General features: G+C 38.6%; 3 protein-coding genes and 1 non-coding gene across 4 annotated transcripts; all 4 read left to right on the forward strand.

The window, feature by feature from the left end:
* Positions 1-10,547: 10,547 nt before the first annotated feature.
* Positions 10,548-10,654, forward strand: LOC118487828. Its single transcript, XR_004882771.1, has one exon. It is a non-coding gene; the product is annotated as a small nucleolar RNA R71 (small nucleolar RNA).
* Positions 10,655-18,638: 7,984 nt separating this feature from the next.
* On the forward strand, positions 18,639-27,106 carry LOC110914287 (pentatricopeptide repeat-containing protein At1g63130, mitochondrial). Its single transcript, XM_035984472.1, is given in 4 exon segments — positions 18,639-18,851; positions 18,853-19,130; positions 25,930-26,519; positions 26,564-27,106. Coding segments are annotated over 4 exon segments (1,587 nt in total). The 5' UTR covers positions 18,639-18,675.
* Positions 27,107-32,558: 5,452 nt separating this feature from the next.
* Positions 32,559-32,974, forward strand: LOC118487536. The gene is made up of 2 exons (XM_035984473.1): positions 32,559-32,758; positions 32,850-32,974. Exons 1-2 carry the CDS (start codon positions 32,560-32,562, stop codon positions 32,972-32,974), a joined length of 324 nt encoding a protein of 107 aa, XP_035840366.1. The 5' UTR covers position 32,559.
* Positions 32,975-41,101: 8,127 nt separating this feature from the next.
* Positions 41,102-51,718, forward strand: LOC110912591 (putative pentatricopeptide repeat-containing protein At1g12700, mitochondrial). Its single transcript, XM_022157362.2, has 3 exons — positions 41,102-41,151; positions 41,291-42,768; positions 51,374-51,718. Exons 2-3 carry the CDS (start codon positions 41,340-41,342, stop codon positions 51,559-51,561), a joined length of 1,617 nt encoding a protein of 538 aa, XP_022013054.1. The 5' UTR covers positions 41,102-41,151; positions 41,291-41,339; the 3' UTR covers positions 51,562-51,718.
* Positions 51,719-72,089: the final 20,371 nt, after the last annotated feature.

Below are 72,089 nucleotides of genomic sequence, written 5' to 3' on the forward strand. Positions count from 1 at the left end.
ACGGGCCGCGAGCCACCTGTAGATACGTTTCCTGACATGAAGATCCAGGCGGCACACATCCATGTTGCATGATCCTAATGCGGGCCACGTACGAGTCCCAGATGCAGAAACTTTGGACAGATTCAATGATTTAGCTTGTGAACGAAATGGTGAGCATTAATTGAAGCATGGGAGCCCTCTACTTGCCCCCTAGCACCAAGGGCCACCTGCTGATCATCCATGACTCAATGTAGGGTGAGTTGTGATGATCCTAAGCTCAATATCTCACTATAAAAGCCAATGCATTGTGCACAATTGAATCACACCTCAAAACCTGCCTTCTGATCATTCTTGGAGCTCTCAAGCATTCCTCTATCATTCTCAGTCGTGCACCAAGCTTCTGTAAGTTGCCTAACCCTTTGTGGTTTCGTTTTTCCATAGTTTTAGCCTAAAAGTCAATCCGTCGTAACTAACGATTGACTTTGCGATAAATCACGAATGGTCCAGTGATTTGTCGAATCAAAGATAGTTATATGTTGGTAATCATGTGGGCTTTAAACCCCTAAAAGGGGCACCCTCTGATTCCCACTCTAACTAGTCTGAATGTCGAGTCAAACGTGCTTAGAAAAACTCAACAGAAATGTCATTTTGCGATTTCTTGCATAATCTGTAATGTAGGTGATATGTAACTTGTTTGAACACTCATAAAACATGATAATAAGTATATAAACTAGTCTAAGCTTGTTTGATCCGGCCATTTACTATTTTGACCCGGTTCGGAGCCGAAAGTCGCAAAAGCTTTGACTTTTGCTTTGACTTCAGTTCTGACCCGTTAAAGTTTGATTTAGATATGCCTTAGGACTCTCTTAGGACCAGGTTACATGATGGTTTAACCCTCTGTGGCCGGTTCGTTGTTTGTCCGAGTCTTTTACACATTTCCGTTAAATGCTTAAAAGTTGACCGTAACGCCCTTTTTAAATTAAAACGAGAATTTCGGACATGTGAAAGGATCATAACCTTGGTTACTGATTTCTAAGCATGTCCCTAAAATTTCACGTCAATCCGAGGTCCAGAATATGAGTTATGCTAAATAGCACAAATTGCGAAACTTTAGTAATTAAATAGCGCAATTAGCATAACGCCTATCTAAACCCGGATTTCGACACCAAACCTTTTACTCACTGTTGTAAAATAATATTTTGGGATTTTTAATTATTTTTAACCTGCTCATAACCTATGGTTATGGCAACGGTTCGGTAAATACCGAATATACCCTTTTCGGCCATAACTTGAGTTCTACAAGGTCTTTTGACCCGATTCCAGTGGCTACTGATTTTAATTAATAAACGAAGTATTTTAGACTTTATAAACTGTTCGGGAAACTCAGATTTCCTGTAGAACTCATAAACCTCTTTTATAATCTTTAAAAAGACCGAAATACCCCTACGGGGCATATTATGAACTTAAACTCGTTACGGGCATTATGGAAGGTATCCTACTAATACCACAACCTCTTTAAAGCATATTGACTTAGGAAAACAGTGTAGGACTCCTACGGTTACCGTTGCGCCTTTTGCGCGCACGGTTCGGCTTATGTAACTAGTTTACATAAATTAGCCGAAACGGGTCAAACCATATTGTTTTAACCCCAAAATCCAGAGTATGATTATTATGCCCATATGAAACAAGTCTTCAAACTTTTTGGGTCAAAATCACGTTCCATTCACGGTTTTCGCCTTTCACGCGATTAAACCATAACTATCCTTCGAAACTGACCGGTCTAAGCTACGGCTAAATTAAAGACCCGTTAGGATTCTAATAGGTTAATTTAAACCTTCGTTCCAGAATAGGGGACTAGTAAAAGATATCTGCAATTTATTTCAATTAAGGAATTATACTTGCAAAGGTAAATACTTTTAACTTATTTTCCGTTATACGGGCTTGGGTTACGGTATTTAAAATACCGCTTGGTCGGGCAATTGACCCCAACTCATTAGTAGTTGGGTATTACCAATGTGACCCGTTTAAAAACTTGTTTTGTTGGCTTTACGCCTTTGGGGGCTTGATGACCATGTCCCGGATATCCTTGGCAGCATTTACGAATGGCCACGACCTTGACATCCCGGTGTAGGCGTACACCCGACATTATGTCCATAACTATAAAAGTGTAGCCGTTGGTTACCCCGCATGGTTGTAAAAGTCCCGACTAGGCTCCGAGTACTCCCCGAGTACTCACTACAAGGTAGGTTGCCGAGGCACGAGTACTCTTCTCCCAGGCCAATTACTCCCCGAGTACTCCCGAATACTCCCGAGTACCTCCCGAGTACTCCCGAATCCGACTAGGGAGCGCCTAGCGACTTTTGCAACCATGGTTACCCGCCACGGTTTTGTACTATGTGGTGTGTCTATTAAACTTTAACCCGACACGACTCGGGCGACCGAACGCATAGTAACATGTAATTCTTTACAAGATTTGATTATAAATTATCCCAAGTTATAAAGAGTTTGTGCCTTGAGCATTTGAACCAATTTTATCAAACATTTTTACAAAAGTGTCAGTTGAATGTATTTACCAGTGTAAACTGACGTATTTTCCCCAAAAAGACTAAATGCAGGTACTATGCGTAATTGGCTGGGATTTCTCCTTAAGCATCATTAGAAGTCTCGCAAGCTTAAGATGCCTGAAGTCTGTTGAACAATACTTTTATTATTATTATTTGATCCCCTGTGGATTTTTATTTCAACAATGGTGATACCTTGATATTACAGTTAATGTTGAAATATATTTATCTTTATGCTTCCGCTGTGCATTCATATATTGTGTGGTTTGACTATATTGTTGCCAACTACGTCACGGTAATCCCCCACCGGGCCCACCGGTGAGACACGTGGAAATAGGGGTGTGACACCCGACCCCTCAACAGCATCCTCCCAAGCAAAATAGAGAAGGCAGAAGACTGAACACGCCCCGTGCTCAGCCAGCACGGGGCCGTGCCCAAGAAGCAGCAGAAAAGACAAACCTATAGAAGCTTCTATTGCCCACCACGGGGCCGTGTCCAGTGAACACGGGGGCGTGGCGAAAGTACAGCAGGTGCATAAATTGTAATTGCGAATTACATATAATGAGGAGAAAGAGTGTTAGACAGGCACGGTGGCGTGTCCAGCGGACACGGGGCTGTGCCCAGCCTTCTGCTTAGCCTATAAATAGGAGTGCTTGGTTTCATTGCAACTGATCCCTTGGCACACCACCTCTCTCACACTTCATCCACCACCCACCACCATCACAACACCATCATAGAGTGTGTGAGTCGTCTCGGGATCCAAGATTGATCGTAAGAGTTCTTGACAATCAAGGCCATGTTTGCCTAAGTCTCTTACATCACTTGGTGAAGACAAGTGTTAAGTATAATACTTTTTATTTTTAATCTTTTGCACTTTTTATTTGGTTTTTATTAATGACTTTAATAACTAGTTGCTTATGTTGAAGGTGATCTTTCCTTATCGTTTATCCGTGGTGTCTTGGCATTATTTTACTGTCTATATAAAATAAAAGATTTTCAGCATTCATATCTCCACGGTCTATATGGAGGTATGTTGGCTACCTGGTCGGGGGTTAAGGGAACGGTTTGGTTAGGGTCTTGCCCTTGTTCAGCGTTTAGAGGTCCTACAAGGGACCTGGGTCAAATTTAGTAGGATCTCCTTCAATGCCCATAGGTATTGGATGGCGGGGATCCAAACTCTTTGACCCCCTCATAAGTTAACTACTATTAATACTATAACCCGGCTATTTAGGACTGTATCCCTGCTGACTCGGACTACTTAGTCGAGGGTAACGTCACCGCCAAAAGCGGGGCCTACCATAATTTGCATTAATAACTTAATTCATTATCTTCCGATAATCCAACCCTTTAGGATTGTATCCTTGCTGACTCAAACTACTGGGTTGAGGGTAACGTCGCCTTCAAAAGAGGGGCCTACTACAATAACTAAGATAATCTCTTAAACAAGTGCAAAAGTGCGAAAATAATCAAAGGTTATACTAATACACGAGTCGGATCCAAGTGATTCATCTTGTCTATCTGTTTTTATTTTTATTTTATTTTTCAGCATTTAGTTAGTTTTTATTTTCTTAGTTTAAAAATCTTTTCTAACTTTTTGGTTTGGTTAGACGTTGAGGATAAACCGGTACTAAAAGCTCTTGTGTCCTTGGACGACCTCGGTATCTTACCAACACTATACTACGTCCACGATGGGTGCACTTGCCCATATGTGTGTTTAGTGTTAGTAAATATCGTGTTTTATAAATTTAAAACTTGGCTAAAAGTGTAAAAAGGGCTTAAATATATATCTAAAATATAACACACTTCACGCACATCAAGTACAGGTTTTTACAGAGTGAAATTGATGATTGATTTTGGGGGCTTCTCTGTGATGGAATTCGGTGGTGGTGGGACTTGGTGGTGGTGGTTGCCGGATAGTACTGTGGTGGTGGAGGAGGTTGGTTGAAGAGAGAGAAAGTGGGAGAGAGATGGAGAGATAGGTTCATTGAAGAGATTGGTTGCCGGACACTACTGCAGCGACGATGCCGAACGGTGGTGGCAGGTGGTGGTGAGTTTGGTTGGGGAAGAAGGATTGAGAGTGAGAGAGATGAGATCTCAGATCTGATATTGATATGTGTTATATATATTTGCTTATTGTTTTTTATTAAACTATTTTTAATTTAATTTAATCAGTTAAAAGACTAAATTACCCTTATGTGATATGACTTAACTGAAAATTTTAATTGGGTTAGTGCTAAAGGACCTAGGGTGTAATGAGTTTTGCAAATAAAGGATTGTAACTGTAATTATTGAAGTTAAAGGCTATCCATTGCAATCTGATACAAACATAAAGGACGAAAAGTGCAATTTTCCCTTTTTTATTTTTATTTCAGGTTTGGTTATTTATTTGAGACTTAATATATGATAAAATAGTTAATTTGTTGCACAATATATGCTGATTGAATAATTAAATCTTAGGCTTAATTTATAAAAATTGAGTATTGTTTCAAAATAAAGACAAGGATTTAAGTGAGCATTGGCAATGATATTACCTGACAGTTAAATGAGGTGGCAAATGTGTTAGAAACGTTAAGGGGGGAGGGGGGGGGGCACTTGATCCACAGCCAGCGGGTAACCCTTACCCGCTCGGGTTACAACGTCGATGGTCTGGCGGGTAGGGTCTGGGATAGGTGGATGCCGCATGTTGTTTAGGTTTAAGTGTTTTGACCATTGAATGGTCGTTTTGGGTATTTATTAAATATTTAAACTTATCTAACCCTTATAAATATATACACATATCACACTAAATTCATAAAAATTCAATCACACATTCTCACATGCTCTCATCTATATACTCATAAAAAAATGACTAGAAGACCTTGAACCGAAGATATAGACATAGCTTTGGTAAACTCTTGGTTGGACGTGTCTAAAAACAGACGAGGAGTCGTGATGCGTGTGTAGTGTAATATATTTTTAATGTATAATTAAGCCCTTTTTACACCTTTAGCCAAGTTTTAAATTTATAAAACACGATATTTACTAACACTAAACACACATACGGGCAAGTGCACCCCTCGTGGACGTAGTATAGTGTTGGTAAGATACCGAGGTCGTCCAAGGACACAAGAGCTTTTAATACCGGTTTATCCTCAACGTCTAATCAAATCAAAAAGTGAGAAAAATGTTTTTTAAACTAAGAAAATAAAAACTAACTAAATGCTGAAAAATAAAAATAAAATAAAAACAGATAGACAAGATGAATCACTTGGATCCGACTCGTGTATTAGTATAACCTTTGATTATTTTCGCACTTTTGCACTTGTTTAAGAGATTATCTTAGTTATTGTAGTAGGCCCCTCTTTTGAATGCGACGTTACCCTCAACCCAGTAGTTTGAGTCAGCAAGGATACAATCCTAAAGGGTCGGATTATTGGAAGATAATGAATTAAGTTATTAATGCAAATTATGGTAGGCCCCGCTTTTAGCGGTGACGTTACCCTCGGCTAAGTAGTCTGAGTCAGCAGGGATACAGTTCTAAATAGCCGGGTTATAGTATTAATAGTAGTTAACTTATGAGGGGTCAAAGAGTTTGGATCCCCGCCATCCAATACCTATGGGCATTGAAGGAGATCCTACTAAATTTGACCCAGGTCCCAAGCAGGACCTCTAAACGCTGAACAAGGGCAAGACCCTTACCAAACCGTTCCCTTAACCCCCGACCAGGTAGCCAACATACCTCCATATAGACAGTGGAGATATGAATGGTGAAAATCTTTTATTTTATATAGACAGTAAAATAATGCCAAGACACCACGGACAAACGATAAGGAAAGATCACCTTCAACATAAGCAACTAGTTATTAAAGTCATTAATACAAAACCAAATAAAAAGTGCAAAAGATTAAAAATAAAAAGTATTATACTAAACACTTGTCTTCACCAAGTGATGTAAGAGACTTAGGCAAACATGGCCTTGATTGTCAAGAACTCTTACGATCAATCTTGGATCCCGAGACGACTCACACACTCTACGATGGACAATGGATGATGGTGGTGGATGATGGTGTTATGGTGGTGGTGGGTGGTGGATGAAGTGTGAGAGAGGTGGTGTGCCAAGGGATGAGATGGAATGAAACCAAGCACCCCTATTTATAGGCTGAACAGAAGGCTGGGCACGGCCCCGTGTCCGCTGGACACGCCCCCGTGCCCGTCTGACACTCTCACTCCTCATTAATTGTAATTCGCAATTACAATTAATGCACCTGCTGTACTTTCACCACGCCCCCGTGCTCACTGGACACGGCCCCGTGGTGGGCAATGGAAGCTTTTACAAGTTTGTCTTTTATGCTGCTTCTTGGGCACGGCCCCGTGCTGGCTGAGCACGGGGCGTGTTCAGGCTTCTGTTTTCTCTTCTTTGCTTTGGAGGATGCCGTTGAGGGTCCGGGCAGTCTACTTTTATTCCTTTTCTTGTATTTATGCTAGAATTAGTTGTCTTTTTGCTTCTTTTGTGAATTTGAGCTCATTTCATCCTGAAAATACAAAAGGAAGACAAAAACACTCTTTTTCCAACATTAGTACTTAAAAAGGGTTAGTTTTATGCCTTAATTGATGTGATTTATATGTTGCATTTTACATACATCAAATACCCCCACACTTGAACTTTTGCTTGTCCTCAAGCAAAACTCTTTAAAATGTGGCTTACACTCCCAAATGGAATAGGTAGAAGAGAAAGTTTTTGGCTTGTCATAGAGTGTCGGGATTCCAAGATCTTTTTAGGTTTTATTTTTATTTATTCACAATCCTATTCGTTATGATTTATTGAGAACGTCTCATAGGATAAATTATTTATTTGGGCATAACATGCCTTTTTAAAATTCCATTTATATACAAGTTCACATACCTCACGGAATAACTCACTCAACACTCGGCCGTAGTTGTATTTTTAGTGAATCACTCGAGAGCGGCATGGAACTCACGCCTTCCATAGGCTTGCCAAGCAATCAATCCTCCTCCTTTTTAACTTTATACCTTTGTAAATATCAAGAGGACTTTTTGGGTGAAGGGTTAGGCTTGGGTTAAAGGTGGGTGGTTGGGTTAGTGGTTAGTAAAAAGGGCGAAAAGCGTAAAAAGCGTCGGTTTTCGAAAAATTTTTTAGTGACTTTTTTATTTTGAAGTATTTCTCCAAACAAGCTTTTGTTTGTATAGCTTTGTTTGTTTTTAACTTCATTATCATTTTTTTGTAGTCACATAAAAGAACGAGCTTGCGAAAAACCGAGCTTTGTTACTAAAATAAGGGGTGAAAAATAAAAAAGGTTTTTGGTGGGTAAAAAGGGTTTTAGGGTAATGAAATGAAAGGTTTAGGCTCAAAGGGGTTAACTAGGGGGATTTTGGGTAGGTGGTAAAAAAAATTGAAAAATAATGGTGTAGAAAGAAAAATGGTTAGTCCTAATGCCTCCATCACTTACTTACTTGGGTTTAAGTTGGTAAGGACCGGGAATGTATCGTCGTGGCAAGTTCTAGAGTTGTAAGAACCAAGCGGCTATTCACACAAGAAACGAAAAATGAGCATTTAGTCTAAAGATGTAAATTTGTATGCTCAATAAAGGCTCAAAACTCACTTTTGTGGGAATGGGTTTTTAATGTGATCAAGTATATATAATCGAATTTTAACTAGACTTGTTATGCTGTTTCGTAATTTTCTTATGTTGGTTCTTTGTTATCACGACGCTTTCGGTTGTAAATTTTATAAAAATATAACCTTATTAATCTTGTGATTCCCAACTTAAACTTTAGACAAGTAAAAATGAAAAGGATTTTTGAAAAAATTTGGGGTGTTTAGCGGTTCCAATAGAGTTTTGTGTAAGGCTTGTTATTAAGACTTGCAAAATTTCAAAGTGTTAGCTTCCCCCCCACACTTAAATTACACATTGTCCTCAATGTGTCCCAAAAATAAATTTTTAGGTTGATTGGATGTGTGGTGTAGTGTTAAAAAGCAAAGATTTATGTTACTGGCAGTCTGGACACGGCCCCGTGGTCAGGTGCCAGTAACAGAAATTAAAGAAATGAGACAGAAGTCTGGACACGGGGGCGTGTCTGTTGAACACGGCCCGTGTCCAGTTACCTGAACTGGGCGTTTTTCTGCAGGTGGCTCAGCACGGGGTCGTGTTGGTTGGGCACGGCCCGTGTTGAGCCTTCTGTGATGGAGATTTGTGTCGGGTTGCTCTGTTCTTTGTGCATGGGGCCATTTTTTCTCGTTCCCCTTTTCATCCATTACCACCATGAGTGTGTTTTATTCCTGCAAATTAAAACTAAAAGATTAAACTAGACTAAGGATAGTTCCGCGGAATGCCTCCGTGGTGCGCCACGTTTATAAGGGTCTTTGGCTAGACCCTAATGCGAGGTTATATGTTTTCTGAGTGGGATGCTTGGCGTCCCATGTTACACCGTCGGAGAGCAGCATCCAAGCTCGAATCAATAACCTTCATGTAGTTGACCGGGTCGTCGTCCTCTATTCTTTTCCCGACTCCGAATTTTACTTCATCATCCCCATACCTCAAAGTGAGTGTTCCGTCATTCATATCTACCACCGCTTGGGCGGTGGCAAGAAAGGGTCTTCCTAGTATGAGGGGAACCTCGGTGTCTTCTTCCATATCTAGTATGACAAAGTCGGCTGGATAGACGAATCTGCTTACCTTTACCAAAACGTTTTCGAAGACACCCCGTGGAAATTTGACGGAGCGATCAGCGAGTTGTATGCTCATTTTTGTGGGACTCGTGGTTCCCAAGCCGAGTCTTTTAAACATAGATGAGGGCATGAGGTTAATGCTAGCCCCAAGGTCGGCTAGAGCATTACGAACGGGGGAATCCCCTATTGAACAGGGAATCGTGAAGCTTCCGGGATCGATTTTCTTTTGGGGAAGTTTATTGAGTACGAGTGCAGAGCATTCTTCGCCTAAATTGACTAATTGAAAATTTTCAATTTTCTTTTTATGCGTAAGGAAGTCCCTCATGAATTTAGAGTATTTGGGCATTTGGGTTAGGACCTCGATAAAAGGAATATTGACATGCAATTGTTTTAACAGACTTTCGAACTTTGCGAATTGCTCATTGGTCTTTTGACGAATTAACCTACCGGGGTATGGAACTCGAGGAGCCTTGGTAGGCTCTGGTGACGGAGGGGAGTTCTTCTCCTGCAGAGGTGTTTCTTCTGTTGGCGGTGGCGCTTCTGCAGGTCCCACGGTACGGTTTCGTAGCGTGATGAGGTGAACTTGCGCTTTTGGGTTTGTTTCGGTATTGCTAGGTAATGCTTCTTGCGGTCTCTCGGAAAAATTTTGCGCTATTTGATTTAATTGTTTTTCTATGTTTTGAATGCTAGCTTGTTGATTTCTAAAATTTGATTCTAATTGTAGAAATCTTTCCGAGTTTTTCTTTTCAGTGTCGGAGATGAGGCGAGATATAGTATCTTCGAGCCTTTCTCGTCCACTTTGTTGTTGAGTGAAATTTTGTGACTCATTTCTTGGTTGTTGAATGTTTGTTTGTTGGGCTTGTTGGTTACTACTATTGCCGGGTTCCCTCCAACCAAGGTTTGGGTGGTTTCGCCATCCTTGGTTGTAAGTTCCCGTTGGGGGACCTGACGGCCTAGGTCTATTATCAATGTAGTTTACCATTTCTTGTTGATCGTCCGTTTCTTTCATACAACTCCAATTTTCATGTGACCCACCACACCCTTCAAAAGCCATAACCGAGACTGTTTTTGTCATTTCCAATTTTTTTATCTTTGAAGAAAGGGCCTTGATTTGGGCTTGTAAAGAAGTGCTTTCATCGACCTTATGGGCGCCCGGGGCAATAGATTTATTCCCCCGAGGGGTGTGCCATTGAAAATTGGTTTGAGCAATTTCCTCAATTTGATTATATATTTCGTGTGGGCGTCGATTACCTAAAAGTCCCCCGGAGCTAGAATCAAGTGTCTGCCTTGTGTGTGGCAACAATCCATTATAGAAAGTGGATACTTGTTGCCATATTGCAAGGCCGTGATGTGTACACTTGCGTAATAACTCCTTGAACCTTTCCCAAGTTTCATATAAGGATTCCCCGTCCTCTTGTGAATATGTATTAATTTTAGTCATTAATTTAGCAGTTTTAGCGGGAGGGAAATACTTATATAGAAATTTTTGGGCTAGTTCATCCCAGGTGTTTACCGATCCAGCTGGGAGGGCGTTGAGCCAAGCTTTCGCTCGGTCTTTTAGTGAGAAAGGAAACATACGGAGGCGGATGGCGTCATTTGATGCTCCGTTGATCCGAAAGGTATCACATATTTCTAAGAAATTGGTGATATGTAGATGGGGATCCTCATCCGCAAGCCCGTGGAAGGTTGCGGAGTTTTGGAGCATTTGTATCAAATGCGGCCGAAGTTTGAAGTTATTAGCTTCGACATTTGGAGCATTGATAGCGGCGCCTAGGTTACCTACGGTAGGTCGTAGATAATCCATGAGGGTACGTTGGTCCGCCATTGGAGGTGGATCACCCGAAACCTTCTCTTGATTTTTAGCTTTTAATCTTTTCTGAGAAAGCGTTCGGGTTCTTCTAGAGGTTCCTTTATGTCCTTATTAGAACTGGAGCTCATACACTATGTAAGATTGGCGTCGGGTTCCAAGTCCTGCAATAAAAACAAAAAAGAATGCTGGTCAGAAGGTTCACCACGGCCCCGTGTTCAACGAACACGGCCCGTGGTTGGAGTTACAGTTATTGTTTTCCAGATCCTAGTTACTGGAAGTTGGACACGGCCCCGTGTTGCACCGACACGGCCCCGTGGTCAGCCTTCTGTAACCTGGAAAACTAAAAACTTCCAGTAACGATGCTGGGCACGACCCGTGTCCGACCAGGCACGGCCCGTGCTGAGCTCTACAGAAGCTGAAAAACTAAGAAAAATCCTAAAAATTAAAAAGAAAAATAAAAATATGATTAGGCCGTTGATTCCTAACTTTCTTAAAATCCTTGTGTCCCCGGCAACGGCGCCAAAAACTTGATGCGTGTGTAGTGTAATATATTTTTAATGTATAATTAAGCCCTTTTTACACCTTTAGCCAAGTTTTAAATTTATAAAACACGATATTTACTAACACTAAACACACATATGGGCAAGTGCACCCAACGTGGACGTAGTATAGTGTTGGTAAGATACCGAGGTCGTCCAAGGACACAAGAGCTTTTAATACCGGTTTATCCTCAACGTCTAATCAAATCAAAAAGTGAGAAAAATGTTTTTTAAACTAAGAAAATAAAAACTAACTAAATGCTGAAAAATAAAAATAAAATAAAAACAGATAGACAAGATGAATCACTTGGATCCGACTCGTGTATTAGTATAACCTTTGATTATTTTCGCACTTTTGCACTTGTTTAAGAGATTATCTTAGTTATTGTAGTAGGCCCCTCTTTTGAAGGCGACGTTACCCTCAACCCAGTAGTTTGAGTCAGCAAGGATACAATCCTAAAGGGTCGGATTATTGGAAGATAATGAATTAAGTTATTAATGCAAATTATGGTAGGCCCTGCTTTTGGCGGTGACGTTACCCTCGGCTAAGTAGTCTGAGTCAGCAGGGATACAGTTCTAAATAGCCGGGTTATAGTATTAATAGTAGTTAACTTATGAGGGTCAAAGAGTTTGGATCCCCGCCATCCAATACCTATGGGCATTGAAGGAGATCCTACTAAATTTGACCCAGGTCCCAAGCAGGACCTCTAAACGCTGAACAAGGGCAAGACCCTTACCAAACCGTTCCCTTAACCCCCGACCAGGTAGCCAACATACCTCCATATAGACCGTGGAGATATGAATGGTGAAAATCTTTTATTTTATATAGACAGTAAAATAATGCCAAGACACCACGGACAAACGATAAGGAAAGATCACCTTCAACATAAGCAACTAGTTATTAAAGTCATTAATACAAAACCAAATAAAAAGTGCAAAAGATTAAAAATAAAAAGTATTATACTAAACACTTGTCTTCACCAAGTGATGTAAGAGACTTAGGCAAACATGGCCTTGATTGTCAAGAACTCTTACGATCAATCTTGGATCCCGAGACGACTCACACACTCTACGATGGACAATGGATGATGGTGGTGGATGATGGTGTTATGGTGGTGGTGGGTGGTGGATGAAGTGTGAGAGAGGTGGTGTGCCAAGGGATGAGATGGAATGAAACCAAGCACCCCTATTTATAGGCTGAACAGAAGGCTGGGCACGGCCCCGTGTCCGCTGGACACGCCCCCGTGCCCGTCTGACACTCTCACTCCTCATTAATTGTAATTCGCAATTACAATTAATGCACCTGCTGTACTTTCACCACGCCCCCGTGCTCACTGGACACGGCCCCGTGGTGGGCAATGGAAGCTTCTACAAGTTTGTCTTTTATGCTGCTTCTTGGGCACGACCCCGTGCTGGCTGAGCACGGGGCGTGTTCAGGCTTCTGTTTTCTCTTCTTTGCTTTGGAGGATGCCGTTGAGGGTCCGGGCAGTCTACTTTTAGTCCTATTCTTGTATTTATGCTAGAATTAGTTGTCTTTTTGCTTCTTTTGTGAATTTGAGCTCATTTCATCCTGAAAATACAAAAGGAAGACAAAAACACTCTTTTTCCAACATTAGTACTTAAAAAGGGTTAGTTTATGCCTTAATTGATGTGATTTATATGTTGCATTTTACATACATCAAGTCGTTGCATTTAGAATAACCATATTTGAATAATTCCGCCAACGTGTAGGTGAAACCAATCGCTCTTCACACCAAGCCTTGTCAAGATTTCGTAGCATGTTTGTGGAGGTTTGCAAATTTCATCAACATCAACATCATGATGGCTCATGACAACACCATATTTGCGCTTTCGGGACAGGCGTGTCGCTAGGTCTTCATCTCCACTGCTAGCATCTTCCACTGGAGGGGAATTCTGTGAACCCTCCGATCCCTTAGGGGAACCCCCCTGAAGAGAAGGAGTTCCCTCTCCCAGAACCGACCCAGCATTCGAACCTCCAACATCAAGGGCACTCCCCCCAAGGACACCACCCATCTCATGGTTCACTACACCTTCAACCACATATGACACCCCCTACAATCAGCCCCAGCAAACTCCATAGGGTCATCTCTGCAAAAACAAACAAACACAAGAGATGACTGGATAGACAAAACCAAAGGTCTCAAACAAGGTACGATTAAAAATCACTATGAAAGAAAGAACTTACCTTTGCTTTCGTAAAAAGCTTTAGGACGGATCAGATAAAAGGGGCTCAAACCCCCCATAGCAAGGATCCCCTCTAGAAAATTGAAGGCACGCGTAGGGTGCTCGTACATCTTCCGCCATAACATATCCTTAGTCGCTGAAAAGGAGGAACACCGTCCTCTATCACCGCAGCAGGGTCCCTTAAGGGAAGGGACTTGGAGATCATGGAAGGAGAGACAAAAATGAACCTGTTTTTCCATTCCTTGGGATATGTGGAAGTAGGCATGAAGGAGTAGCAAGGGAGTGATATGCTATCTATTCTCTTCTCAAACGTAAACCAGTCTCCGTCTGATTGAAGTCGGTAGAATCGTCGGAATAACGGCACGGAGGGCTCGCCGGCGAATGAGGCACATGAAAGTTCGAAATGAATAATCCTCAGAAAAGCCAAAGGGTGCAGTTGAGAGAATTGAATCCCGTGGTTCTTTAGGAGAGCCATCTTGAAAGGAGAAAGTGGATGCCGGATACCACAAAAAGAGAAGGACAAAGTATAGATCACTATCCTTTCCGGCGAACAGGTCGCTGGATCGTTGGGACCGGGGAGTCTCGGAGCAAACTCCGATGAGATTCGATAGGAAGCAACAAAGGAATCCAACTCATCTTGAGTAATAATTGAACGGATGGAAGATCGGCCTTTTCGAGTCATGTTGTAGTGTGGGAAGAAGATCAAGAGAAAGATGATAGTAGAAGAGGGGTGGGGAATGATGAAATTACAGACCGATTCAGGGTTTTTAAAGAACTTTTTCAATTAGGGCGGTAACTGTCCAATCACTATTTCAAAGGTGGCCTTTGATTTAATGCACGTGGGAGGTATTTCAAACCCTGGTCGTTGGATTAAGGGATTTAAGCAGGATTGAGAAACTGTTAGGCGTCGTCATCATCACAGAGGGCCCCACTCCACAGTTGAAGCGCCGCTGCTTAGTCCAGGCCCCACGTCTTGAGGCTCGTAGCCCAGGCTAGAGATGACTTGTCGACAAGGCCCTTTGGATTGGGGCTCCTCGTCTTGGGCCTCTTTAACTGGGCTTCTTAAATAAGCCCAAATATTGTTATTAATTCCTGCAAAAAGGATAATAAGAGAAAGAGCGGGAAACAAAGCATGTCATGTCTCTTGCGGAGACATTTAATGTCTGCAACTATAGAGAGAAAGGATCGCCGGGGAGAGTACTATGAAGAAGCCGACTTCATTTAATGCTTATGACATCGCATCGATGGTAGCTGGACACGTGTGTGAGTCTCCCCAAGATGCCAGAAAACTGTTAGATCGTATCCAGGTCTTTACCGAGGTGATAAGAGACTTCTTCTCTATAAGATGAGCATAAGATCATAAAAGGTAAGCATTCAATTCTCCTAACAATGAATCCACACTCACACTTCATTACCTCTGGACATTCTCCAGATCACATTTAATACTCTCAATTAAGAATTCACACCAAGGATATTCCAACGACCATAACTCGTCGGAATACACTCCATTTTCTCCGGCAAGCTTTCTTATTCTCATGCCGGAGCTTGGTCATGGATCCCCCCGGGGGTCCTCCATGATGAGGCTAACGATGTTTTGTTTTGTAGGTTAACAAGAAAGACCCATCAGAGCGTTGACGAGCCGCGTTGACCTCAAACCAGGGTTCAAGGACTCGATAGACACAAACACACACATACTCAACGTTTGAAACCTGATTTAATTTCCAATTTCTCTGCCCATTTTTCATTCCAACGTGCCTTTTAAGGAAATTACATCAAAGGACGTAACCACCCCACACCCCTACTGCAGGTGAGATTTAATTTAATTTAATTTCTAATTTAATTTCCAAATTCTCTGGCAATTTGTTTTTAAAGCATCCATGTGAGTGACTTATATAAACTGTTTGATGTCACAGGTAGTTAATAAGTGATATAATTATGATATTGTGCAACGGTTTGTTGATCTCCGGTGACTTGGTTGTTTAGTGGTGGTGGTGGGTGTACGATGGTGGAGGGGAGACAATGGAGGTGGGTGTTCAACGGTGGAGGAGGGAAGATGGTGGTGGTGGGTGTTCGGTGGTGGTGGAGGTGAGATGGTGGTGGGTGGAGGTGGTGGAGGAGAGATGACGGTGGTGCTTATAATGGTGGTGGTGGTTTAGGGTAGAAAAAAAAAAGAATTGATGGTAGGGTAGAAAATATATTGTTTTATTTTTTATTTTCTTAACAAGTAAGGATATTATAATCATTTAACAGGGTAAGGTTATTGTAAAAAAGGTTAAAAGTGTGAGAAAGGTGAGAAATATTGTGGAGATGACATGTGTCCTAAATCTAAATTAATTCAAAAGGGTAAACAAGTAATTTTATCATTAATTCAATTAATTAAAAACTTCCCATAACCGCCACCTTAATTATAGGATCTGAATTTTTTTAAAAGATCTCTATAAACACCATTCACCAAGTATATAACACCATTCAGTAAGTATATATAACACCATTCAGCAAGTATATAACACCATTCAGTAAGAATATAACACCATTCATGGACTAAACATCCGATCGAAACATATTTTTTTCTCTATATAAGTATAACAATATGGTACTCATATTAAAGATAAAAAACGCTCGTTATTATGGTGTAATTTTTTTTAAAAAAAGTTACGTATAAAAAGTTATTGGCGTTTAAAAAAGAAGGGGGGAAGTTACATGTGCATTAATGTTAGTTTCTTAATTTAAAAATGTTAAATTTACCTATATACCCTTAAGGGTGGGGTTCGGCTACAAAGTCCATTTTTCCTACAAAGTGTAAAAAGTCATAAAACACCACAATGCCAACTATAAAACACACTTAAAACGCACAAATAACAAAGTGAAGATTACTAAAACACAATATCCAAACCCTAACAGTCCATAAAAACTTCAAACACGCTACCGTAGAACTATGAACATAAAACACAACATGATAATCAATATAAATGAGGTAGAGGTTCCTGTAAAAAAATGGTTTTTTATGAGAAAGGTAAGAAAGAATCTACACAATTAGATCTTTGATCTAATGGTTACTAAAACACCATATTTGTGGGTTTTGTGTTGTGTTTTGGATGATAAGGCTTTGATTATTGAATGACTAAAACACCACTTTGTAGAAAAAATGGACTTTGTAGCCGAACCCCACCCAAGGGTATGGGTGGGAGTTGGCTACAAAGTCCATTTTTCCTACAAAGTGTAAAAAGTCATAAAACACCACAATGCCAACTATAAAACACAACACAAAACCCACAAATATGGTGTTTTAGTGATCTTCACTCAGTTATTTGTGGGTTTCGAGTGTGTTTTATGGCTGAAATTGCGGTGTTTTATGACTTTATACACTTTGTAGAAAAAATGGACTTTGTAGCCAACTCCCACCCATACGGGTGGGGTTCGGCTACAAAGTCCATTTTTTCTACAAAGTGTACAAAGTCATAAAACACCGCAATTTCAGCCATAAAACACACTCGAAACCCACAAATAACTGAGTGAAGATCACTAAAACACAATATCCAAACCCTAATAGTCCATAAAAACTTCAAACACGCTACCGTAGAACTATGAACATAAAACACAACATGATAATCAATATAAAACACATTAATGTTAGTCATTCAATAATCAAAGCCTTATCATCCAAAACACAATACAAAACCCACAAATATGGTGTTTTAGTAATCTTCACTTTGTTATTTGTGCGTTTTAAGTGTGTTTTATAGTTGGCATTGTGGTGTTTTATGACTTTTTACACTTTGTAGGAAAAATGGACTTTGTAGCCAACTCCCACCCATACCCTTGGGTGGGGTTCGGCTACAAAGTCCATATTTTCTACAAAGTGGTGTTAGTCATTCAATAATCAAAGCCTTATCATCCAAAACACAACACAAAACCCACAAATATGGTGTTTTAGTAACCATTAGATCAAAGATCTAATTGTGTAGATTCTTTCTTACCTTTCTCATAAAAAAACATTTTTTTACAGGAACCTCTACCTCATTTAACACATACTTAACTGAGATATTTAACATAGGTTAGTGATAAGAATCACCCGACTACAAAAATTACAACCACTGAAATCAAATGTCTATTTATTGAATCAATGCAACTAAGGGCATGTTTGGCTAAGCTTTTTGAAACAACTTATTGACTTATTGGCTTTTTGGAAAAAAAAGTATGGAGTGACTTATTGACTTATTGGCTTTTTTCCCTCACATGCACCCTCATTGCCAAACATCATTTTGGAGCTTATAACTTTTTAAAAAGCCAATAAGTAAATAAAAATTGTTTTAAAAAGCTTAGCCAAACATGCCCTAAGTCAACAACTTTTGTAAACCACAAGAACCAGCTATAACTTTCTACAAACCATAAGAACTACGAGTGTAATTAATCAAAAGAAATTATGAAATTAGAGGCGTGCGTCCTCGCATTTGGTTAGGTCACAAGAGAAGAATACCGATCAACTTCCTTCTCCGTTGGAGGCTGCGACAATGATGATGATTCACACCAATTCTCATCTTTATCACGCTTTCTTCAAACTCAAATGTGGGGTTCGTTCTATTTCAACTTATTGACTTATTTGAGGCAAAAAGGACTTTTCAAAGTGTTTGGAATTCCTTTGTGCGTGAGTGAATAAGTCAATAAGTCAGGAAATCCTAACTTATTACTTCTCAAATAAGTTGAAAAGTCATTTTCAAAAGGAAAGCCAAACATGCACGTAATTTCATCACCAATTCTTTAACAACCCCTCTTTCGTCTTCCCGATTCACTCCTCACTCCACTTCTTTAGCTTCTCTTCTTCACTCCACTTCCTTTTTAAATAATGACGATCGCCCTCAGTCTATGTATTAAAAAGTTACCAACTTGGATCATGCCTTTAACCTGTTCGATGAAATGATCCAGAGAAAACCCCTGCCATCTGTTGTTAAGTTTACTCAGTTGTTAAATGCTGTTTCCAAAATGAAACATTTTTCTTCTTGTCTCCATCTTTTCAAACAAATGTGTCTCATTGGAGTGCCTGTTAACGAGTACTCTATGAGTATTGCCATCAAGTGTTGTTCTCAGATGTCTCGACTTTGCACTCCTGGGCTGTTGCTTCAGGCGAGCTGTTGTACCCGATGTCTTCACATTTAGTACACTCTTAGATGGACTCATTCGTGAAGATAGGATTATCGAGGCAGAGAGGCTGTTCAAGAAGCTCATCAAGCACAAACTCTGTGAACCTAATGTAGTTATATATTCCACTATGATTAAAGGGCTTTGCAAGGTTGGGAATAATGATATTGCTGTTGGTTTGCTTAGGCTCATGGATGAAAGAGGCTGCAAGCCTAATGTATTGGTTCAGTTCTGTTTGTACATGAAGGAAAACGGTAAAACATACCTGTTATAGCAGACAGTGCGTTGGAGAATCCAGTAATGGAGTTCGACATGCTTGTCATCGTGATCTGGTTCCTCCTTAGGGTGCTGACTAATGATGGGGACTTAGAAAACCGAAAAGGGATATCGGTTAGGAGAGGAGGTCGAACTTATGATGTTATGGCTAATGGGGTGTGTGTAATTGTGTAACTGAGTAACCCCTTAACCTCCACATAATTCTCCTTATATAAGCACCCAGGAGGAAACCTAATTAGTTAATAAGGGTAATATGGTCCATCAACAATTACCAACTAATTATTTAATAGGTTCTAATATATTTTGATCTCTATAATGTAAATGATTATGATGGCTATAGATTAAATATCAATACATAATATATTTAATCTTACATTCTCCCACTTAGCCGAGTAATCATTTACTATGAGTATTAGTTAAGCCTGATCAGGAGTTAACACTCATTTTAGCCTTAAACAAGTACTATAGCAGAAAAATACAGCCGTTGAATCATTATGCGACTCAGGACCCCCATTAATCATACTATAGCCTTAATTTAAAACCTAATCGTCATGATCAAAATATGCATAAGCCCTTTGTTTGACTTGTAACTTTATTTGTCTATATGCCATTATACCGGTTGAACATATTCTAACAGACATACAAAATCAAACTGAGGAAATTTCATTAATCATAAAACATAAGCTAGTACAATATGCTCAAATAAGGTCTTTACTAAATCCCATATTCCGAACATGTTCTTCGTAAACCTTAGGAGGGAGACCTTTAGTCATCGGATCCGCAAGCATATCCTTAGTACTAATATACTCGATACAAAGATTATTTTCCTCAACTCGTTCACGTACAAATAGATATTTCGTATCGAGATATAAACCAGCTCCAGTCGAACTGTTACTCTTCGAGAAACTAACGGCAGCTGAATTATCACAGTAAAGCTTCAATGGTCTAGAAATGGAATTAACGATTTTGAGTCCAGTGACCAGATTTCTAAGCAACATTCCATGACAGGTTGCGTTATAAACAGCAATGTACTCTGCCATCATTGTGGAAGTTGTGGTCAACTGTTGTTTATGACTCTTCCAAGAGATAGGGCCGCCTGCTAACATAAAGATATAGCCCGAAGTGGATTTCTTGTCATCTTTGCATTTGGCAAAGTCAGAATCAGAATAGCCCACCACTTCTAAATGATCACTTCTTCTATAAGTCAGTTTATAGTCTTTCGTCCCTTGCAGATATCGAAGTACCTTCTTAGCTGCTTTCCAATGATCTAGGCCAGGATTAGTCTGATAATGGCCTAGCATTCCAGCAATATAAGCGATATCTGGGCGAGTACAGACTTGAGCATACATCAAGCTCCTGACTACTGATGCGTAAGGTATCTGGCTCATTTGCTCCTTCTCAACCTCTGTTGTCGGATACTGGAATGAACCGAAAACATCTCCCTTAACTACTGGAGCGACGGAGGGTTTGCACTGTTGCATGTTGTAACGTGTAAGGACACGATCTATGTAAGCCCTCTGGGACAATCCTAAGAGCCCTTTGTGTCTATCTCGGTGAATTTCGATGCCAATGACGTAAGAAGCATCTCCGAGATCCTTCATGTCGAAGTTATGCGAAAGTAACCGCTTCGACTCATGCAACATGTCTAAACTATTACTTGCCAATAGAATATCATCTACGTAAAGGACAAGTATAGTAAAGTTACTCCCACTCATCTTGAGGTAGGTGCATTGATCCACTTGATTCTTCATAAAACCTTGCTTCTTCATGACTTCATCAAACTTGAGGTACCACTGACGTGATGCTTGTTTTAACCCGTAAATGGATTTCTTCAACTTACAGACTAGATGCTCCTGACCTTCAGGTTTAAAGCCTTCAGGTTGTTTCATGTAAACATCTTCGTCCAAATCTCCGTTAAGAAAAGCGGTTTTAACGTCCATCTGATGCAGCTCTAAATCGAAATGAGCTACTAGGGCCATGACGATCCTTAATGAATCTTTACGAGAGACAGGTGAAAACATCTCTTGATAATCAATTCCCTCTTTCTGAGTGTAGCCTTTTGCAACCAATCTCGCTTTGTAGCGTTTAACGTTCCCATTCGGATCCAGTTTTGTTTTGAACACCCATTTGCATCCTACGGGTTTGACTCCGTTGGGTAATTCTACCAAATCCCAAACGTCATTTTTCTTCATGGATTCAAGCTCATCAATCATTGCTTTATTCCATTCAGAAGACTGATCACTACTAATGGCTTCATTGTAAGAGATAGGATCATTTAGCTTTCCGGGATCCATTTCAGTCAGGTAGGTAACATAATCATCCCAATTAGTAGGCCTTCTTTGCCTAGATGACCTCCTGAGTGGATTATCGGGTACAACATTGTCTTGGTTATGAGCGTTTGATGTGCCTTCGTCATGAGGTATAATGGGTTCTGATTGTAGAGGTGAATTTGGAGTTGGTGCAGTAGCTTCAGGTGCAGTAGTTGCATTGGGTACAAGAGGAGTAATCGGAGTAATGGTAAGCGACGAGTCTCCCCCCCCCCCGCGTCTTGTACTTCTTGCAATTCTTCGTAAGGGTTGGTACTGCTCCCACTGACCTTGAAATCCTCCAGGAACGCGGCACGCTTGGTTTCAACAATACGAGTGACATGGGAAGGACAATAGAAATGATAACCCTTAGAGTTCTCAGGATACCCGATAAAGAAACAAGTAACTCTTTTAGGGTCAAGTTTCCTTAGGAACGGATTGTAAAGTTTTGCTTCAGCAATGCAGCCCCATACTTTCATATATTTAAGACTCGGTTTCCTTCCTGTCCAAAGTTCATAAGGAGTTTTAGGGACAGACTTAGAAGGAACTATATTGAGTATATGAACAGCTACTTTTAACGCTTCAGTCCAGAGGAATAATGGTAAAATAGTGTTGGCTAACATACTGCGCACCATGTTCATAAGGGTACGGTTTCTTCTTTCAGCGACTCCGTTCTGCTGAGGTGTACCAGGCATGGTGTATTGGTTCACAATCCCCTGGCCCTTACAAAACTCATAAAATGGACCAGGAGCTTGACCCACATAAGTATGTCTTCCATAATATTCACCGCCTCTATCTGATCTCACAACTTTAATCTGACGATCTAATTGCTTTTCAACTTCAGCCTTATAATCTTTAAAAGTTGTAAGAGATTCAGATTTCTCCTTAATAAGATACAAGTACATGTAACGAGAATAATCGTCAATGAAAGTGATAAATGAAGTATGTCCTGTTATGCCAGCGATTTGGTAGGGACCACTAATGTCAGTGTGAATGAGTTCTAATAAATTACAACTCCTAGTGGCACCTTTCTTATTCGCTAATGTCATTTTACCTTTAAGACATTTGACACATGTTCCAAAATCAGAGAAATCGAGAGGAGGTAAGACTTCATCCTTTACGAGACGATTTAATCGTTCTTTTGAAATGTGGCCTAAACGCTGATGCCACAACATGGATGAAGTCTCTAAGTCTCGTTTCTCTTCCATCTTTGTGAGTGATTCATTAATGTTATGTGACAACAAAGATTTGGAAAAGTTATCTTCTAGTTCTAATCTATAGAGACCACCATCCAGAATACCAATACCATAAAGAACAGAATCATAGAGGATAGAGAGTTTGCGATGACCATGGGAAACAATAAAACCGTCCATGTCTAACTTTGGTCCTGATACAAGGTTCTGAGTTACCTCAGGAACATATAAGGTATCATAAAGTTTAATACATAAACCAGTTTTCATAACTAATTGTAATGTTCCAATGGCCTTCACTTCTAATTCTCGATCATCCCCAACCTTAAGCGTTCTTTGGTTTCTTTCCAGCTTCCGGATTGAAAGGAATCCCTGAGTAGAATTGGTAACATGAACCATAGAACCAGAATCAAACCACCAAGAATTAGCAGGAACACTTAAATTATAGGACTCAAGTATCATAAAATAATCGTTACCTTTCTTAGCCAGCCACTCCTTAAAGTCAGGGCATTCCTTCTGCATGTGTCCTGTCTTTTTACAGAACTTGCAGCGGATACTGCCTAAGGAGTTCTTAGAGCTGGAAGGTGCACTTGTATTAGAATTAGGATTAGGCCTTTGGACTTTTGAAGCATCCTTCCTCTGATAATTGTTCTTCCTTTTCTTAGGATTGGAGGTAGTGAAGTTTGCAACATCAGTATGGCGATCCATCCTCATACGCTCTTCCTCCTGTACGCACATAGCGACCAGTTCACTCATTGTCCACTTGTCCTTCTGAGTGTTGTAATTGATCTTGAATGCTTCAAAGGACGAAGGAAGCGAAGTAATGATGAAATGAACAAGGAAACCATCACTGATTTCCATTTCCAGCCCGTTCAGCTTATTGGCCATGTCATTCATCATCATGATGTGCTCGCGAATGCCGCTCCTCCCATCATACTTAGTTGTCACCAGCTTGAGAATAAGGGTACTAGCGTGTGCTTTAGACGTCCCCTTGAACTGCGCCTCCACTGAAGCCAAGTAGGTTTTAGCATCTTCAGAATCAGGAATAGCTCCCTTGATAGCATTGCTTATGGACTGCTTCATAAACATGAGACACATGCGGTTACACCTAGTCCACTTTTCATGAAGTATCTGCTCAGCAGAAGTACTCTGAGTGGTAAGGTCCGCTGGCTTATTCTCCCTAAGAGCGTAATCAAAATCCAGCAGCCCAAGCGTAAGCATGAGAGCATCCTTCCATGCAGCAAAGTTATTACCAGTCAAAGATGGAATCCCCTGATTGGGCGCTGATAGTGGAAATAAGATGAGCAAGTTATGATACTAAGGAAGAAGTCCTAATGTGATCTAAGGGCACGTTAAACTAAGGCAGGCATAAATAATGACCATTTTACATTATGAAGCTGTGATATTGTCTATTACTAATATCAAAATAATATACTTAGTTAAAAATTCTACTTAAACGAAGACAAAACAGCTTTGGCCAGAAGTGTAATCATTTAAGCATATGTGCAAAGTGGTTGTAACAAATCAGCTTTGGCCAGAAATTGAAACAATCACTTTAGTTATGCACTTGTTAAGTATGCCATCTATGAAAGAATTAAATCAGCTTTGGCCAGATATTAAAACATTCATGCTTATGATGCACACTTAACATAGCTTTCGTAATACTTGAATGATAAGTAGATGTATCAAGTCAGCTTTGGCCATAAATGATACATCAGAAGCTCATTCAAGTTAAGCTATTTTGGTTTTGCAAAACATTATCTGATTCTGATTAATTAACTAAATAACTACAAAACCAATTATTTAATAGCAAAATTCTTAGTTCACATTTAAACAACCTAAAATAATGAGGTTTCGAGTCAGGTCTCGACTGAGTTATGAGATCTCGAGTCAGTTATGAGGTCTCGAGTCGCAACCTTGTTGTCACGAGTCGGAACCATGGTCTCGACTACTATATCTTATGAGATCTCGAGTCATGATGAGGTCTCGAGTCGCAACCACGGTCTCGAGTCGCAACCTTATGGTCTCGAGTTGTGACGTTATGGTCTCGAGTCGCAACCTTTGTCTCGAGTTATGACGTTATGGTCTCGAGTCAAGACCTTTGTCTCGAGTTGTAGACCTTTGAGCCCTTATGATTTCGAGTCGAGACCTTATGGTCTCGAGTTGAGATCTGTTGGTCTCGAGTTGTGAAGGTTTTAATGACCTGATGATTTCGAGTCGAGACCCTATGGTCTCGAGTCGAGACCCTATGGTCTCGAGTCGAGACTGATGGTCTCGAGTCGTAATCTGATGATCTCGAAGCTTCCTGTCAACAGCTGTTAATTGTGATAACGTAACTGAAAATTCGAAATATAAGGGATTATGAGATATTATTTCCTGTTTTAAGATGATCTAATTTTATCAACATATTTCGAAAATTGTAATCTGTTTATCTTTTAACAGTTTTCTAAAAATCTTTAGAGGACAAAATCAGATCAAAACAGGAAAAACACTTAATAATCCGAATCATATTCCAAAACATAATAGAATTTTCGAATTTTTCCTAAGAACATGATGAACCCTAAAAATAAAACATAAAATTCTGGAACCCGAAACCTGAATTTTAATAATTTTTCTAAATAGACTTCGGTTAAAACATAATCCAGTTAATTTCGAATGAACATATGACTAATCTTTTTCCGAAAACAATGATCTCGAGTCGATCTTCATGACTCGAAATCGGCTGTGACGGTTTTGAAGTTATAAAAAATACGTTTTCCAAGTTTCAATCCCAGAATTATGGATACGAAAACAGAACTGACTAATCAACATATGCTCTGATACCACATATTGGTTCAGTTCTGTTTGTACATGAAGGAAAACGGTAAAACATACCTGTTATAGCAGACAATGATTTGGAGAATCCAGTAATGGAGTTCGACATGCTTGTCATCGTGATCTGGTTCCTCCTTAGGGTGCTGACTAATGATGGGGACTTAGAAAACCGAAAAGGGATATCGGTTAGGAGAGGAGGTCGAACTTATGATGTTATGGCTAATGGGGTGTGTGTAATTGTGTAACTGAGTAACCTCTTAACCTCCACATAATTCTCCTTATATAAGCACCCAGGAAGAAAACCTAATTAGTTAATAAGGGTAATATGGTCCATCAATAATTACCAACTAATTATTTAATAGGTTCTAATATATTTTGATCTCTATAATGTAAATGATTATGATGGCTATAGATTAAATATCAATACATAATATATTTAATCTTACATAATGTTGTTGTATATAGCACCATCATTGATAGTCTCTGCAAGGACAAACTGATAGATGATGCTTTCAAGCTTTTCAATGAAATGGTATTTCACAAAGGCATTCCACCAAATGTCATCACATACAGCTCTTTGATTCACGGTCTTTGTAACTTATGTCGTTGGGACGAGGTCTCTAAGCTGCTAAAAGAAATGGAGGATCTAAGGATCTCTCCTAGTTTGCGAACCTTTAACATATTAGCTGATGCATTTTGCAAGGAAGGTATGGTGGATGAAGCGAGGGCTGTTATAGACATCATGGTTGAGAGAGGTGAGGTTCCTGACATAGTGACATACAGTTCACTGATAGATGGATACTGTCTGCGAGGTGAAATGACCAAAGCAAGGGCGCTTTTTGATTCACTTACTTCTAAAGGTCTCGTCCCAAATGTTGTTACTTATAGCAGTTTATTGAATGGGTATTGCAAGAGTTTCAAAGTAGAAGAGGCCATGCATTTGTTTCATGAGATAACAAGAAAAGGTTTGAAACCTAGTTTCATCACTTACAACACCATGTTACAGGGATTGTTTAGGGTCGGACGTTGTGGAGAGGCAGAGAAGCTCTTTGATGAGATGCGAGCACACGGCCAGGCCACATACCAGATGAATGCACCTATAGAATAATATTAGACGGTCTTTGCAACAACCATCAAGTTGAAGATGTGCTCTCTTTGTTTCATTTGGTGGGTGATAGCAAGCTAAACTCTGACATTCAAGTGTACACTGTTCTTATTGATGGTATGAGCAAATGTGGGAAGCTTGATATTGCAATGGATCTTTTCCAAGACCTAACTCTAAAAGGTTTGCAGCCTAATGTTCGGACATATACCGTGATGGTTGGTGGCTTGTGTGGGGAAGGTTTACTAAAGGAAGCAAAGCACTTGTTTCGTAAAATGGATGAGACTGGCTGCCCACCAAATAGTGTTACTTACAATGTTCTTCTCCAAGGATATCTTAAGAACCAGAATTACGATGATGTTGAGATGCTTTTACAGGAAATGGATGGAAGAAGTTACTCACTTGATGCTTCAACTTTATCGATGTTGATTGATGAAATCGCAGCTGGTTCAGTAGATAGAAGTATGCTTAAATTGATAGGTAAGCTTGTCCCAAAAGAAATGATGGATACTACTGCCTAGATAACAATCTGGGAGAGAGACTGAACTAGTTGTTGTTGGTTTGAGCTATTTGTACTTTTGTAGGATGAGAAATTAAAATCGGAAATTTGTATCGAATTAGTTCTGGTCTTTACTTGTGGTATATTCTATCTAATGAGTTTATTGTTCAACATATTTGTATTTTTTATACTAGCAGTCACATTTCATCGACTTTATATATGAATTCCGGTTTGATATCTGCAGCGTTGATCACAAGCAATGTTTTGTAAAAATCAGTCCTGTATTAGAACATTACTGATCACCAGTGCATTGCGAGGTGTTAGTTTTTCTATAAAAACCATGGATTTGGGTGACCCAACTCTTTCTGCTTCTCTTCTTCTTGATCTGTTCGTAGAAGATAAGATTTTAATAGTTTGGGTTGGGTTATTCAGGTTTTTGTGTATGATATAGCATCCGACATGCAATTCGTATCACAATCGGGTCGCCGAGTTCAGGCTGTTTGGTTATTGGGTTCATTGGGTCGGTTTATTTAGGTAGTACATTATTTGTTAATACTCGATTGTGGGTGTTGATTGGGCGGGAAATGATGATGATAAAATAAAAGGGGGAAATAGAGGGTTAGATTCCACAACAAATCACTGCCTAACGAAAGTCGGATCGCGCTTAGTTCTTACTCGGGTAAGTCGGGTTACCAGATGTTGGATTTCCCTAACCAATATTCGAACCGAAAATTACTGGGACCCAAAGATGCCTCACCCGACACCCGATCTAACCATCCCGTTCAACTTAAATGGATGAAAAACAATATTGGCATGTTTTATCAATTCATTCTAACTCTAATTGTGTATGTTGTCTTTAATGGGTTTTTATATAAAAATCATACTTTATTCAAATACTTTGATACTCGATTTATCTTTTATTAATCCACTTTTTTTGTTTCGAAATAATATGTTAACATTTTCAACATATACAAAGAAGGTGGCTGGTGGCCGGTAACAGTGCTTTTCACCTATTGGGTGAAATGGGCGGTGGGTGGAATAGTGCAGGCGCCTGACACCCCCTTATTGGCCCAACAAATTTACGATTTTATCCCGCTTTAAAATTACGTTTCTGCCATTTGTTCAAAATTATGTTTATACTCCCACTTAAAATTACATTTACACTTTTGCTTCCAACAAAAAAATTCAGTTTTGCCCTTGGTTCAAGATTACGACTTTGCCCCGTTTAAATTTACAGTTTTACCATTAGTTTTTCCCTTATAATTACGATTTTTCCATCAGTTCAAAGTTATGTTTTTACCCCGACTTAAAAATAAATTTACGATTTTGCTCCCAGCTAAAAATTTCAATTTTGCCCTCGGATCAAATTTACGATTTTGCCCCGTTTAAATTTACAGTTTTGCCATTAGTTTTTTCCCTTACAGACACGTTACGATTTTCCCCTTAACTTAAATTTACATTTTCTCCATTGTTTTTGTTTGTTTTCCTGGTTAAATTACAATTTTGCCCCCAGTGTAAAATTACAGTCATGCCGGCAGCTGCCTGACACTCCCCCATTGGTCCATTTAATTTACGATTTTATCCCTGAATAAAAATTATGATTTCGCCCTCAGTTAAAAATTACGTTTCCCCATCGTTTTAGTTTTTTTTTTTGCAAAACTATAAAAGTTTTTTGTTTTAATTGGTTGACTCCATTTAATTTCTTCCCGTGTCAAGGAGCTGCCTAACACTCGCTCATTAGTCTTGAAAAATTACAGTTTTGCCCTGAGCCGAAAATTACGATCTTATCATCGTTTTAGTTTTTTTCCTAGCAAAATTATAGTAGTGTTTTTTTAATTGATTGGATATTATTCGGAATTATTCGGTCATCGCCCCGCAACGCGGACGGGGCAACTACTAGTTATCTAACAATTTCACACATTTGACTTTTCTTAGTCAAACTTGTGCTTCAAGTAACCATTTTGATATCTAGTGTAATGAATGATGAATCACAATCTTACTCCGTATTTTCATACAAAGAACATTTAGTTATGATTGTTACTAAATAGAGGCGAGAAGTGACGGCACGGTTAGAACCGTGGAGACTCTTACGGTGGAGGGGAGGACCAGAGGCAGAACGAAACTGACTTGAGAGGAGCGAATTAGGCAGGATTTGTTACATTTGCACCTCTTTGAGGACATAGTCGAGGATAGGAGTCCGTGGAGACGCAAAATTAAGGTTAACCACTTTTAGGAATAAGGTACGGTTTGTTCTTTTAGTCTTACCTTACAATGCTAGGGTTTTTTTAATTTTATTGTGAGGGATAGCCTTTGCATGCTATAGCTTGTTTGTGTGTCTTTCTGATATGGTAGTTCTTTATGTTATACATTTTGCAAAGGTACAATTTTTAAGTAGCTATACATTCGTTTTTGACCTTTATGTGTGGTTTTGAAGGGTCTTATTGGAAATAGTCTCTCTATCCCTATTATAGAGGTAAGGCTTGCCTATATTTCATCCTTCTCAGACCCTACCAATAACTTTCACTATGAGTGAGAAATCATTGGGTATATTGTTTTTGGTTATGATTTCAAACTATAATATTTAATGTGATTAAAACTGTTTATTGAGAATTACAATCTTGTTGTATGCCAATGATGTAGTGGTGAAGAGCGAATACGGGTGGTGCCGGTTCGACTTGGATGAGAGACGAGGTTTTACCGATTATTCCACTGTCATGCCTTCAGGCGGGTGGAGGTCAGGTTTTCGCGCATCTGGGGAGAGCCAAGGCGCTGGCGGCGGTCGAGTAGTCGACCTTGACCACAGCGTCCGGTGTCACGGTGATTGACACGTCGTTCCTTGCCGTTCAAAAAAAAAACAAATATATATTGAAATCCTTATAAACCGTTCAAAACAAAGAATTTGGAAATCCATATTATTTATTATTATGTGTTTATATGGGATGAAATTTATATATTTTAATGAACTTTATTTCAAGAATATGTTTGAATAATAAAATTATGAAATCAACTATTTGGCTAATGTCTCCAAATATGAAAAATACATAGTTATGAAATTTGATTTTTGAAGGTCAAGAAGGTGGTGTTAAATGAGACCATGAGCCTTGAGGATAAATGATATTAATACGAGATCACAAATCATGAGAAAATTATACACGTTATTTTGAGACTTTGAGTTGTTTACTTTTTAGTGTTAAACTAGATGCGTGACCCGCTGCGATGCGGCGTGGGTTTTAAGATGTGTTGTCAAATTTTGGTCAACTTTTTTTTACAAACATAGATCACGAAACAAACTTAGAGTAACCAATATATATATATATATACGGTTGTTGATTGTTTACATATCAAAGTACGTATCCCAAGACCACCAACACCAAGGCCAAAAGTCGTAACCGAACTCTTAAAGAGACCACGACTTCCTTCCATGGTGCACCAAGGCCAATTATGAAGCCACAAGTAGGGAAACTAACATGTGTAAGAGGCATCCTTAGGTCAACCTTAATCATGTAGTTGACATAGATGAGTATGTACTTGGACCTTGTGGCACAACTAAAGAGGCGGTAGGCGGTTTCTCCGGTTACCGCATAGACATTCTTGAAGTCATCGGGCATGAGACCATGGAAATTAATAGGGCGAACTTGACAAATGTTGTCTTTCCAGATTTACAGTTCAAGTATTTGCCACATTCACTTAAGTAGAATGGCATCACCACGTACCCAGGCTTGGCCCGCGTCCCCATGTCTTCTCCAATGTACAAACCATGTTATATATTGAATCAACAGGGTTAACATGACCACTGTCACTATGAAACTGGGCAATTGTATCTGGAATGTGCAATGACAAAAACAATTGTAAATTTAGCAACCAAAGCCAACTAGTCTCAAGTTCGGCGATCAAAACAAAACTCTCATGAAAAATAGTAGTTAGTTTTTGGAAAAGTAAAAAAAAAAAAAATAACAGTTAGGTTGGAATATAATCACAAAAATAGAGATCACATTAACAACCAAAAATTCAAAGGTCCCAAACCTTACAATGAAATAAGCACAACATACAACTAACTCATGCGCAATAAAGGCCTAAAGCCAAAGTTACAAGTGGGTAAAGACTAAGTATGTTGTAAATTATACTTATTATATAATATATAATATATAATGTATAATATATAATTATATAATATATAATATATAATATATAATTATATAATATAATGGTGGAGGGTGATGGTGGGATCTTTAGTCCACAAATGGTGGATAGTGATTGTGGCGGTGATGGTAAAGGTGAAGGTTTGACGTTGGTGGGTGGAGGGTGATGGTGGTGGATGGAGGTTGAAGATGAAGTGTGATGGTGGGGTTTTACAAATAAAATAATATAAAAAGGGTGGGCCCACATCAATTTGCTTTTTTATCATTAAGGGTAAGTTTGTCATTTCATATCCACTTAACTGAGAAAATTTCAGAGACTATCCGAGTAACAAACGAGCAAACCACAAAGAGCATACATGTAATTTCCAAGTTGGGGACTATAGACGTTATTTTACCAAATCACATAGAGCATTCGGGTATTTTACTCTAAAAATCATAATATAGATGATGTTGTTATAAACCAGACATTTTAGGCCCAACCTATTACTTATGGGCTTTAGGGTTTATGGTTTTCTTTATCTATATATTGTAATGTTGAATAGAATGATATAAAGGAATTCAGTTTTTATCTGTTTTCTCTTTAGTTTTTATCACGTTATCAGCACCTTTGCCTCTACACCGGAATTAACATCCCTGACCGGAGTTTGGAATCGCTTCACGCAGCAGAACATAACATTGATTCTTGCACCCGGGTACACGTCATCCAAATCTCCACACTGTTTTTTTTCCTTGCATACATACGTATTTCCAAAAGATGAATCACATGTTCCGAATTTACAAAGTGCTAATTGTAAAATGGTTCACAAATTGCAAATTAGAAAACGTTTTTTTTTTCATTCATCTGATCTACCATCACCGAAAAGAAGCAAATTTTTATTCTATTAAAAAAAAATCAAATCAGTTTATAGATCTCATCCTTTGGATTAACATAAATAGGTTTACTCTAATCTGGCCTTTAGGCTACACGGTATGGGGGTCGGCCCCGGCCCGTCGCGGGTCGGCGACGGTCCAAACACCGTGCCGCCCCCTACCGTCCCCGTCCTCTCCGTCTGAATCTAGACGTTGGCGACGATGCGAATATGGTGGGCCCCCCAAATTTGACCGTTTGAAATTAATAAAAAAAAAAAATCCCAACGGCTATAATTTAAAAATACACCCATTTCACTTCCATTTTTATAAATACTCACATCTTTAACCCCCATTTTCACAACTTTTCACCCACTACCACCCCATCTCTCTTACATTTTATAAACCACTCTTCCCTTTTTATAAAAAGTCATCATATTTTGTACCATTTTTTACCCGCTACCACCCCATCTCTCACTAAAAAATTATCATGGCTTCACCCGTTTCTTCCATTTCTTCAATTTCTTCTATGTCTTCATCGTCTTCGTCCGAGTGGTATTCATCATCTTCGGAAGAGGATGTTATTATGCACAACATGATTATGAACGCGGCTCAGGTGTTCATGGCGGCCGCTGAAGGGTCGTCCCAACCGCTAACCAGACGAGCAAAATATAACCGAGACCAAGAAGGTATTTTAATTTTTATTTTCCTTATGTTTTATGTAGATTTTAAAATGTATGTTTTAATTAATTTCATTTATGTTTTGTTCTAAATTTATAGCCGGCCACGATAAACTAGTAGCCGATTATTTTGCCGACGAACCCGTGTACCCAGCCGAGATTTTTCGACGTCGTTTCCGCATGAGTCGTCAACTGTTCTTACGTATTGCAGGCGACATGGCCTAGTCTGATCCGTTTTTTACATTGAGAAACGATGCTAGAGGGCAAAGGGGTTTCAGTAATTTACAAAAATGTACGTCGGCCATTCGCCAACTTGCGTACGGTTACGCACCAGATGCATTAGACGAGTACATTAGGATGTCTGAAAGAACCGCACGTCGATGTTTGTACAAGTTTTGCCAATGGGTTGTCAAATTGTATAGCAAGCGATACCTGCGGAAACCGAACGCAAACGACGTTCAAAAATTATATCAGGCACACGAACAGAGACATGGTTTCCCAGGAATGCTCGGGAGCATTGATTGCATGCACTGGCAGTGGCAGAACTGCCCGGTTGCATGGCAAGGTCAGTATACTAGGGGAGATCAGGGACATCCGACTATCATTCTAGAGGCTGTTGCGTCACAGGATCTCTGGATATGGCATACTTTTTTTGGTCTACCCGGGTCACTCAACGACCTCAACATCATATACCAGTCACAGATTTTTGATGATGTAGTGGCGGGTACAGGTTCAGACACAAGCTTTACGGTTTCAGGTGTGGAGTACAGGCGAGGTTACTACCTAGCCGATGGGATATACCCAACGTACTCGACAATTGTTAAAACTGTCCCGCACCCGACCGACGACAAAAGGAAAAAGTTTGCAAAGTTTCAAGAGGGCGCAAGAAAAGATATTGAACGGGCTTTTGGTGTTCTACAAAAAAATGGCACATCATTTCTATTCCAGCACGTTCGCGAACACCAAGGAGGTTACGACACATTATGTACGCTTGTATCATCCTTCATAACATGATCATTGAAGACGAAGGGAGAGCGATATGCGATTACGACGAAAACGCGTCTACTGGAAATTCTGTTCCAGTTAGTGAGGAACAACAAGATTTGAACGCCTTCGCTCTACGTAACGAGTACACACATCACAACCTACAAGCGGACTTGGTGGAGTATATTTGGAACAACGCTCAAAACGAACCCGCCCACCACATGGAAGACGACGACTAGTAGCTTATTTTAATATGTTAGGATATTTTTAAGTTTTTTTTTTAACTTTAGGTTTTTAAGTTTATGTTTTTTTTAGTTTATTTTTTTTAAGTTAAATTTTTTTTTTTATGTTTATGTAATGTTTTATAATATTAATTAAAATATTTTATTACTTTATTTGTTAAATGTTTAAAAAAAGTTGAAGATTTAAAAATAAAAAAAATATAAAAGTGGTGGAGGATGATGACTAGGACCATCCTCCCATGCCCCTAGTTTTGGAGGATGATCCATCCTTGGGAGGACTATGATGTGGCGCCTACGTGGCGGATCATCCTCCAAGGATGGTCCATCACCATAACATGTAGTCTTAGAACAACATAGGGTTTTTCCTATCAAATATCCGAAACTGCAGCCATGAACAACTGGAACGATATATATACACATATATAAATATCTCACCATGAACAAAGAAAGATGTATCGTAAACAGTGGATCTGGATTTGAAGGTAAACAATAATATTACCCATTTCAAAATCTTTCGATCAAAACATAAAGATGTGGTATCTTCAACGTAAACGGTGGATCTGGATTTGAAGGTTGGGCGGACTTGCACCGCCGTCATGCAGAACTTGAAGGTTGTCCGGAGGTCCGCCGGTTTGGATGGCAGTCGACACCTTCCACTTCTCTGCTTCCCGCTATCTCTAGAATGATCGGCGAAGAGTCGGTTTCGTCCGAAAAATAAAACGCAGCCGGCGAGGGCCGGAGGGGATGATGGACAAATGTGCACCACACCTGCATCTCTCTCTCTTTCGTAAATTTTTCCGGCGGCTGTAGATGATGTAGACGAACGACGGTGATGTTAATAGCCGAAGATGATGACTAACGGGTACAACCGTTATTTTAGGGGATTTTTTTAAGAGCATTCATATCCAATCCATCAAATTATACATACATTCCACTAAAAAACAACTCCTATATCAATATATTTCCACTAAAAACAAATAATTTTTCTCTCTCCTTTCAATTAAATAATATAATCATTACATTTTTCTCTCTCCTTTCAATTAAATAATATTATCATTACATTTTTCTCTCTCCTTCACTCACAATCATTATCAATATATATTAAAAAAATTATAGTGGGTGAACAGTGTCCCCTCAAATATACAGATGAACAGTAACATTTTCTCTCTCCTCCACTCATAACCACTTTTTATACCCTTTAAATATAAAAACTCCCCCTCACATATTTTGATGGATAAAATGTGAATGCTCTAAGTTTGTGCGTGAAGAGAAATACAATATAAATGGGATGATCAGAAACAGTTGTGGTTTTTGCATTTGATGGTTTTCCATAAAACCACTTAACGGTTTTAAAAATAATAATGATAATAAATAAAATAACTTTTAAGTATAATTATTAGTTTTGTTTTTCCAAGTAACGTAATATATATAAAGATATTTTAATTAAATATTTATCATACTCAAATGTTTAATTAAATTATTAATACACAATTTATATTTACAATACGAAATCATACAACAGTTTCTAAATTTCTACTCTATTATTAAAACGGCATACATATAGAGAACCTGAAGTTCTCCATAAAACCACGTAATATATATAAAGATATTTTAAATCCATGATTCTTTCCTTTGTAGATAAAATATCGAATTTATCAAAGCTTGAATTCACCGCACTTGACATCTTGGGTAATAATTACCTTCCATGGACTCTTGATGCTAAAATTCATTTTGACGACAAATAATTTGGGGGAGACAATTATTGATGGTAATCAAACTTCACCTCAAGATAAAGCGAAAGCTATGATATTCCTCCGCCATCATCTTCACGAAGATCTAAAGCGGGAATATCTAACTGTTGAGGACTCCCTTGAATTATGGACAAACATCAAAGGACGTTTTGACCCCCAGAAGTTGGTCTTACTCCCCAAAGCCTGCTATAAATGGCTTCATTTATGATTGAAGGATTTTAAGACTGTCAGTGAATATAATTCTGCCTTGTTCCGCATTACCTCTGAGTTAAAATTGTGAAAAATAACCGATGATGACATGCTTGAAAAAAAAAAAATTCTTAACGTTCCATGCCTCAACCATGCTCCTGTCGCAGCAATACCGGGAACATAAAATTACTAAACATTCTGAATTGATATCATGTCTTCTGGTCGCCGAGTAAAACAACAAGCTACTACTACAAAATCATCAATCGCGACCCGCCGGTGTAAGCCCATTCCCTGAAGCGAATGTGGCCAATTACCAAAGTGGACGAGGTAGAGGTAGAGGCCGCGGCCCCAGCAGAGGTCGTGGTCGAGGACGGGGATATACATGGGATCGAGAGTCCCAGAACACTAAAAATAGCGGTGGTGAATCGAGTCGACATAATACGGGGCGACCTTTAAAAAGGGAAAAATAGCGGGAACCAAAGCAACATTTGTTATAAATGTGGGATGTCAAATCATTGTTCCCGCACATGTCGCACCCCTAAACACCTCATTGAGGTATCTCAACGCATAAGGATAATGTACCTTTTATGCTTTACTTTTCATATTGTGACCTTTGTATTTTGAAACTCTTGCAATGTTTCATTTTACTTCTTTGTATTAACTTTTATTTATTTTTATTTCCTGAAGAAATATGTATACTAGCTCCAGCAGAGCTATTATTGGTGATGAATGTCTGGTAGACAGCGGTAGTACTAACACTATTCTCAAAGATATGAAATTTTTCTCTGAGTTGTCTCCGGCAGAGACACCGATTAGTACTATATCTGGTGTCAGTAACCTTATCGAAGGCTCCGGCAGAGCACACATAATATTATCTTCGGGTACCCAACTAACTATTGATAATGCATTATATTCTAGTAAATCCAGAAGAAATTTACTTAGCTTTAAAAATATTCGAAAAAACGGTTACCACCTAAAAACAATATCTGAACATAATATTGAATATCTTCAAATTACTTCAAACAAAAATGGCAAAGAAACAATTGTTGAACAATTAGAAGCCTTATCCTCTGGATTATATTGTACTAATATCAATCCTATTGAATCATACATGGTGAGTAACCAAAAGCTGTTAGATAAAGACACATTCAATATATGGCATGACCGTCTAGGTCACCCTGGTAGCATAATGATGAGACGAATAATCAAAAGTGCAACCGGGCACCCTCTCAAAAACTTAAAAGTTTTGCTACCACAAGACTTATCATGTGCAGCATGCTCTCTGGGCAAACTTATAATTGGGCCCTCACAAACTAAATTGATACATGAAACCCATCATTTTTAGAAAGAATCCAAGGGGATATTTGTGGGCCCATTCATCCACCATGTGGACAATTCCGCTATTTCTTGGTCTTAATTGACGCATCCTCAAGGTGGTCACACGTGAGCCTTTTAGCTACTCGGAATGTAGCATTTGCCCGACTTTTAGCTCAAATCATACAATTGAGAGCAAATTTCCCGGATAATCAAATTAAAAACATCCGGATGGATAATGCGGGAGAGTTTACATCTCAAGCTTTTAATGACTATTGTATGTCAATTGGGATCAATGTTGAACATTCAGTACCTCACGTTCACACACAAAATGGTTTAGCTGAATCTCTGATTAAACGATTACAAATAATCGCTAGACCACTCTTAATGAGATGTAAATTACCATCTTCTACATGGGGTCATGCTATTTTGCATGCCGCTGCACTGATTAGATTGAGACCAACTGCTGATCACGAATACTCCCCATTGCAACTGGTCTCTGGACGAGAACCAAGTTTGTCCCACCTTAGAATTTTTGGTTGTGCGGTATATGTACCAATACCGCCACCACAACGTACTACAATGGGACCCCAAAGAAGACTGGGTATCTATATTGGCTTTAACTCCCCGTCCATAATTAAATATTTAGAACCAATGACGGGAGACATGTTTACAGCACGGTATGCTGACTGTCATTTTGATGAAACAATGTTCCCAGTCTTAGGGGGAGATAAGGACAAAGAAAGACTGGTAACACAAGAAATAACGTGGAATGCATCATTGCTATCAAATCTCGACCCCCGAAGTGGTCAATGTGAATATGAAGTCCAAAAGATTATACATTTGCAAAGAATAGCGAATGAATTACCAAATGCATTCACAGACACGAATAGAGTGACAAAGTCACATGTACCAGCATCAAATGCACCTACTCGAATTGAAGTAATCCCAGAAGCGATTACTATACAACGAAAGCGTGGGAGACCAATCGGTCCCAAAGACAAAAACCCACGGAAACGAAAAGAGCAAAGTAGCGTAGTTGGTGAAAACTCACAAAAGATTATAAGTGAAACCCCAGTAGAGGTAAATGTCCCAGAAGAGACAACTATGAATCCAGAGGAAAATGAAGTTTTAGGAGAAACACCGGTACCGAACGAAAATGAGATCTCTATTAATTATGTACAAGATAGTACAATGTGGAACCGGAATAAAACACGTGTTGATGATATATTCGCATATGCTATAGCAACGGATGTAATCAATGAAAATGATTACGTACCTAAAACTTTAGAAGAGTGCATGCACATAAATGATTGACCAAAATGGCAAGAAGCCATAAACGTCGAATTGAATTCGCTCGAAAAGCGACATGTTTTCGGACCTGTAGTCCGAACACCCATAGACGTCAAACCAGTAGCTTATAAATGGGTGTTTGCAATAAAAAGAAATGAAAAGAATGAGATTGTATGATATAAGGCTCGACTTGTAGCACAAGGGTTTTCCCAAATCCCAGGAGTTGATTATGAGGAAACGTATTCCCCTGTAGTGGATGCGATAACCCTTAGGTTCCTAATCGGCCTCACAATCTCTGAAGGACTTCATATGAGACTAATGGATGTCGTCACCGCATACTTATACGGGACACTTGAAAATGACATCTACATGAAAATCCCTAAAGGATTAAAATTGCTTGAAGCATTAAAATCAACATCTCGAGATATGTGTTCTATAAAGCTCCAGAGATCTTTATATGGTCTCAAACAATCTGGTCGTATGTGGTACAATCGACTTAGTAAATATCTCGAAAAAGAATGATACAAGTCTGATGTGATCAGTCCATGTGTTTTTATAAAAAGATCACTCTCAAATTTCGCTATAATAACAGTCTATGTTGATGATATCAACATCATCGGATCTCCTGAAGAGATAGAGAAAGCTACTTTGTTGTTAAAGAAGGAATTTGAAATGAAAGATCTTGGTATGACGAAATTATGTATCGGACTACAATTTGAGTATCTGTGCAATGGCACATTTGTCCATCAATCAAACTACATCCAGAAGATGTTAGTACGTTTCAATATGGATAAAGCACATCCGTTTAGCGTACCTATGGTTGTCCGACCGCTAGGTCCACACAAGGATCCTTATCGCCCTCAAGAAGAAGGCGAAGAAATACTTGGTCTAGAAGTACCGTACTTAAGCACGATCGGTGCCCTTATGTATCTCGCAAATAACACAAGACCTGACATTGCATTTGCAGTACATGTACTAGCGAGATACAGTTCGAATCCAACACGTAGACAGTGGAATGGTGTAAAACATATATTCCGATATATTTGCGGGACACAAGACTTAGGTCTTTTCTATCAGAAAGATCAAAAGTCCCAGCTTGTTGGGTATGCTGATGCCGGATATCTATCAAATCCTCACAAAGCAAAATCTCAGACAGGTTATGTATTCACATACGGTGGCACAGCAATTTCTTGGAAGTCAACTAAGCAAACACTTACAGCAACATCATCATATCATGCCGAATTGATAGCACTATATGATGCTGGTCGAGAATGCGTGTGGTTGAGATCAATGATTAATCACATACAAGAAGCATGCAGATTAGAACAGATCAAGAAGGAGCCGACAATTATTTATGAAGACAATGTTGCTTGCATAGCTCAGATCAGAGAAGGTTATATCAAGGGTGATCGAACAAAGCACATCTCACCAAAGTTCTTCTCAACATATGACTTGCAGAAAGAAAGGGAAATCGATGTTCGTCAGATCAAGTCAAGTAAAAATCTAGCAGACCTGTTCACAAAATCTTTACCTAGAAGCAGTTTCGAGCAGTTATCACACAAGATCGGTCTTCGTAGATTGAAAGATGTTTGTTGAATTCAGGGGGAGAATTATACACGCTGTACTCTTTTTCCCTTAACTAAGTTTTGTCCTACTGGGTTTTCTTAGTAAGGTTTTTAATGAGGCAGCATAGATGATCCAGTAGTATCAGTCTATTTATTCAGGTCTAGAAGTACCTATTTAACATCATCCTGAAGTATGTCGTTAAACTGTGTATAATTCTAAATGTCTGAGGGGAAGTGTTATAAACCAGACATTTTAGGCCCAACCTATTACTTATGGGCTTTAGGGTTTATGGTTTTCTTTATCTATATATTGTAATGTTGAATAGAATGATATAGGGGAATTCAGTTTTTATCTGTTTTCTCTTTAGTTTTTATCAGATGTTATATTGTTCCAAGAGTCCACTAATAGAAGGAAAGGAAAGAAAATAAAAAAGAAAGTAAAAATATTTTGTCTTCTAGAGTTTAATCTAAAGAAGGAAAAGAAAGAAAAATAAAACATGTCGTGTTTTCGAGTTTCATTTAAAAAAGGAAAAGAAAGAAAACAAAAGAAAAATGAGACTAAGGGACTGTTTGGTATTCTCTTAATAACCATTAAGATGCTACCTCTTAATGGTTTAAAACCTCTGAATGAATAAGAGGTAACCTCAAGTCTTAATGGTTAAGAGGAAACCTCTGAATGGTAAATCATCACATGTCATATTCTTCTACCTTCTCATTGGTAAAATTCTTAATAGTTCCATTAAAAGGTAGCCTCTTAATAACCATTCAGAAACTAAAAGAGCCCCTAAATTATTTAGTTTTTCTTTCTTTCCCCCTTCCCTATCTATTCCTTTCCTTTCCTGTCTTCATTTTTAATAGGGCATTCTTTCCTTTTACCCTATCTCTTCCTTTCCTTTCCTTTTACCAGGGCATGCTTTCTACATTTCTTACCAAACCGAAATCAAATCAGCGACTGTGTGTTTGGTTCAAGCATCAATTCACGTCTCTCTGTAACGGAATCATCAACGAATCAACGATGATCACTCGTTTGAACTCACGTCTTCATTGTTTCATCAAACTCACAGGTAGTTTCATCACCACCTCCTTCCTTCTTCCTTCATCTTCCCGATTATGTTTACAATTCACTCCTCACTCCACTTCTCTAGCTTCTCTTCTTCACTCCACTTCCTTTTCAAATATTGACGATCGTCCTCTGCTGTCTAGGTATCAAAAAGTTACCAGCTTGGATCATGCCTTTAACCTGTTCGATGAAATGACACAGAGACGACCCCTCCCATCTGTCGTTAAGTTTAATCAGTTGTTGAATGCTGTTTCCAAAATGAAACATTTTTCTTCTTGTCTCTATCTTTTCAAACAAATGTGTCTCATTGGAGTGCCTGTTAACGAGTACTCTATGAATATTGCCATCAAGTGTTGTTGTCAGATGTCTCGCACCAACGACGGCTTTGCACTCCTGGCCTGTTGCTTCAGGCGAGCTGTTGTACCCTATGTCTTCACATTTAGTACACTCTTAGATGGACTCATTCGTGAAGATAGGATTATCGAGGCAGAGAGGCTGTTCAAGAAGCTCATCAAGCACAAACTCTGTGAACCTAATGTAGTTATATATTCCACTATGATTAAAGGGCTTTGCAAGGTTGGAAATAATGATATTGCTGTTGGTTTGCTTAGGCTCATGGATGAAAGAGGCTGCAAGCCTAATGTTGTTGTATATAGCACCATCATTGATAGTCTCTGCAAGGACAAACTGATAGATGATGCTTTCAAGCTTTTCAATGAAATGGTATCTCACAAAGGCATTTTACCAAATGTCATTACATACACCTCTCTGATTCATGGCCTTTGTAACTTATGTCGTTGGGACAAGGTCTCTAAGCTGCTAAAAGAAATGGAGGATCTAAGGATCTCTCCTAGTTTGCGAACCTTTAACATATTAGTTGATGCATTTTGCAAGGAAGGTAGGGTGGATGAAGCGGAGGCTGTTATAGACATCATCGTTGAGAGAGGCGAGGTTCCTGACATAGTGACATACAGTTCACTGATAGATGGTTACTGTCTGCGAGGTGAAATGACCAAGGCAAGGACACTTTTTGATTCACTTACTTCTAAAGGTCTAGTCCCTAATGTTGTTACTTACAACAGTTTACTGAATGGGTATTGCAAGAGTTTGAAAATCGAAGAGGCCATGCATTTGTTCCATGAAATAACAAGAAAAGGTTTGAAACCTGATATAGTCACTTACAGTGGTATGTTACAGGGATTGTTTCGGGTCGGACGTTGTGGAGCTGCACGCAAACTCTTTGATGAGATGCAATCACAAGGCCTAATTCCAAATGAATGCACTTATGGGATAATATTAGACGGTCTTTGCAACAACCATAAAGTTGATGAGGCGCTCTCTTTGTTTCATATGGTGGGTGATAGCAGGCTAAATTCTCATATTGTGGTGTACAATATTCTTATTGAAGGTGCAAGCAAATGTAGGAAGCTTGATATAGCAAAGGCTCTTTTCCATGACATAACTTTAAAAGGTTTGCAACCTCATGTGCGAACATTTAACATAATGATTAGTGGCCTCTGTCGAGAAGGTCAGCTAAAGGAAGCAAAGGGTATGTTTCTTAAAATGGGTGAGAGTGGCTTTCCACCAAATAATGTTACTTACCGTGTTCTTCTCCTAGGATATCTGATATAACACCCTTGAATTTATACAAAAATTTATAACAAAAGATGATAGCTTAACATAAGTTTCAAAAATATTACACATCTTAGTCTACTAAGGACTAAGGTAGAACATACTAAGTCGTTTAAGAATTTGTTTACAACCAAAGAACAACAATTTAACAAGTTCAAAACATAGCGGAAGCTTCGAAGTGGAGTGTTCGGTTCATCATCAATTCACTTGATCGCCATCCATGTGACCCACCTAATTACCTATGATCAACCAATAAATCATTAGCTTTGACGTTTATAAATAATAAGATATCAAGGCTTAACATCATATTGAGAATAACAAAAATATAAAAGTTTTCCAGGCTCCACCGTAACTTACGGTGCCACCGTAAGTTACGGTGAGTGCTGGAAATTCTTGGATCCACCGTAATTCAGTAGAAAACCACCGTAAATCATTAATCTCTACCGTAAATTACGGCGACACCGTAATTTACGGTAGCACCTGGGAATTCATGTTTTTGTTTGGTTTAAGCATTTCAACCAAAATTCCAACTCTCGGATTTCAGTATTCTGCATTATCAATGCAATAAAAGTCTGATATTTCTAGCACGTCATAATATAACCAACAACATACAACAATCTATCATATTCCGGAATGTAGATCATGTTTTACTTGATTATTTGACCCGTTTGGCTTGTCTATGGAACTCCTTCCTTTATGACAACTACCAACGAGTTTAATTTATTATTCAACCAAGTATTCAATGCAACAACGCCATCACTTCAATTCATAATAACTAGTAATTTTGATAATCAACTACAATGATCTAATTTCACATAATGTAACGAGTCATGTTACGTACCTTAGCGCACGCCCTTCAAACGAGAATCACCACCGGCTTGTCCGCTCGACGTCCCGGTATCTTGTCCTATAGAGTTCATTTTCAAGACATGTTTAGAACCCTCTTTAGACATCATTTCGCATAATATACCGAAACATCTTAATTAGGCGTTAAAGCTTCAAATTTCTATTTATCAGCCTTCTTTGAGGCATTTCTACAAACACCTTGATGGCAGAATTTTCATATCATTATATTCAAGTTCTTAGCTCACTTTTTGGCTAACTCACCATCAACGAAACTCTCATAAAGCATGTATATATCATACTCTTACTGGAAATTATCTTCTATGATCAATTTACACTAGGATAGCCATCTAAACCCTAGTGTTCATCATCATCATGTAAAACCCACAACCCACTTCAAGGTGTTCATGGAGTTTTCCTGAATTTGGTCATGGTTTAGCATGAAATCAGTTAGGTTTCACTTCTAAACACCTTATCAATTCTAATTAAGCCCAATAACACACATGCAACATCAATTTTCAGATTTTCTAAAATCATGAGAATTTCAAACGAAGAATTAACACGAATTTTTACATACCTTGGAATCCTCTCGTGATGAGGATCACTAATCTATGTTTAGATTTCGTTTTTGATCAGATTTGAGCTTTCAATTTGATTGTTTTGTGAGTTTAGGGTTTTGGAATGGGGGTGTCGCCCCCTGCTGCTTTCTGGTCGACCAACACTCAAATTTTTGGAGTGTTTGGTTACTAATTGTGACATAAGTTTTAGTTTTTGACAATTCAGGCCCCTCTACTTTGCTCTACACATTATTTAGTAGGCTTTAACCCTTCATTAGCTATTTCTAGTTTATCAACTAACTAGGTTAGAAGTTTCTAGTTAGTAAATTTCCGTTTATTTTTAATTTATAATTTTAACATAAGGTTTTATATTTTCGGGGTGTTACAAGTCCACCCCCCTTAAAAAGGGTTTCGTCCCCGAAACCGAATTACGTACCAAATAATGTAGGGTGGAGTCGTCGCATCTCTTCCTCGGACTCCCATGTAGTGTCTGACCCTTTTCTGTGCTCCCATTTGACTTTGACTTGGCTTATTATCTTGTTCCTCAAACTTTTCTCCTTACGATCTAAAATCGCAATTGGTTTTACTGCATAGTTGAGGCTGTTATCCACCTCGATGTCATCGTAGTGGATATGAGCAGTTTCGTCGGCCAAACATTTTCGAAGATGTGATACGTGGAATGTGCTATGAATTCCACTCAACTCTTCGGGTAATTCAAGTCGATAAGCCACTTTACCAACCCGTTCAGTGATTCTAAATGGCCCAATAAATCTTGGGCTTAACTTTCCCCTTTTTCTGAATCTAATAATACCCTTCCATGGGGAAACCTTTAGCATGACCATATCGCCAACCTGAAACTCAATCGGCCTATTTCTTTTATCTGCGTATGCCTTTTGCCGGTCTTGAGCCGCTTTCAAGTGTGCCCGAACTATGTCGATTTTCGCTTTTGTAGCTCGGATTATATTAGTTGGTGCTAGCCCTCGCGGACCCACTTCTCCCCAACATACCGGAGTCCGACACTTTCTGCCATATAATAGCTCATACGGGGCCATTTTAATGCTCGCGTGATAGCTATTGTTATATGCAAATTCGACCAAGGGTAAATGGACATCCCAACTACCCCCAAAGTCAATAATGCAAGCCCGTAGCATATCACCCAATGTTTGTATTGTTCTTTCGCTCTGCCCATCCGTTTGTGGATGGTAAGCAGTGCTAAGGAACAATTTAGTTCCCATCTGTTCTTGGAATTCACGCCAGAATTTCGAAGTAAACCGGGTATCTCTGTCTGACACAATGGATATCGGTACCCCATGCCTTGCTATGATTTCATTGGTGTAAACCTCCGACATTTTCTCAGATGTATAAGTCTCACGAATGGGAATAAAGTGAGCGCTTTTAGTTAACCTATCCACGACTACCCAAATAGCATCAAAACCACGACTTGTTTTGGGCAGTTTGGTCAATAGGTCCATCGTAATTTGCTCCCATTTCCAAACCGGGATTTCTAACGGTTGAAGTTTACCATATGGTTTTTGGTTTTCCGCCTTGACTTGTAGGCACGTCAAACACTTTTCCACGTATTTCACGGTGTCTCGCTTCATACCGGGCCACCAATAGTTTTTCTTCAAGTCATGATACATCTTGGTCGCTCCCGGGTGAATGGAATAACGGGATTTATGAGCTTCATCAAGTAGAAGCTTCTTAACCCCACATGTGTTAGGGACCCAGATTCTATTAAAATGAGTCTTTAGGCCGTGACTGCCTACCTCTAGGTCTTTAACTTGGCCGATAATCCTTTCCTTTTTCCAGGTTTCTGCCTTTACAGCTTCATCTTGTGCTTCCCGAATTCGTTCTAACAAACTTGAAGTCACAACCAGTTGCATTGATCGTACCCGTATCGGGGTATAATCCGTTTTGCGGCTCAGCGCATCGACCACTACATTAGCCTTTCCTGGGTGATAACGTATTTCGCAATCGTAATCCTTCACCGTTTCCAGCCATCGCCTTTGTCGCATATTTAACTCCTTCTGATCGAAGAAGTATTTCAAACTCTTGTGGTCGGTGAATATGGTGCACTTTACTCCGTACAAGTAGTGCCTCCATATTTTTAATGCAAACACTACCGCCGCCAACTCGAGATCGTGCGTGGGATATTTCTGTTTGTGTATCTTTAATTGCCTCGAGGCATAGGCTATCACCTTGCCCCGTTGCATCAATACACAACCGAGTCCCGATAGTGAAGCATCCGAATAAACCTCCATGTCTTCAACTCCGTCCGGTAGTGTCAATATCGGAGCTTGAGTTAATCTTTCTTTTAACGTTTGAAACGCCTTCTCTTGATCAACTCCCCAGATGAATCTTTCTTTCTTTCGGGTCAACTTTGTTAGTGGTGACGCAATCTTGGAGAAATCTTGAATAAATCTCCTATAGTACCCCGCAAGTCCCAAAAAGCTTCTAATTTCAGAAGGGTTCTTTGGGGGGTTCCATTTTGACACCGCCTCAATCTTTGACGGATCCACCAGTACTCCGTCAGCACTTATAATGTGGCCAAGAAATTGTACCTCTCGTAACCAAAAGGCACATTTAGAGAATTTTGCGTATAGCTTCTCTCGTCTAAGGGTTTCTAACACTTCTTGTAGGTGATGTGCGTGTTCAGCTTCACTTTTCGAATATACCAATATATCGTCGATAAACACGATGACCGACTTATCCAGCATTGGTTTGCAAACCCGGTTCATGAGGTCCATGAAAGCCGCGGGTGCATTTGTTAGCCCGAATGACATCACGAGGAATTCGTAATGTCCGTATCTCGTGCGGAAAGCCGTCTTCGGCACATCTTCTTTTTTGACCTTTAATTGATGATACCCCGATCTAAGGTCAATTTTGGAAAACCAGTTCGCACCTTGTAGTTGGTCGAATAAATCGTCTATCCTCGGGAGCGGGTATCGGTTCTTTACCGTGAGTTTGTTTAACTCCCGGTAATTACACATGCGCATACTCCCATCTTTCTTTCTCACGAACAATACCGGTGCGCCCCAAGGAGACACACTCGGCCTTATGAATCCCTTGTCGAGCAGGTCTTGGATTTGGGACATCAATTCTTGTAATTCTGACGGCGCAAGTCGGTACGGGGCTTTTGCTACGGGTTTCGCGCCCGGAATCAATTCGATCCCGAACTCTATTTCCCGTTCGGGCGGTATCCCCGGTAAATCTTCCGGAAAAACATCTTCATAATCTCGTACTACCGGTACATCTCCAATCTTTCGTGATTCTTTTTTGGGTTCATTAGCGTATATCATAAATGCCTTGCATCCTTGCTTCATTAGCTTGTGTGCTTTCAACATTGAGCATACTATGGGATTGCCTCCTTTTTCGCCATAGATGGTGACGTGTTTCCCGCTCGGAGATGTCAGTTTTATCTCTTTACGGAAACACACGACCTTTGCATGGTGTCGAGATAGCCAATCCATCCCAACGACGACTTGAAATTCTCCCATCGACATCGGGATTAGATTTATCAAATATTCTTCATCGTCAATGCTCAGTTTGCAATTTTCACATACATCGCAAACAATAAAACTTTTATTATTACCTATCTCTACTTCTAAGGGCACAGGTAATTTAGTTAGAACAAATGAAGGATGTCGAATAAATCCATATGAAACAAAGGATTTATTCGCACCCGTATCAAATAACACACGTGCAGGAATCGAGTTTACAGTAAATATACCTGAGACCACGTCAGGTTCAATCTTTGCTTCTGCGGCGGTTAGTTGAAAAGATCTTGCCTTGGCTTTAGGGGCTTCACCCTTCGGTTCCGGCCCATCCTTCTTTTCAACCAATTCCGGGCATTCAGACTTCTTATGACCCGTTCGATAACAATTATAACAAACTGTCACCTTCTCCGAGCACGATATGGCTATATGTCCCGTTTTCTTGCATATAGGACAAGGCTTATCCTTGTAACGACATTCGCCTTTATGACCCTTCCCGCAAATTCTGCAACTTGGTGACCCGCCTTTCGTATCAGATTTCCTTGCGCTCTCATTTGTTCGTGCCTTCTTAGTAGGGCTTGGATTTACATCATGTGCTCTCCGTTCACCCCTTTCGATACTTTTTTTCAGCTCGATTTCCCTTTCCCGAGCATCATTTATAATCTCGGTAAGGGTCTCGTATTTGGAAGGGGTGATAAACTCCCTATACTCGGCACTCAACATGTTATGATAGTAGTATATCTTTTGTTCTTCGTTTGTCACTAGATCGTCACAAAACTTCATTTTGTCCATAAACGTTGCCGTGATCTTGTCTATGGTCTCGTTTTTGTGCCTGAGCTGCATGAACTCTTCCTTGATTTTATTCATAACCGCTTTGGGGCTATGATGCTTCAGAAATGGCGTCTTGAATTCATCCCAAGTCATGACCTTAACAGCTTCAATACCGATCTCTCTCTTCTTGTTATCCCACCAATCTTTTGCTTGATTTCTTAGTTGACCCGTACCATAGGCTACATAGTCATCTACATCACAATGGGTCCTCTCGAATACCCCTTCGATATCACTTAGCCATCTTTGGCACACTATTGGGTCAACCTCCCCATTGTATATCGGTGGTTTACAAGCCATGAATTCCTTGTATGAACAAGGTTTCCGTCCTCCATGTTTTTCCTTTTCAAGTTTTGAGTCATCTTCTAATTTCTTGATTCTATCTTCTACCATTGATAGAACTGTGTTTTGAATTCTATCAATGAAGCCTGTCAGACTGTTTTCGATTGCCTTTCCAACTTCTTCGGCAATCACTTCCCTCACTTGTTCGGTGACTCTTGGCACCGCATCATCGTTACCTTTATCAGCCATCTCTATTTCTGAAATGTTTACACAAGTTGTTAAAACATTCCATTTATAACACATGCTGTTCTTGTTTGATTCAATCAAGTTCATAACTTGATTTAATCGCTCTTGCTTTAATTCAATCAAGTTCACAACTTGATTTGATCGTTCTTGCTTTTGATTCAATCAAGTTCACAACTTGATTTGATCGTTCTTGCTTTTGATTTCAATCAAGTTCACAACTTGATTTGATCGTTCTTGCTTTTGATTTCAATCAAGTTCACAACTTGATTTGATCGTTCTTGCTTTTGATTTCAATCAAGTTCACAACTTGATTTGATCGTTCTTGCTTTTGATTTCAATCAAGTTCACAACTTGATTTGATCGTTCTTGCTTTTGATTTCTTGTATTTAAATGAGCTTACTTGCTCTTTTCATGCTTATTTGTTCATTACTCATTCTTTACGTAATATAAAATTTATTAACAGAAGTTAGTTCTTACCGGATGGTCGATCAAGCTTGAACCGAACACTTATTGACAACCTGTGGCTCTGATTACCAACATATAACACCCTTGAATTTATACAAAAATTTATAACAAAAGATGATAGCTTAACATAAGTTTCAAAAATATTACACATCTTAGTCTACTAAGGACTAAGGTAGAACGTACTAAGTCGTTTAAGAATTTGTTTACAACCAAAGAACAACAATTTAACAAGTTCAAAACATAGAGGAAGCTTCGAAGTGGAGTGTTCGGTTCATCATCAATTCACTTGATCGCCATCCATGTGACCCACCTAATTACCTATGATCAACCAATAAATCATTAGCTTTGACATTTATAAATAATAAGATATCAAGGCTTAACATCATATTGAGAATAACAAAAATATAAAAGTTTTCCAGGCTCCACCGTAACTTACGGTGCCACCGTAAGTTACGGTGAGTGCTGGAAATTCTTGGATCCACCGTAATTCAGTAGAAAACCACCGTAAATCATTAATCTCTACCGTAAATTACGGCGACACCGTAATTTACGGTAGCACCTGGGAATTCATGTTTTTGTTTGGTTTAAGCATTTCAACCAAAATTCCAACTCTCGGATTTCAGTATTCTGCATTATCAATGCAATAAAAGTCTGATATTTCTAGCACGTCATAATATAACCAACAACATACAACAATCTATCATATTCCGGAATGTAGATCATGTTTTACTTGATTATTTGACCCGTTTGGCTTGTCTATGGAATTCCTTCCTTTATGACAACTACCAACGAGTTTAATTTATTATTCAACCAAGTATTCAATGCAACAACGCCATCGCTTCAATTCATAATAACTAGTAATTTTGATAATCAACTACAATGATCTAATTTCACATAATGTAACGAGTCATGTTACGTACCTTAGCGCACGCCCTTCAAACGAGAATCACCACCGGCTTGTCCACTCGACGTCCCGGTATCTTGTCCTATAGAGTTCATTTTCAAGACATGTTTAGAACCCTCTTTAGACATCATTTCGCATAATATACCGAAACATCTTAATTAGGCGTTAAAGCTTCAAATTTCTATTTATCAGCCTTCTTTGAGGCATTTCTACAAACACCTTGATGGCAGAATTTTCATATCATTATATTCAAGTTCTTAGCTCACTTTTTGGCTAACTCACCATCAACGAAACTCTCATAAAGCATGTATATATCATACTCTTACTAGAAATTATCTTCTATGATCAATTTACACTAGGATAGCCATCTAAACCCTAGTGTTCATCATCATCATGTAAAACCCACAACCCACAACCCACAACCCACTTCAAGGTGTTCATGGAGTTTTCCTGAATTTGGTCATGGTTTAGCATGAAATCAGTTAGGTTTCACTTCTAAACACCTTATCAATTCTAATTAAGCCCAATAACACACATGTAACATCAATTTTCAGATTTTCTAAAATCATGAGAATTTCAAACGAAGAATTAACACGAATTTTTACATACCTTGGAATCCTCTCGTGATGAGGATCACTAATCTATGTTTAGACTTCGTTTTTGATCAGATTTGAGCTTTCAATTTGATTGTTTTGTGAGTTTAGGGTTTTGGAATGGGGGTGTCGCCCCCTGCTGCTTTCTGGTCGACCAACACTCAAATTTTTGGAGTGTTTGGTTACTAATTGTGACATAAGTTTTAGTTTTTGACAATTCAGGCCCCTCTACTTTGCTCTACACATTATTTAGTAGGCTTTAACCCTTCATTAGCTATTTCTAGTTTATCAACTAACTAGGTTAGAAGTTTCTAGTTAGTAAATTTCCGTTTATTTATAATTTATAATTTTAACATAAGGTTTTATATTTTCGGGGTGTTACATCTGAATAACCAGAATTACGATGATGTAGAGATGCTTTTACATGAAATGGATGGAAGAGGTTACTCCCTTGATGCTTCAACTTTATCGTTGTTAATACATCAAATCGCAGCTGGTTCACTAGACAAAAGCATGGTTCAGTTGATAGGTAGGCTTGTGCCAAAAGAATTGATGGACACTCTTGCCTAGATGACATAGTCTGGGAGAAACTAAAATAGTGATTTGGCAATTTGTATTTTATGAGTTCAAAACCTTTACATGTTCGTTTAATGATGCTTAACTAATTTCATGGATACTAGGTGTTGCATGTTTTTTTGTTTATTTTCTGCTTCAACTTTTCATTTTAGTTCCAGTTTTATATGTACAAAATGGTATCACAGCTCTGATCACAAGTGTTCTTTCATAAAATAGCCCTGCTTTCGAAGTCGACTCCTGATTATTCAAACATCTGTTTCGGCCTGCTACTGTAGCTTTGCTTTTGTAGACCAGCCCTACAGTCATGCCCTCGGCTGCTGAAGTGGATCACCATGTTTCTTCAGTTTTTGCGCATTCTTTCTGCCCAACAGTTTCAGGTAGATGTTTAAAAGCATACAATGATGAGAATTCAACAGTAAAACTAAATATTTATTAAATTGCATACCAACCTCATTATCTCTCCTCCTCTAAGTTCTTCTAGTATTCAAAAGTATAATTTTTAAATGATGATCTTCCTCGATTTAAGCTTGAAAAGTTACTAACATGGGTGATGCTGCCTTTGATGGTTCAATGAAATGATACAGAGACAAACAGCCTCTGCATTCTGTTACGTTAATCAACACTTAACGTAAACACATAACCGGATGGACTTGTGAGTATTGCAAAGATTTCTGGATCCGAGAGCATTGCTTATATGATAACAAATTATATTTATTTTTGGCGTAAAAGCACATAGATTTCTATGGATTTTTTGGTGTCAAGAAGCAAGAAATTTGGTGCAAACTGCAAAGTGTGACAATAGGCCATAGGGGTTATTTAAACAGGACTCCAAAAAACCCAAATGTTAATTAAGCGTATTCTGAATTCGGTTTTGTTAATTGAATTCGAATCTATGAATTCTGAACTGACTAGATTATTCGTATTATATACTATTTTATTTTTTTCAATAAAATACATAAGATAATTTATTTTCTCTAGGATTCAATGTTATCTAAATCAATCAAATTAAATTCTGAGTAAAAAAAATAAAAAATTTAATTTCAATTACTTGAATAACTTGAAACTGAATCGATGAATACGCCTATTATGCCCGAATTATTATGTCCTAATTGTTTTTTGTGTTTTAGTGGTTTAGAAAATTATACATTGTTTCTAGGCAATAGTTTAAACAATTATGAACTCTAGATGAACCACTAGTTGCGGATTTCAATGGCATCCGCTCCTTTCACAAGCAAAGGTGTTAATTTCTTTAAAGTTTGAAGAACAATAAAAAAAACTATCATTTGGTCTAAACTTTATTAATATTCCACAAGCAAAGAATAAAAAACTAACATTTACTCACGTTTAGCTCCCCACTTTGATCAGAAATTTAGAAACGATGGCTCCCGTGTCTTCGGTTTGTGACTCTATTCGTCGAATCGTTAAAGGGAAATGTCAATCATCCTTGAGTTACAATCGCTGATCATCCTTGTTCAAGTGTTCTGTTCGATCACGAGACTCTTCATATCATCCAATCGTCCCTTACGGTCTTTTTTTAAGCTTAAGCTAAACCATTCCATACTATTTAATTAAGTGGACCACTACCAAGGTGGTTAGCATAGTCAGCATACCATGATTCTTCTTGATATTCGACCATCTCCAAGGATTCAGTGGGGAATTTTTCATTGATGAGTTCTTCCCGAGTTAGCTCCAAAGCGGGATCTTCTAAGCGAGATAGATGATCGGCGGCGACGTTTCAGCTCCTCGTTTATCTTTTATTTCAATATCGAATTCTTGGAGGAGAAGAATCCACCGGATCAAACGTGGTTTGGCATCTTGTTTTTTGAAGAGGTATCGAATGGTGGCATGGTCCGTATAGACTATTGTTTTAGAAAGAACAAGATAAGAACGGAATTTATCAAAAGCAAATACTATGGCTAGTAACTCTTTTTCGGTTGTTGTATAATTTTCTTGAGCATCGTTAAGAATTTTACTTGCATAGTATATTGGGTGAAAGTGTTTTTCTTTTCGTTGTCCTAAGACGGCTCCAATTGCAAAGTCGCTTGCGTCGCACATTAATGCGGGAATATCAAGTGTCGACTCAATTATGTAATGAAATAAATCCACATTTAGTGTTCATTAAGTTTTGTTTTAATTTATGTCCATTGAGTTGATCATAAAAACTCTATATAATTTCTCATGTAATTTGTATTGTGGGATAGTTTTTTGAGTTTTATAAAATAATTGTTTGACTTTTTTTTTTAAATTCTTGTCTTTTGGGGGACGAATTTGGGGGTTTGGGAAAAGATCTTCGCGGGTATTCTTAGAATCAACGTGTTCGATCTTCGTTTCCGTATCACGCGCTACATCAGTTGGTATCAGAGCTAAATTCCTGGCTCAAAATGGCTTGTGAGAGGGATTATCGCTTGTACCACACTCTACCATGTTTTGATGAATACGAGGATGAGCAATGATATTCTTGGGCATGCGACGATGATTCGGGTGGTACCAGTAGTGTGCTCACCATTAGACAAGACCACAAAAAAGAGTCGACGATCATGGGAGCCGGTGATGACGAATCAAGTTTCAAAAGTCATAGCGTTAAGGGTGATGGTCCTACTATGGTAACGGGGGGGTCCAGCGTAGGGATGGCAATCAAACCCGAACCCGCTGGGTAAACCCGAAACCCGACACATTTGGGACGGGTTTGGGGTCGGTTAATCGGGTTTGGGACGGATTTGGGACGGGTTTGGGAATGGTTTTTATTTTTTTCGCGGGTTTGGGACGGGTTTGGGATTAGTTATATACTCGTTTACCCGACCCAATTACCCGATAAAGTAGACCCGTTTACCCGGTTATATACCCGATATAATTTCTTTTATATTATTAAATATGTATATATATAATACATCCATTTTTTACACATATAGGTATTATATTCCGTATACATTGTAGCTATTTGATATATATTTTTATAATACCAATACAAAATGTAACCGGTTAATAGTTACCCGATAGATACCCAATGGGTTTTGAGATGAGTATACCCAACGAGTAATCTTTTTAAATTAACGGGTTTACCGGAAACCCGCGGGTATACCCGATACCCGATGGTTATTTACCCGCTAGAACCCGATGGGTTTTGGGACGGGTTTGGGACAAGCATATCTAACTGGGTTTGGGTTTGGGATTACCTAAACCCGTCCCAAACCCGACCCATTGCCATTAAGTTTCGTTTTAATTTATGTCCATTGAGTTGATCATAAAAACTCTATATAAGTTCTCATGTAATTTGTATTGGGGGATAGTTTTTTGAGTTTTATAAAATAATTGTTTGACTTTTTTTTTTTAAATTCTTGTCTTTTGGGGGACGAATTTGGGGGTTTGGGGAAAGATCTTCGCGGGTATTCTTAGAATCAACGTGTTCGATCTTCGTTTCCGTATCACGCGCTACATCACACATGATTTCAAAAGGTAGTTTCCAATCGGGTGCTATCATGATTGATGCATTGACTAGCATTTCTTTGAGGGTAAGAAAAGCTTTATTGCATTCCTTGTCGAAGATGAATGGTGCATCTTTTTCAAGTAATGTTGTTAGAGGTCTAGAGATTTTCGAAAAGTCTTTGATAAATCGCCTATAAAATCACCTATATTGCTTCGGTTACCATGAAATGACATTTTTCCCAATTAAGGCGAGGTTAGTTTCCTCACATCGGGATAACATTCGTTCAAGGTTATCGAGACATTGGTCAAATGTATTTCCAAAGATAGAAAAGTCATCCATGAAAACTTCCATGATTTTTTCTATCATGTCATGGAAGATGGCCACCATGCAACGTTGAAACGTAGCGGGGCATTGCATAGACCAAAAGGCATGCGTCGATAAGAAAAAGTTCCGTAGGGACATGTAAAAGTTATTTTTTCTTGGTCCTCCGGTGCTATGCGAATTTGAAAATACTTGGAGAAACCATCGAGAATGTGACAATTGTCAAATTTGCATGTATCCGTACAATAATTAGACAGTAATTTATGCCTTAATGACTGTACTGATTTAACATTTATGACATGAATGTTTTCTGATTATTGTCATATACATACATGTGCATCACATATTGCATAATGTATCATTACTGCATGCAACACTTATTGACTCAAATGATGCACAAAACAAAGTTAGCACAATTATCAGACAATTTAGAAAAATGCTGACGAAGTTCAGTACATAGACAAACATGGTATTGAGACACAGAATGAGCCAGAAACCAAGAGTTACACTAGTATAGTGTGTAGGAAAGTAAGGATCATAAAACTGCCTTCCTAGTGATAGTTTAAGTGCCAGAAAAGTGCCTAAAACTCACATAAACTGCAGAATTCTGCATAATTCAGCAAATTTCAGCTTTTAAAAAACTTAATATCATGCAGAATTATGGTTAAATGGTCCAGAATGCTTTCCTAAGTGTCGGGAATCAAAACTGTCACAAAAGGTAACATAAAGCACACTAACCTGCGTAGTTTAGCACCTTAACGAACCGGTAACCAACCGAACAACCGGACACTACCCGAAACACCAAATTTTCACTAGAAGCATTGTTTTATCATTTCTAAGCTAGTTATGGTCCCCGAACATCATAACACCCTATATAACATCATAACAACTTATAACCTAACTAAACCATTAGATTTCAACTAACTAAATAAACTACCATTACAACCTAATCTATACCCCCCTCCTATTTACGGTCACCAAGGGTGGCCCATACTTGGATTTCTTTGCTTATTTTATATGATCTTGTCTAGAACTTTTGTTAACATATTACCCATTATATTACATGTTGTTGGAGGATTTTATAAGTAACCTCAAGACCTTAACCTTCTCATTTTTCACACAACACAACACACACAACTCTCTCTTCTCTCCCTCTTGTCTTTGGCCGAAACCAACAAGCACACCACCACTATTTTTCACTTCATTCCATCCAATTTCCAAGTGATCACAAGGTGTAAGGAGCTTAACAAAGGAGCTAGGAGCCTTTGGAAGTGGAAGGACCTCTCTCACAAGCTATTAACCATCACATTCATCATCATCTTCATCTTGTGTTCATCCCTAGCCTTGAGCTAGTAGTGAGATCATCTTAATCCCATTTTACATCTTGTTTACTTGGTTAAAAGATGATACAAGCAAATAATCATGAAGAACACTAATGATCAAGAACATAATCTTTAACATAAAACTAAAAATCACCATGAATCATGTTGTTTAAGTGTTATTATGCTTCTTGATTGTTGATTGTTTATGTTAATGATGTTAAACATTATATGAACTTGCTAGATGGTGATTAAAGTGTAGGACCGGTTTTGACTCCGAAACGATTGCGAAACGAACGTATAACGTGCGGAATCCGTACACGAACGCGACCGAACACACGAGACGTAATATAAACGTGATTCTATTTGATAATCTGAAAACGTACAGCACCTGAATCACGAACACTAAACTTTCTCTCTCTAGTCTCTAGCTCTCCAAGATGTGAAAATGGCAAAAGTCCTAAATGAGAAACCCTAGAGATCTATTTATAGGCCAAGGAGTTTAATGAGGAATCTCATTAATTACAATTATGCCACCTTGCCTTTTTGACTAACTCTCATTAAAATAACAATATAACTCCCATTTTCTTCGGTTTCTGCTACGGACTAGATTGACGGAGGCGATAGACAGATAATGCATTAACAGACTCCCCATTGGATATTGTTGTAGTCAATCCGTAGTCAACTTGTAACATCTTTTCTTTCTCTCTCTCTTTGAGTCTTCTTGAAGCTTTAACATGTCTTTAGCAACACAAACTCCTCCTTACTTAAACAGAATCCCGGTGGATCTGTCTTCAGCTTCAGCTTCCCCTTTTTGGTAAACTCTTCAGGCTCCCCCTTTCGTCAAGCTTCCGTGCTTTGGGATCGACACCTTGCTTTCCGGCTACAAGCTCTTCCAGAAATGATATCTGGCTCTATGTATGCTTTCATTTTCGTTGAGCTCGTCTTCAGACTCCCCCTTAGACTCAGCTCTTGGGATCGTAGTCTGGATTTTTCCTGTAATCCTCAAACATTCAAAAGTAACAATATTTTCGAAATCATTAAACATGTTCTCTAATACACTCCCCCTGTCAACAAACTTCATAGTTTTGACAATATTAACAAATCAGATCGTAAACTATCTCTATTACAAAGATTTTAACAACCTACACATCCAAATCCCTCTCAGTTAATCAATCAAGTTCAAATTAATGACCTTGAAGATATTCACAAACTGTTTTGAAGTTTTTCTAGAAATTTCAAGTTTCAAATTAATGAACTTGTTTTATTTTCAGAAACACAATCAGCTTACTTAGATTTTGAAACTCAGCAACTCAGACATCGGTTTATCGAAAATAAAACAGAAATCAAAATCTTTTTGTATTTTCTGAAAATATAAAGCAGTAAGAAATATGTACAAACATATTTACAAATAATATTTTTGTTTGAGTATGCGTCAGAGGATCATATCAGTTTTTGACAAGTCACAAGTACCGTTGAGCTTAGATACACATTAAGAATTAAGCAATTCACTTAGATTGTCGATATACTGATCCATCTTAAATTTTCATACAAATTTCAACTGATTCAGGATACGATTTAGATATTTTAAGACTTAAACTCATTCATGTGTCCCACCTCTTGAATATACTCCCGTATCCAGAATCCCAATATTCAGTCTTACAGGCAAGAATACTACAATGATGTCTGTGCATAAATTAGGGGTTAAATGCGAGAACTGAGGGATCTCAGGTCAGAACTTCCGTTCAGCAGAGAGATATCAGTTTCGACTTTGCAGTGTGTCCCCTTTAGAGGATCTTTTCAGCTACAACAGATGATTATCAATTTTATTGTCTAATCAATCTGAGGGCTGTAATGCTATGTTTCAAGCATTTTGGATAAAGTATTAGCCAAGGACTAGGTCAGAACTACCGTTCAGCAGAAGTCCCGGAATAATACCCCATACGTCATAGAGTATAAACACCTAGTATATCAGAATACGAGACCTTTCAAACGAGATTTCAGGGGTTACCTATATATCCAAGTAGTGTTCCCCACGAAATAAGCAAAGTGTTTGAATTTAGGTTTATATCCCGAAAAGTTTACTAAGTGTATAAAAACCTATCGGCATATCATCAGTGAGACTGTTTAACACTATTCAATCATTACAATTCTTTAGCATACTGTAACTGTCTACTGATGTACTATCATTTCCTCTTTTTACGCAAAACTCAAATTTTTGAATTTTATCATGTTTTTGACTTTTTCAAATTTTCTAATGTTTTTGTATTTTCTGACAATATATCTCCCCCTAAAATGCAAAATCATTAAAGAAATTTGACAAACCGATACTGATAGCTTTGTCTCGCCATCCATTTTCTGCATCTCATGCTCTGTTTTGCAGAAAATATAACGTACCCCCATGATTTACAACCCATTGATTTTGACAGTTAGAAAACCGTTCTTCAACCTGTGACAGTAATCATGCTTGTTCAGCCGTGAGGGTTTCGGCGTAGTCACACAACACTTATTCAAAGCAAACTAACATCAAACATCACAATCATCAACCAAACAAACAAACCACAAACAAGCAAACAACAATCATCAAACACAATTCAAATTTGTACAAAACAACAAACAAACTCCCTGTCTGACCAAAACCAGGGATCTTCAACCTCTTCCTGTGCAACACTCTCACAATCTTCATCAGCATTTAGCACCTGCACATTTAAACTTTATCAAATACTCAAACAATTTGAAAAAAAATTTCAATCAATAAAGATGCCGATTAATGCTTCGCGATCCAGGAAGCTCCGGCAATTCCAACCGCTTAATCAAACATGGTGTCCACCCAGGCCTCAGCAGCCTTAGGTGTAACCTTGATTCTAGCAACCTGAATTTTAAAGTTTTCAGCCTTGAGCGGTGGAAAATTTGCATCATAGGCAATCAAAACTGAATCCTCAGACGTTTTCACCTCAGAATTTGAACTTATTGTATCAGTTTTTGATTTCCAAATTTGTTTTTGTTTCTCAGTTTTCATGCCAACATTCTCATCTTTCATCAAATCAACACTTTTCTTAACAGACTACACTTGACCTCCCGGAGTACCTCTTTTGTAAAAATATGTTCCTTTCTGAACCTTTTGATTTTGAACAACATTTTTAGGTTTCCAAAACTCTTGAGGTTTTGTCATATTAACAGATGTTCTCCAACTCCGTGTCGTTCTCAATCTGGGTGTGTGAGAATGCCAACTCTGTCTTGAATCGAACCTGTTCGGGTTTGATTTCCAATTTTGATTTGAAGCAAACTTGTTTGTGTTAAACCTCCAAGTTTGTCTCGAATCAAATCTGGTTGACCTTGGTTTCTCATTCCCAGATTTCTGTTTTTCAACATCAACAGACTTTGGATTTTGACATTTTTGTACAACATGTCCAATTTGATCACATTTAAAACAAACTTTCTTTGACACATCTTTTGGCTGTTGTTGTTTCTTTTTCATGGCCTCAAACTCTGCATTAGATTGTTTTCCAATTTTGAATTTTCTTCTTCTGTGAAACTCTTCCCTTGAACAAAACTCATTTTTGTCTGAAAATTTGGCATTTCAGTTTCATTCCGATTTTGTTTCCTCTTATAACCCAAACCAGCCTTTATGTTTTTCTTCTTAGAACCAGGTTTGTTATAAGACCCTTTGAAACCTTTACCAGCAAACTTCGACATTTCAGATTTCTCAATTTCAACCATCTTGAAAACTTTGTCAATTTTCTCTGAAATCACATTCTGAATCGGGAAAACAACATCTAAGAATAATTTGTCCGATCCAATCATGGTATAAACCAATCCTTTTGAATCATCATTCAAATTCTTCTTGGATTTTGTGTCTTTCAGATATCCATCATAAAGATTTCCTTCATCTTCATCCTGTGATTCAGATTTACCTTTTGTAGACTCATCTTTCAAAACACTATCAACCACCTTACTCACCACCTCTGAATCATTAGTATCATCAGTTTTGGTGTAAATCACATCGATACTTTCAGGTAATTGGTCAGCAATGTTCAAACCCTTTGCCACCTTTTCCTCATCATAAAAAGTATAATTGTCTCTCAATGGTGGTGGTACCTGATGAAACTCTGAACCAATACCCTTTTTACAATTTTTAGTATCTTTGTCATCTGGTGTGATATTGAAAATGCGTTTGAGAATGTACGAAGAGTTATGATAACTTTGAAGTTTTGTAACAATCTTTTCTTTTTCAGCCAACACTTGTTTAAGATTAGCAATTTCATCAACACGCTTGTTTAATTCAATTTGCTTTTCTTTAAATTGTCTTTCATACATTTCTTTGGTTGTTAAAGTTTCAGACAATCTTTGATCAAAACTTTTGACTTGGCTCTTCAAAGTATCATAAGCTTCTTGTACTCTCTGACTTGACCATTTTAAAGAATCATACTGTTTTTGTAACTCTAGAAACTTAGATTCTTTCTCAATGCAATCAATACATTTTGTGTCACATTTTTCTTTCAAAACCTTATTTTCTTTTTCAAAATCATGACATTTCTGTGTTAATTTCTTAACTTTTAATTTTAAACTTTGCTCTGTGTCAATCCTTTCTTTACATTTCAGTTTTAAAGCATTTTCAAGTTTGTTCATTTCATTATCTTTTGTTGTTATTATTTCTTCTTTTTCAGTACAGGCTTTGCACTTTTCAATGCAATTCCTGCACTTGTTTTCCTTTTCAACAACCAATTCAACATTTGATAATTCAGAAGATTTTATTACCTCAGTGATTGACACCTCGGCGTGCTCAGCTGCCTTCCTGTATCTTCTCAACTTTTTCTTCCATCTCTGTTGGCTTCTGTTCTTCCTCAGCTTTTTGATTCTCTTCACCAGCAAGCTTTGCAACAGTCTTTACCTCTTCAATCATCTTCTTCAACTCTTCTTCTTTTCTCTTCTTCATCTCTACCACCTTCGGTAGACTTGCTTCAAAGACTTCTCTCAACTTGTTCATCAACTCTGGCAGATAGCTTTTATCAGAAAGCCTTTTTGTGTTGAAAGTACGCTCACTTGGAAACACATTGGTTACAGCATCAAAATCAACTTTTGACGGATCTACCACTGGATTACCCTGTGGATCCAAGTAACACTCCAACTCTTCATTCCATCTCTTGGCTCTCTGTGCTTCTTGAAGTGGTTCATACAGCTTGCCAATCTCCCATCTTGCACTGTCTCTTCTCCACCAGGTATCATGATCATCTTTTGCAACAAATGCATAACCAACAGCATCTTGTTCTGGAAGAAGTTCTTTGCTCCAGTCATAACCTTCATCATCATAAATGACTGCAAGAGCCCTTGATTTTTCTTCCTGCTGTTTCAACCTTTGTGGTTCAGACTTATTTTGATGGTAAATAGCTTTCTTGTAATAATCTTCGTTGAACGGGTTCTCAGAATCATCAGCAACATGCGAATTTCTACACTCGCGCTTGAAGTGACCTTTTTGTTTGCATTTGAAACATGTCACTTTGGATTTATCAAAACCATGTTTGGTAGTTGGACTACCAATTGACTTTCTTCCTGTGATCTCCATGAACCGTTGTGCTCTACGAACCGCACTGGCCATGCACCATCTTATGTCCATGAGTTCCATCTCCTCTGGATCTATTTGATCATATTCTTCTTTTGTCAAATTGGTATTTCCAATCTTCCCTGCGACGAGGCTTTCATACGATTCCAATACAGATGCTAAGAAAACCATCTGTTGTTTTGCCGATTCTTCGCTGAAGTTCTGCCCATTCTTCAAATCAACCGTGATATTACACTGGAATACATTCTTTGGAATAGATTGACCTGAAGTGTTTGATGAAGAACCACTGTGAAAACCACTGTGAAGACTTCCATTGTTGACTGAGTTCGAACTTTCTGCAGAAAATGCTGTTTTTGGAGAACCAGCATTTGGTGCATTTCCTCTATAATAAATCTCCACATTCTGCTGATATGTTGGACTGTTGACTTTAGATCTCTTTAACTCCAGTTCATGGCTTTCAAGCCTTTCAATCAGCAAGTCAACCTTTAGATCATCTGGCTTGATTGTATTCTTCAGCATGAGAGCAAAATATTGCCAATCTTGATCATTGGGCAATGCATCAAACAATTTATCCACCATCAATTCTTCAGAATAGTCAATTTTATATCTAACCAGCTCCATTTTCAGATGTCCAAATCTCTCTAACATCTTACAAACAGATTCATTTTTCATGCAATTGAACACTTCAAACTCTTTACGCAACAATTTCTTCTTGTTTTTGACAATCTCGTTACTCCCAACACACTTTCTCTCCAATGCTTCCCACAATTTCTTTGACGTTTTTTCTTGTTCAAGCAATGAAATAATATCCTCTCTCACTGACTGTTTGATCAACGTTATCATTCTGTATTCAGCAACAACATTCTTTACATCTTTTCTGAAAAATCTTTCTCCTCGATTAACTCTCCTTCTGCTTTCTCTGGTGCTTGATATTCAGTTACTAACTTTTACTAGCTTTCAGGAGCGAAAGCTTTCACCCATCCTTCAAACCTGTTTTTCCACCAATTATAATCTTCAACTTTCATCAACTTTGGTGGCTTCTGTTGACTTCCGTACATGTTTTCGAACTTTAAATTATCCGAAATCTCTTTTGAATATTCTTTCAACTCAGATCTTCTATCTGACGATTCGGAAGTGAACGCGTTGTAGAATGTATTGTAGAATTCTTCACCGTTGTTCGACATTTTTGATCACCTTGAATGTCTCGAATTACCTGAATCAAACAAAACAAACAAACACTTTATCAGTTCAAAACTATCAAACAACCGAAACAAAATACTCGAACTGGTGAATATTTTTGTGCGGACTGAAGGTTGACAGACGACCCGGATCAAATTCAGACGACCTGACTCTACTCCCAACAATCTGACAAGGTTCAAGCGAACAGGACCTTTGAATGATCAAACTGTGCGAATTGAACTTAAGTCCAAATAACCGATGCAATGAACCTTGACTTTCAATCCATCCAAACTAACATATCTCATGCACACACTTGAATTAATGCCAACACAATATAAAAGGGATATGCAATCAAATTGTAAATGGTCGACAATTAATGCAATCTAATTGAACTTTAAAAAAAATTTCAGACAACAATTAATGATGACATCAGATCTTATGCAACACATATGCATTTAATGAACTTTGATAGGACTGGTGCACAAATATGCTAATAAGGCCGATGATATATATATGGCAATGTGAATGGTGATTGGGCCACTTTTAACACTTATCACAAGCAATTGGGCCGTGAACTTCTTTTGTAATAAACTGATAGAAAGTGGCCGACATTTAATTGTTGATCTTTATGTGATTGGACCATACATGTAACCACTTAATTCACAACTTTCAACTTTTTGTTTTGTGTATTCACGTGTTAGTGGGGCGGTGCAATTGTTTATCAAATGATATCACTATTTTTTTAATCCATGCACACAAACAGACACACACGTGACAAAGGAGTCAAGGGCAACCGCTACTTGGGGAGACATCCTCGTAATTATCATCCTCACTTTCTTTTGGACAGCAACTTTATTGCAACAGATAATATGATAGGACCGAGTTTTACACTATTAGACATATTAGGCGGCACACTTATAACATCTATAACCTTTCATTGGACCAACGAATTGGGCGGCAACATATTAATTGTCCTTTATCTAACTTGTTCTTGTTGGCCGACAACATTTAATAACCAAAACACATGATTGGGCCGTGATATAATATGGACAGTTGATATTATCAAGGCAAGTATCACGTGAATCTCTGAACTAATTTCAAACGGACAGAAATTTTCAAACGGTTACTTTCAAACGGTCAAGTAATTCAAACGGTAGTCAGATTTCAAACGATCAGTCAAACGGTTACACCTCAAACGATCAATCTCTCAAACGGTAGTGTCATTTCAAACGATAGGATGCGAATTTCAAACGGAAGGTATCCACTTCATACGACAGTTCAAACGGAAGTAACCTTTCAAACGGTATGGTGCTTGTTTCAAACGACGGAACCTAGATTTCAAACGATAGATCACTTTTCAAACGGACTAGTGCTGTTTCAAACGAACTGCGGACCGAAAAACTTGAATATCTCCTAAACGGCTTGGAATTTCGATCTGAAACTTGGTAGGGTTTTAGATCAGGTCTATACGCACAAGGTATCCAAAAATCAGCTGAAACGGACCGTAAACACCTGTTCAATTTGACGAAAATCAGTAGAAAACGTGGAAAATATGAAAAAGATGAAGAAATAGATGTGATTCAGATCTGAAATCGATGTAATCCTGTGCGAAATCGTGTGAAAGATCAGTGCAATCGAGCTCCTGCTCTGATACCACTTGTAGGACCGGTTTTGACTCCGAAACGATTGCGAAACGAACGTATAACGTGCGGAATCCGTACACGAACGCGACTGAACACACGAGACGTAATATAAACGTGATTCTATTTGATAATCTGAAAACGTACAGCACCTGAATCACGAACACTAAACTTTCTCTCTCTAGTCTCTAGCTCTCCAAGATGTGAAAATGGCAAAAGTCCTAAATGAGAAACCCTAGAGATCTATTTATAGGCCAAGGAGTTTAATGAGGAATCTCATTAATTACAATTATGCCACCTTGCCTTTTTGACTAACTCTCATTAAAATAACAATATAACTCCCGTTTTCTTCGGTTTCTGCTACGGACTAGATTGACGGAGGCGATAGACAGATAATGCATTAACATAAAGACATAATCTAGCAAGATAAGAGGATGATCTTATGAAAGATCAAGATGATAATCCTTATGTGAAAGCATGAACTTGAAGTATGAAATGTTTTCTTGAAAAATGATGAGCAAAGTGTAAAATAAATCATGTAAGTGGATGATTTCAAAACTAGTTTTCTCAAGAAACTAAGTTAAAATACAAGATTTACATAAACTTGGTTTTTAAAGAAACTAACCACATTTTTAGTGGTTAATCAAGTGTAGAAACACGTATTTAACAAGAAAAATTCAAGAAGAAATACTTTTAGAAATTTTTTTTACAAGTTGTAAACGTCTAAAATCTTCAAGAATGATGTTTTTAAATAAACAACCACACTTTAGAGGGTAACTAATCTTACTAAACATACTACCAAGTTACTACTGATTTTTATAAATTTTCAAGTTCATGAAGCTGTGTAAATAGCTTGATTTTGGCACTTGGTAAGTATTGTTTGATTTGTTGTTGATTGTGATGATTTTTAAAAGAAAATGATATGCTTTGAAAGCATGGAAACCTCAATTTTTAAGGGGAAACTATGGCAAAACTTTTCTAGAAATTTAACACTTAGAAAAATATTTTTAAACAAGTGTTAACAAGTATATTTTAACCATAATTTTTCATATAAAAATTGCCATAATTTTTGTTACAAAAATTACAAATATTGGAGGTTGGTTTTTAATAACTAAAAGTGACTAAATATGTATTTAGGAAAATATACATTTAGATGTCACCATGTGTGTGATAACTTGTATATTATGTGTATTAGTTATATTATTTTAAGACTTGAAATAATATAACTCACTAAAATACCAAAAATTACAATACAAAATAATACCAAAATTCCAAGAAATAAACACATAATTTATACCTACAATTGGAGAAACCGAACAAGAATATAACTTCCGTAAATATTCCGGAAATAAATTCATGAGTATATTTTGGTAAACGGTATTTTGGACACCAAGAGAACAAAAATATGATTTTTACAATTATTATAAAATTATACCATATTCTGACAAGAAGAAATCATATTATTTTTGGGAAAGAAAAATATATATGTTTTCTTGAATTACTAGAAAATATACCATTTTGAAGAAAATATATATTTTCTTAAATAAACTTAGAATATATTATTTTTGGGTGAAAAATGGATTTATAAATATTTTCTAAGTCAAACTTGAAAATATACTATTTCTGAGACTTATATACAAATATAAATATTTTTGCCAAGAAAAAGTATAAATAAATTTCTATAAATGATTTCTTAAAAATATATATTTTAAGAATATATATTGGTGAATTTTTATTAGAAATATTATTTCGGAAAAATAAATACGAAAATTAAGTATAAGAATACTTAATAAACACAATAAAAATACGTATTCTCATACGTGTACCAATACTTGGCAAAAATATACAAGTTTAAATAATACGAGTATGAATACACCCATCCTTGGGGAAGTTATACATATATAAATACATAAACTTGTCAAGTTAAAATATATTATTTTAACTAATATTCCAAAATTAACAAGTATAATTTAAGTTAAAATATTTATTATGTTAACAAATAATTATATGTTTTGGAAAAATATTAAGACACAAGAAAACGTAACTCAAAGATACTAATTAAGACTAAGAGTCAAGGCACTACCTATCCGTCTAATAAACCATAGTACGTTTGTAGGTAGTCGTGTGAACAAGTAGCCGCTTTAAGTGACATCGGATTCGAGACGCAAAATTGTGAGTTCATGTCCCCCTTTTCTTTTAACTGTTTTCAGTGTTATAACTTCGGCGGTGAAGTACATGTTATAAATTGTTTACAAACGTTTACATATGGTATGGTTAGCTAAGGAATGAACTGCTAGATCATGTGAGTGGTGGGTACAACGCTTAAGACCATTAATCCTCGTAGTAGGACCGAGGGACATGACTGATAGATCTATTTGGGTGTTGCGAGCCCCACCCATGAGGACCGGGATTTGGCCCATGAGGTGACTATGTCTTCCAGCCGGAAGCCCGGTACAAAATCTGCTAGGATTGAGCCTTCCTGCATCATGTCACACATATTAATGGCCTTGCAAACCATTAATTGATCTGTTTCCTTGTTTGCTTTCATACCGGGATTTTACAAATACATACATACTTACAATGATTACAAAGTTTATTCGAGCTCACATACAAAACACATGAACTCGCTCAACTTTTGTTGATGTTTTCAAACTACATGTATTTCAGGGAATTGAAATGGATCTGGCAGGCGCTGAAGTTTTACAAGTTGTGTCTTCCAAATAAAAGATGTCATCCTGTGTCGAAGGGTTTGGGTTGTGTATCTTATCCTGGATAAGATACATATTTTATAGTGTCTTTTGTTAAGTCCGTTATGGAACTTCAAACTATGGTTGTTATGTATTTCAAACTTGAAGTCCGTGTTTAAAACAATGTTGGTTGTAATGTTTTGAAACTTATTATGGATGAACATCTTGGTTTATCATATAGTTGTTTGTTATGGTTGAATGCAATGATATTAAGCAAGTCACACATAATCACGCTTCCGCAAAAGTCAGGGTGTGACAGTTTGGTATCAGAGCTTCGATTGTAGCGAACTAGGATTCTTTCTCGAGTCTAGACTACAATCATTAGGGCTCTCACGAAAATATTTTTACAACATATTTGTCATTGCATACACAAAACGCCCAGATCCATGGAACAAACGTTTTACAAAAGGAAAGACAAGAAACACGACTGCAATCATAAACCACCAGTCTGCATGGAGTAGACTTGGAAAGATAGAAAAAGTTTCATGAAGGATAATGTGAATACATGATTGAGTGATAACTGTCTTGATTGCATACTAAGTGATAGTGGTTAATATATGTGCACATGTTATGATTGTTATGTTACAGGCATCATGTCATCTTTCGAAAGTGGGGTATTCGATACCCATGACCCGATGGCTGTCATATCAGACGACGAGGTTATACCGGAGCCAGAGATATTTACGTCAGACACTAAGAGTGATCCTGACATGCTATCCGAGGACGAGGACGAATTCCAGTCGTTCGCGCTACCAGACTTTGGCGATGATTTACCTCTTGCTGATGGTTTCCCTGACGAGGATTCTTTTGTCATTCCTGTTCCAGTCCATGATCACCTCATCATTGGTCACCCCGATGGTGAGCACATCGTGGATCCGATCCTAGATCCTGTTCTTCTTGTGGTCATCCCTCCCGAGGATTGGCCTTTCGATGACTTGTTCGATGACGACGTCGATTTGTTTGTAGATGGTCCCCCAGTTGACGCGCAGGGTGATGGGGAGGTAAATAAGGATGTTGTCGCTGTCCCACCTCCTGAGATTCCTGTCATTGAGATATCTTCTGATTCCAGTTTGCTCTCCATTTCAGACTCCTTTGAGTCTGTTCAGCCCTGCAGGCGGCAGGACTTCAGCGTTATGCTACCGATTCTGACGATGACACTGCTATGTCTGCTGCACCATCTCCTCTACACAACCCCGAGAATGTCCCCGAGCCAGACCCTATTCATTTTGGTCAGCCTGATGTTGCACCTGTTGGCCCTGAGCCGATTCCTGCTCATGACCATGTCCCGTTTGGGTTACCTGATATCGCACCTCTCATTCCCGACCCAGTTCCTGCACCTGTGATCCTCCAGTGATTGAGCCATTTATTCCTCCACCCGCACCCGCTGATGTTGCTCCTCTCCCTCCTGTAGAGTCTGATGTCCATCGCACTGATTTACCAATTATTTTCCTTCAGGACATCCCTGCACCCCATCCAGGGGAAGGTACTTTGGGCCATCACCCGCGTTACGATCCTTTTGCTTTGGCAGCTTTTCCTCAGATTCCTCAGACTGCACCGTTTGCTCCCTTCACATCTTCACCGCTTGACGAGCCATTCCAATGGTTCCCACCATACTCTATGCCAATCTCAGACCCCTATCATCCCTCCCATTTTGTTGGTTACACACGGGATGAGTTGCTTTTATCGCTTCAGCTATAGTTTGAGGTATTGAGTCGCAGGGTTTTGGAGCTCGAGCTGACACCACGTCCCCCACCTTGTCCCTGCCAGTCTACTTTTGTTCCCCCACATTCATCACCGTCTCCTTTTGCACTTCCACCTGCTGCTCTTACTCCTTTTCCAGGTTTTGATGCTCATTTCCTTATTGTTGAGCAACAGATCAGTTATTTGCTTCGTCGTGTCTATGAGCTCGAGGAGGAGCTTGCGCATGTTCGCAGCTTGCTTTTCTTCCCTGCTCCTCCACCTCCACCATTAGCATAGTTGGTTTTTGGTTTTATGCAGATTGCATTACTTTTGGTGAGAGCACCACTATTGAGTCGAGATTGTGAAGACTTTTGAAGACCACTTTTTGACCATGTGATTTTTGTATATTGACAGACTAATTGGACAAGGGTAGTATGACCCTATGTCCCTTTTGATACGATACGATGTGTAAATAATGTAACTGTGGTCGGTAATTAATGAAAGCTCAGTCGTCTTGTTCTCACTAAACACATTGTTGGGTTACAAATTTCTGCTATGATTGTGTTGTTGCATGATTGTTTGATATGATGATTGTTTATATATATATGTACATACGACCTCTAGAGAATTACTTATTTACTTAACGAATAAGACCTGACCTATCAAATCTTCTTATTAGAAGAAGAATGCCTCTTTGAAGGAACAATCAACTGCCCACGACCGAGGCAGAATTACAAGAGCGCATCTCACAGGCCATCGTACAGCACGAGGCCCTTTGCTCCGAACATAGCTGAGGAACCTCAGGGAATAACCCACCTAACGGTAATGTTTAAGTCACCTAAGACACATTACAATACGTTTGGACATTTCCGAGTGTGCTTTGCTAATGCTTTCTGTGAATGATGTTGCTTGTGTACAGGCTGTACCTATAAGCAGTTTTTGGACTGCAAGCCTCTGAACTTCGACGACACTAGAGGTGCCGTAGCTTTTGTGAGATGGGTTAAGAAGACGAATTCTGTTTTGCGGATGAGTAAATATGCTCCAGAGCATCAGGTCACGTACATTTCTAGACTGTTTCTAGATGGGGCTTTGTCATGGTGGAACCTTTAGGTTCAAACTTTGGGTGAGGCTGTTGCGTATGCATTGTCATGGGATGAATTGAAAGAACTGATGCGAAAAAAGTATTGTTCCCGAGCCGAAATCTAGAAGTTGGAAACTGAATTCTGGAATCTAAAAATGGAAGGTCCTAAAGTAGCTGAGTATGTGCAGAGATTTCATGATTTGTCTCGTGTTGTTCCTTACTTGGTAGAACCGGAGTTTAAGAGGATAGAACGTTTCATCTGGGGTTTGGCACCACAGATTATGAGCATGGTGACTGCTTCCAAGCCACCAACAATTACTGAGGCAATCAACTTGAGTGTGGCACTGACAGAGGAAGCCGTTAGATTGGGAAAGTTCTCGATTTCTTAGACAAGAAGAAAGATATTCATGTGGAGTCATCTGGGGAAAACAAGAGAAAGTTCACAAACTTCAAGAAAGGTACTCGGGCGAACAACAACAAAGCCAACAAGTGCAGAGACACTAATCCACCAGTCGAGGCATAAGCTGGTACTGCAAATGCTGAGAACAAAGGAAGAGGGTATATGGGCACTCTGCCCAAGTGTGATGTATGTCAGTTTCATCATGCCGGTCAGTGCAGGTTTAGGAAGTGTGGTAACTGTGGAAGGAATGGTCATTCTAAGGAAACGTGTTGATTTGGATCTGGTCGTGGAAATGGTGCGCAAGGAGGAAATGGTTATGGCAATGGTAACCGTGGTGGTAATGGGAATCAGAATGGTAATCAGAACCGCAGTGGAAACGGAAACCAGGCCGGAAACGGAAACCCGGCCGGATATGGAAACCAAGGAGGACACAACCACAACTATAATCAGGGTGGTACTAGAAATGAACGCGGTCAAGGTTGCTTTGGTTGTGGTGAAATAGGGCATTTTAAGCGGGATTGCCCAAAGAATAACCAAGCTCGTGGAAGAGTGTTTAACATTGGAGCTAGGGAAGCACGCCAGGATCCGAACGTGGTTACTGGTACGTTCTCTATTAATCAACATTTTGCATCTATGCTATTTGATACTGGTGCCGATTATAGCTTCGTATCTATAGAGTTTAAGAATATACTTGGTTTAGTAGCGAGTAAGTTAGATATCCTGTACTCGATAGAACTAGCTAATGGAAAGCTAGTAGAAGCTAACGAAGTGATTACAGGCTGTGTTATAGAGCTTGGAGAACATGAGTTTGCGATAGATCTTCTGCCAGTTGAATTGGGAAGATTTGACGTCATAGTTGGGATGGGTTGGTTGTCGAGTAATCGTGCTGAGATTGTATGCCATGAGAAGATTATCCGCATCCTGATGGAGAATGAAGAGACGATTGTGATACATGGGGAGAAATATGATACGCCTCTGCGGATTATTAGTTTCTTGAAAGTACGAAAGTTTTTGCGTAAAGGATGTGTTGCCTTCTTAGCTCATGTCATTGATAAAGAGGCCGAAGAACCGAAGCTCAAAGATATCCCTGTGGTAAGGGAATATCCTGAAGTCTTCCCCGAAGACTTGCCAGGGTTACCTCCTCAACGACAAGTCGAATTCCACATTGACT

This window comes from Helianthus annuus, chromosome 15 (genome assembly GCF_002127325.2).
Source record: "Helianthus annuus cultivar XRQ/B chromosome 15, HanXRQr2.0-SUNRISE, whole genome shotgun sequence".
In the NCBI taxonomy this organism is placed as follows: domain Eukaryota; kingdom Viridiplantae; phylum Streptophyta; class Magnoliopsida; order Asterales; family Asteraceae; genus Helianthus; species Helianthus annuus.

Bases quoted from the DNA above. Each gene is read 5' to 3' on its own strand.
- LOC118487536 (XM_035984473.1), top strand. From the start codon at position 32,560: ATGGCTTCACCCGTTTCTTCCATTTCTTCAATTTCTTCTATGTCTTCA. The intron at 32,759-32,849 runs GTATTTTAATTT...CTAAATTTATAG, and splicing joins ATATAACCGAGACCAAGAAG to CCGGCCACGATAAACTAGTA.
- LOC110912591 (XM_022157362.2), top strand. From the start codon at position 41,340: ATGACACAGAGACGACCCCTCCCATCTGTCGTTAAGTTTAATCAGTTG. The intron at 42,769-51,373 runs ATCTGATATAAC...TCGGGGTGTTAC, and splicing joins CCGTGTTCTTCTCCTAGGAT to ATCTGAATAACCAGAATTAC.